Below are 72,089 nucleotides of genomic sequence, written 5' to 3' on the forward strand. Positions count from 1 at the left end.
ACTGCCCCTCCTATCATGGTTGCAGTTACTTTCAGTTTTCCACTTCCTTATAACCGTTCTCTATATTAATTTGTACAATACTTATAGTTTTCTCACCTTATATTATACATTGATCAACATGTATAATCTTCTTTATATTATATCTCTTTAAAGTAATGTTATTTCATGTCTTCATTAGGTGTTTGATTCACTTCTCACATACAAGTTCTAACATTCTCCCACATGAGAATGATCAAAACATCTAAATGAAATAACTAGCAAGTCATCATTGAGATAAAGTTGAAATAAATCTTTCAAACATACTCAAAGAAGCAACAGTTGAACTTTAGTCAGTATAATACAATTTGTTGTACCATTTGTACTAAAATCACAAACTGATCGCATTCTAATGAGATCGCGCGTGAGAATAAACTTCTGACAAGAGAACTCTTCATTACAAGCATTACTCCCACATTGCTTGTCGTATAAGAAATGGCACTGCAGCTGCCATTCCTTCTTTATTGCTGCAAGATTATAAACATCATTATATGTTTGATTAGTATCGAACTTTCACAAATGCATTACATCGTCATGTAATATGATTTGTATCCATCATAAGCACACATTCTAATCAAACATATAGACTTAAAGGTACGGAGAATTACCTTACTCCCACATTCAAACATTATCGATAGATGTATGCAGTCCCATATTCGGCAGATGCCTTTGAAATGCTGTCACATGTAATGCCTTGGTTAATGGATCTGCAAACATATTAAACGTGCCAATATGTTCCAAATCAATAGTTCCATTTCTTATTTCATCTTGGAGCTTCAAGTATTTGATATCCATAAGCCTTGAAGCTTCGGACCTCTGTTGTTTTTGGCAAAGAACACAGCTGAAGTATTGTCACAATAAATCTTGATTGGTTCTTCAATGCTTTTAACTATCTTCATGTCACAGATCAAATTTCTCAACCATATGCCATGTCTCATTGCTTCAAAACATCTTATATATTCTGACTCCATTGTAGAAACAGCCCTTATGGTTTGCTTCCTACTTCTCCATGACACTGCACCTCCAGCCATTATGAAAATATATCCACTTGTGGACATTTTATCATCAATGCATCCTCCCAAATCAGCATCACTATAACAGACAACATTCAAGTTTTGAACTCGATGATAACTTAGTACATAATGTCGTGTCTTTTTCAAATACCTCATTACCTTTTTGCCTGCATTCCAGTGTGCAATACCCGGATTTGATTGAAACCTGCCTAGTACACTTAATGCAAAAGCTAAATCAGTTCTGGTGCAAACTTGTGCATACATGACACTGCCAATTAGAGATGCATACGGTTTATCTCTCATAACTCGATGATCATGTTCAGTTAGAGGACACTGTGAGAGAGAGAACTTATCCCCTTTACCAATAGGGACATCACCTGCATTGCAAGCTTCCATAATAAATCTCTTCAACACTCTATCAATGTAGTTCTTCTGAGAAAGCCCCAAAGTTCCATTCTGCATGTTTCTCACAATCTCAATGCCCAAAACATAATGAGCCTCTCCCAAATCTTTCATATCAAAACTATTGCACAACATTCTCTTAGTTTCAGTCATTAATTGGACATGAGAGCTTGCCAACAATATATCATCCATATATAAAACCATAAAAATGAATTAAGATTTGTGTTGCTGCATGTAGATACAATTATCAATTTTGTTCTCCACAAAACCAAAGGAATGTACAACTTGATCAAAACGTTTATACCACTGTCGCGAAGCTTGTTTTAAACCATAGATAGACTTATTTAGCTTGCACACCAGATGTTCTTGCCCCCTTTCAACAAATCCAGGAGGTTGTACCATATAAATGTCTTCATCAAGATTCCCATTAAGAAAAGCTGTTTTGACATCCATTTGGTGAAGTTCCAAGTCAAAATGAGCTGTAAGAGCCATGATAATTCGGAAATAGTCTTTGGTAGAGACTGGAGAAAACGTTTATGTGTAATCCAAGCCGTCTTTTTGTGTAAACCCTTTAGCTACAAGGCGTGCTTTAAGCCTATCAATCCTCCCATGAGCATCCCGCTTGGTTTTAAAAACCCATTTGCACCCTATTGCTTTTTTGGTGTCTGAACCATCAACCAAGGTCCAAACATGATTACTTTCCATGGAAGCAAGTTCTTCTGTCATTGCAGCCTTCCATAATTCACTTTTATAACTCGCCATTGCCTGTTTGTAATTCACGAGATCATCTTCATCACCAAGATCATATTCAACTTCTTGTAGATAACACAAATAATCATGTGGAATAGCCGACTTTCTGGTTCTCATCGATTTCCTCAGTAAGGGTGCCTGAAACTGTGAAGATGATTCTGGTGCTTCAGTTATTGCTGCAGATGAGTGAATAGGATCATGTAAGACCAATGTATCTGGACTGGGAAATGTTGTAGCTACTGCACTAGGTGTAGGGATATCAAGTTTTGAACTCGATGATAACTTAGTACATAATCTCGTGTCTTTTTCAAATACCTCATTACCTTTTTGCCTGCATTCCAGTGTGCAATACCCGGATTTGATTGAAACCTGCCTAGTACACTTAATGCAAAAGCTAAATCAGTTCTGGTGCAAACTTGTGCATACATGACACTGCCAATTAGAGATGCATACGGTTTATCTCTCATAACTCGATGATCATGTTCAGTTAGAGGACACTGTGAGAGAGAGAACTTATCCCCTTTACCAATAGGGACATCACCTGCATTGCAAGCTTCCATATTAAATCTCTTCAACACTCTATCAATGTAGTTCTTCTGAGAAAGCCCCAAAGTTCCATTCTGCATGTTTCTCACAATCTCAATGCCCAAAACATAATGAGCCTCTCCCAAATCTTTCATATCAAAACTATTGCACAACATTCTCTTAGTTTCAGTCATTAATTGGACATGAGAGCATGCCAACAATATATCATCCATATATAAAACCATAAAAATGAATTAAGATTTGTGTTGCTGCATGTAGATACAATTATCAATTTTGTTCTCCACAAAACCAAAGGAATGTACAACTTGATCAAAACGTTTATACCACTGTCGCGAAGCTTGTTTTAAACCATAGATAGACTTATTTAGCTTGCACACCAGATGTTCTTGCCCCCTTTCAACAAATCCAGGAGGTTGTACCATATAAATGTCTTCATCAAGATTCCCATTAAGAAAAGCTGTTTTGACATCCATTTGGTGAAGTTCCAAGTCAAAATGAGCTGTAAGAGCCATGATAATTCGGAAATAGTCTTTGGTAGAGACTGGAGAAAACGTTTATGTGTAATCCAAGCCGTCTTTTTGTGTAAACCCTTTAGCTACAAGGCGTGCTTTAAGCCTTTCAATCCTCCCATGAGCATCCCGCTTGGTTTTAAAAACCCATTTGCACCCTATTGCTTTTTTGGTGTCTGAACCATCAACCAAGGTCCAAACATGATTACTTTCCATGGAAGCAAGTTCTTCTGTCATTGCAGCCTTCCATAATTCACTTTTATAACTCGCCATTGCCTGTTTGTAATTCACGAGATCATCTTCATCACCAAGATCATATTCAACTTCTTGTAGATAACACAAATAATCATGTGGAATAGCCGACTTTCTGGTTCTCATCGATTTCCTCAGTAAGGGTGCCTGAAACTGTGAAGATGATTCTGGTGCTTCAGTTATTGCTGCAGATGAGTGAATAGGATCATGTAAGACCAATGTATCTGGACTGGGAAATGTTGTAGCTACTGCACTAGGTGTAGGGATATCAAGTGCAGTCACATTTGAAGACAATGGTGTACCACCAGATAGATACAAGGGAATGGTAACACTATTATCCATTCCAGAATCTTGAGACAAAGAGGAATGGTCGTCATGCTCTTCAAAGGCATATAACTGTTTGGGGGGTTCATGTGACAAATCAAAGTCTTCAATAAAACCTAAACCCTTTGGATTTTTCTGCATAACCAACAAAGTAGCAGCTAGTGGTTTTCATGTCTAATTTTCTCGCAGTGGGATTATATAACCTGGCTCTGATACCACATGTAGTCCTTATGAGTGTATATATATATATATATATCTGTATGTTTAAAAAGATTGAACATCCAACAATGTAATTGAACCACGTACTGCAATGTATGTATGCAGTGTTATTAACCCTAGTTTCTGCATAATGCATTTTGTCGATAGACAATGAATGCATTAAACTTATAGACAATGAATGCATTAAACTTACTTGATGATGTAGCCATGGTGATAGAGACGTGGCTGAGATCTTCCTTTCTCTTGGAAACGGATTGGAACTCCTTGTTTTCGATAGATCCAACATTAGCATTAAGAGATCCATATATATCTGAGAAAAGGGATCAAAACCCTAGTTATAAGGATGTAACTGCCCCTCCTATCATGGTTGCAGTTACTTTCAGTTTCACTTCCTTATAACCGTTCTCTATATTAATTTGTACAATACTTATAGTTTTCTCACCTTATATTATACATTGATCAACATGTATAATCTTCTTTATATTATATCTCTTTAAAGTAATGTTATTTCATGTCTTCATTAGGTGTTTGATTCACTTCTCACATACAAGTTCTAACATTCTCCCACATGAGAATGATCAAAACATCTAAATGAAATAACCAGCAAGTCATCATTGAGATAAAGTTGAAATAAATCTTTCAAACATACTCAAAGAAGCAACAGTTGAACTTTAGTCAGTATAATACAATTTGTTGTACCATTTGTACTAAAATCACAAACTGATCGCATTCTAATGAGATCACGCGTAAGAATAAACTTCTGACAAGAGAACTCTTCATTACAAGCATTACTCCCACATTGCTTGTCGTATAAGAAATGGCACTGCAACTGCCATTCCTTCTTTATTGCTGCAAGATTATAAACATCATTATATGTTTGATTAGTATCGAACTTTCACAAATGCATTACATCATTATGTAATATGATTTGTATTCATCATAAGCACACATTCTAATCAAACATATAGACTTAAAGGTACGGAGAATTACCTTACTCCCACATTCAAACATTATCGATAGATGTATGCAGTCCCATATTCGGCAGATGCCTTTGAAATGCTGTCACATGTAATGCCTTGGTTAATGGATCTGCAAACATATTAAACGTGCCAATATGTTCCAAATCAATAGTTCCATTTCTTATTTCATCTTGGAGCTTCAAGTATTTGATATCCATAAGCCTTGAAGCTTCGGACCTCTGTTGTTTTTGGCAAAGAACACAACTGAAGTATTGTCACAATAAATCTTGATTGGTTCTTCAATGCTTTTAACTATCTTCATGTCACAGATCAAATTTCTCAACCATATGCCATGTCTCATTGCTTCAAAACATCCTATATATTCTGACTCCATTGTAGAAACAGCCCTTATGGTTTGCTTCCTACTTCTCGATGACACTGCACCTCCAGCCATTATGAAAATATATCCACTTGTGGACATTTTATCATCAATGCATCCTCCCAAATCAGCATCACTATAACAGACAACATTCAAGTTTTGAACTCGATGATAACTTAGTACATAATCTCGTGTCTTTTTCAAATACCTCATTACCTTTTTGCCTGCATTCCAGTGTGCAATACCCGGATTTGATTAAAACCTGCCTAGTACACTTAATGCAAGAGCTAAATCAAGTCTGGTGCAAACTTGTGCATACATGACACTGCCAACTAGAGATGCATACGGTTTATCTCTCATAACTCGATGATCATGTTCAGTTAGAGGACACTGTGAGAGGGAGAACTTATCCCTTTACCAATAGGGACATCACCTGCATTGCAAGCTTCCATATTAAATCTCTTCAACACTCTATCAATATAGTTCTTCTGAGAAAGCCCCAAGGTTCCATTCTGTCTGTTTCTCACAATCTCAATGCCCAAAACATAATGAGCCTCTCCCAAATCTTTCATATCAAAACTATTGCACAACATTCTCTTAGTTTCAGTCATTAATTGGACATGAGAGCTTGCCAACAATATATCATCCACATATAAAACCATAAAAATGAATTGAGATTTGTGTTGCCGCATGTAGATACAATTATCAATTTTGTTCTCCACAAAACCAAAGGAATGTACAACTTGATCAAAACGTTTATACCACTGCCGCAAAGCCTGTTTTAAACCATAGATAGACTTATTTAGCTTGCACACCAGATGTTCTTGCCCCCTTTCAACAAATCCGGGAGGTTGTACCATATAAATGTCTTCATCAAGATTCCCATTAAGAAAAGCTGTTTTGACATCCATTTGGTGAAGTTCCAAGTCAAAATGAGCTGTAAGAGCCATGATAATTCGGAAATAGTCTTTGGTAGAGACTGGAGAAAACGTTTATGTGTAATCCAAGCCTTCTTTTTGTGTAAACCCTTTAGTTACAAGGCGTGCTTTAAGCCTTTCAATCCTCCCATGAGCATCCCGCTTGGTTTTAAAAACCCATTTGCACCCTATTGCTCTTTTGGTGTCTGAACCATCAACCAAGGTCCAAACATGATTCTAAACCATTAACCAAGGTCCAAACATGATTACTTTCCATGGAAGCAAGTTCTTCTGTCATTGCAGCCTTCCATAATTCACTTTTATAACTCGCTATTGCCTGTTTGTAGTTCACGGGATCATCTTCATCACCAAGATCATATTCAACTTCTTGTAGATAACACAAATAATCATGTGGAATAGCCGACTTTCTGGTTCTCATCGATTTCCTCAGAAAGGGTGCGTGAAACTGTGAAGATGATTCTGGTGCTTCAGTTATTGCTGCAGATGAGTGAATAGGATCATGTAAGACCAATGTATCTGGATTGGGAAATGTTGTAGCTACTGCACTAGGTGTAGGGATATCAAGTGCAGTCACATTTGAAGACAATGGTGTACCACCAGATAGATACAAGGGAATGGTAACACTATTATCCATTCCAGAATCTTGAGACAAAGAGTAATGGTCGTCATGCTCTTCAAAGGCATATAACTGTTTGGGGGGTTCATGTGACAAATCAAAGTCTTCAATAAACTTAGCATTATGACTTTCAGCTATTCTTGTATGTGCAGTAGGACAATAAAACCTAAACCCTTTGGATTTTTCTGCATAACCAACAAAGTAGCAGCTAGTGGTTTTCATGTCTAATTTTCTCGCAGTGGGATTATATAACCTGGCTCTGATACCACATGTAGTCCTTATGAGTGTATATATATATATCTGTATGTTTAAAAAGATTGAACATCCAACAATGCAATTGAACCACGTACTGCAATGTATGTATGCAGTGTTATTAACCCTAGTTTCTGCATAATGCATTATGTCGATAGACAATGAATGCATTAAACTTACTTGAGGATGTAGCCATGGTGATAGAGACCTGGCTGAGATCTTCCTTTCTCTTGGAAACGGATTGGAACTCCTTGTTTTCGATAGATCCAACATTAGCATTAAGAGATCCATATATATCTGAGAAAAGGGATCAAAACCCTAGTTATAAGGATGTAACTGCCCCTCCTATCATGGTTGCAGTTACTTTCAGTTTTCCACTTCCTTATAACCGTTCTCTATATTAATTTGTACAATACTTATAGTTTTCTCACCTTATATTATACATTGATCAACATGTATAATCTTCTTTATATTATATCTCTTTAAAGTAATGTTATTTCATGTCTTCATTAGGTGTTTGATTCACTTCTCACGTACAAGTTCTAACATTCTTAGCAATTGAATATGAATATAAGCAGGAGTTGAAGCTAAGAAGCAATTGAGATACCCCTTTCATCTTTACTTTCCTTTTTGGTTATGGATGTAAGCAGCCATGGTTAACATCAATAAGGATAACACGAAGTAAATTCTTAAAGACGGTTAAAACATCAACAATTTATTTATTATTTAGGGTATCTGGATCAACATGTCACAGTGAAACGCTAGATGAAACCTAGTTACAGAGATAATGAGATACAATCTCCAGTACTCGTTCACAGTCCTTGTACCAGGCACCATCAGCGACTTCAGCGTCTTCAGGGCAGTGTATAAGCTGAAATAAGAACAGGTAGTGTTAATAAAACTGCAAATGTATGTTGAGGAGGCATTTAGAAACAATTGAGTTGTTAAAAACAAACCTCCACACTTGAAACCCACGGGACGATCAGCAATGTTACAACGTTTTGGAATGGTAACAGCAATTTCTGGTTTCACTCCCGACATCTTAGCAGTATTTGAAAGCATCACGGCACAGAGGCAGCTAGGGTTCTGGCCTATCCTTTTTACCTGGCTACAGCAACTAGCGGAAACTGGAGCCTTTTCATCCTGTGCTGCTGATGCACAGGGAGCCAGCTTCAAAGCTTCGCTATCAGGACTAGATTTTCCACACTCACCAGCCCCATATGCCCCATTAAACTGACTTATGCCGAGAATTGCAAGAAACACCATGAGGCAAATGTACTTCATTGGAGCTTCCATTTCTTCAATTCAGTGCAGAAAACACTTCTCGACTTCCTGCTTTTATACAGCAATAGGCAGCTCAAAAGACACTTGATTAGTTACCGAAAGACGAAACCCACAAGGCATAGTGGAGGTAGCACTGGAAGGAGGCATGCTTTGTTTATTGCCGCACCTACTCCTTCAGAAATGGATCTCGATTACCTGGCGACTTTAGGCCAATGAAAATTATCACCTCTAACTAAAGTGCTTGCCACCATTCCATTACTTTTGTCATTTCAGAGAAGAGGCGCACAAGGGAATTTCTTTTGCAACAGATAACACAGCAGCAATCAATCTCACAAATCTCCACCACTACATCCTATTCCTACCTCAATCTGTTTCTCTAGACTAATTAGACCTATAAGAATTAGACCGATACCCTGTACATCATCGGTTTTTCTTTGGTGCTTCTTTGCACACTACGTTCAATCAGTGTTAAACCAGTCCAGAGATCCAAGCTACCACTTCTAAAGAGCAAAGCAAGTAGTGGGATGGTGTGAAAGACTGCGGTGCATTTGCACTGAAGAAAAACCGCTAAAGCACGGTTAAGTATTGAACTACCCAACCATAATCACCCACTCAACAGAAATCATCAAGCAACTAAGGGTTTGTTTGGTACTTTACTTGAATCCAACTTTTTAAACTCAAAAACAATTTTCAAGTTTTAGGCCTTAAAAACTTGTTTGGTATGACTATTTTCAAAAACTGAACTCAAGACTAACTAAAAAATATAGTTTATTCTCTAAAAACATAAAAAGTGAGTTTTTAGAGTTTTTAAACTTAAACTCACTCTTTTCTTTTCTCTCCCTCTTCCACTCTCACTCCAAATCTATCTCTCTCTTTTCTTCTTTCTCTCTTTTTTTTTTTTTTTCCTTTTTCATCTCTTCTCCAATCTGCTCTCTTCATTCTTTCGCTTCTTTCTCTCACTCTTTTTCCTCTCTATCTCGTCTGATCCTCTCTCTTCTTTCTCTTTCATTCAATCATCTCTTACTTTCTTTCCTCTTCTCTCCTCTTTCTCCCTCTCCTACGACCCCTCTTTTTAGATCTCTTTGTCTATTTTAAGTCGTAAGATTTAAAATTTTTAAATCACAAACCAATCAAGTTTTTAAGTCTTAAATAAAATTATTTTCAAGAAATGTTCTTAAGAAATGTTTTGAGAAATGATAAAAAAAAATTCAAATAGGATACCAAATATACCCTAATATTCCTCTGATGACAACCTCCCCACCCTGCTTAGAACGAAATAGAAGACGCGCAAGGGTATTACAAACTAACACAATTAACACACGTGATTAGCTTAAGATACTGCCACAATAACATCTCGGATGTGGGTGCCTGATTGGCCGTTCCACACTCATGAAGTCATGATGGACACAGCATGACTAATCCAAAACAGAGCAAAAGGAATAATTGGTAACATGAACAAATTCACTAGAATATTAGCACTTGCTAACCCACGTGTACTACCACTCATCCCCAAATTCCCATTTCACCCAAATTGTGGAGCACTAATCAATTTGATTTCCCACTTGTGCCACTACTAATGTGAACGAAGATCAAGGAATTATATGTTTTAATCGAATTTAAGAACTTAAATCTCAGGATTAATCCAAATCAAACATTCAAATACATCAAATTAGAACTAACATACAAAAATTTAGCGCGTAAATGCTTACAAAACTGTGCAAACGTAGATGTGCAGCGCACAGGGACGAAGATGACGAGCGGGACGACGGCGGCGAGAGTGTGGGAGCTGCCGCAAGCCAAAATCCCGAGTTGATCTGCAGCACGTTGATGAGAGCCAGCATCACGAACACGCACCTGGCAACCGAACCGAGACTCGAGACTAGCATCCCGATCCGGGGGACAGAGCTATTGCTGACCCGGGCTAGAATCTCGGCGGGCGGGTGATAGGACGGGTTGTGGGTGATCCGGATGCCTGCCTGAGGCCGTGGCGATGAGGCTGGAGAAGAGGAAGGAGCTGAAGGAGCAGACGTGGAAGGAGACGAGTGATAAGTGTAGACACATGTTATTAGTAAAATAAGGATGTGTGCCATGTCAGCTAAATACAGTTGAGAATTGTTGGTAGTTAGTTGAATGGTTAAAAGTTAGTTAGGTGGATAAAGATGAGCTGACAAGTGTAAAATGCTATATATAGCATAGCTTGTAAGCATTAAGACTTCATGAAGTAATCTGAAAAGTCTCTACATTTCTCTCTCTCTTCCTCTTTCTCTTTGCTATTCTTTCTGTAAACCTTTATACATATTTCTTCATTTCTTCATCAGATTCATAGTGTTAATATGGTATCAAGAGCCATAGGTTCTGATGTGGGCTAGGTTATCTCAGGTTTATCGGTGCTGAAGGTTTGATCTTCTTGGGGTTCGTCGGCGTATTGGGGTTTTTTCTGGAATTTTGAGTTGGTGCATCTTCATTGTCGATGCGAATCAGGTTATTGTTTCGATTCTCTATCACGCTTTAATTCTGTGGAGTAGTAGATCTAATTTGTTTGCGGCACGAAGCCATTACTGTTTGTTTGTGGTACAAAGTCATTTCAAGATTGGTTGTATTGTTAGGCACGAAGCCATTTCTGTGAATTTCTTTGAAAAGTTGTTGAAATTTGAGGGCACGAAGTCATTTCTGTGAATGTTTGTGACGAATAGTTGAATTTTCGTGACCATTGTTAGTTGAAATTTGAAGCGTTTCTTGTTACTTTGTTCTTCTTGAAGTGTTGAGGAGATAGTTGTTTCTTGATAAGACTGTTAATCTAGCCAATAGTGATGGCATCTTCATCCGTAAAAATTGAAGGGCTTTTGGGAATGTTGACAATTAAGTTGAATGACAAGAGCTTTTTGAAATGGGTGTTTCAATTCAAATCTGTTCTCAAAGAATATAAGTTGTTTGATCACTTTAATGGGTCACTTCCATCTTCACCAAAATTTGTGGTTAGCACTGATCGTAGTGTTACAAATGAAATTTCTTAGCCATATACAGAATGGGAAGCTGTTGATCTTGCTCTCTTGAGTTTGTTAATTGCTATGTTGACTGATAAGTTTATTGAGCATGTTTTGGGATCTAGGACTGCTCATGAGGCCTGGACTAATCTTCAAGATAGGTATGCTTCTGTTTCTAAAGCAAGGGTGAATACGTTAAAGACTGAATTTCAGACCACGCAGAAGGGTAGTGACTCTATTGATCAATATCTGCCTAAACTTAGAAATATTAAAAATCAGTTAATTGTTGCGGGAGAATCTGTAACTAATAATGATTTCATTGTCGCTACTTTGTCTAGTTTACCGAGGGAATATTTTGTGATTAAAACAGTGATTTACACAAGAGACACCACTATGTCCTTAAGGGAATTTAGATAGCAGTTACTATGTGCAGAAAGGGAGGCTGAGTCTGTGGTGAGTGGTTTATCTCAAAATTTTTCTAGAATGTATGTGCAAAGGAATGTTGCTTCTTCTTCACAATCTACAATGGCTCAGGGGTCATCAAGTAATTCTAATGAGGTTGTGTATAGTACTTGATGGATTCTTACACGGATTCCAAATGCAGCTTCATCTTTTGGAGTACCAAATCAGGGAGCATCATCATCTAATTCTGTAATGCATCCATCACCACCAATGCCAGTTTCTCATATTCAATATCCATCACCATTTCCTAGTACTCAGTATCCTAGGATGCAGCCTTAACCTCCAGTGTATCCTGATTTTTCTAATGCATCACTATTTCCAAGTAATCAATTTCCTATAATACATCCTCAACCTCTATTCTATCCTGATTTTTCTAATGCATATGGCTTTGTTGGGAATACTAATGCACAGAGACAATATCCTAATTCCAATACTGGTACAAGAAATGTCTATGGTACAAAACCAAATGGTAATGGTAATTTTAGATCATCAAACTATGGTGGTAATCGTGGGAGTACATCAGGCGGAAGACAGAATGGTGGAAGTTGGCAGTCATGGTTTGGAAAAACTGAAACTAGGCTGAATATTGTCCCTGAATGTCAGATATGTTCCAAGATGGGGCATACAGCTCCAAATTGCTGGAAAAGGTCTACCAATCCGAGTTCAAATGGATCAATTCTTAAGTGTTAGATTTGTGGCAAGCGAGGACACAATGCATTAGATTGTCATCATAAGAACAATTTTGCCTATCAAGGTTCTGCACCTGTTCCTACGTTAACTACCATGCAAGCTCAAGCTCATGCCAACTTCCTTCCCAATGATTCATGGATCATTGACACTAGAGCATCACATTACATGACAGCAGATCTCCATTCCTTGCAGTAGGTTTCTCTATATGAGGGCAATGATAAAATAACAATTGGCAATGGTGAAGGTGAAGGTTTGCAAATCAAACATATTAGTTCTACATGGTTGAAAACATTACCTCATTCATTACTTCTGAGAAATGTCTTACATGTTCCAACTATTGTTGTTAGTCTTTTATCTGTCAAACAAATGTGTAAAGACAACTATTGCTGGTTCATCTGTGATGATACTAATTTCTATGTGCAGGACAAGGTAACCAAGGCTGTAATATACCACGGAAGGAGCAATGATGGCGAGTTGTTTTAGATTCCGATCAAGATGTTTTCAAAGAATTTAGTTTCTCCAGCTCAAAAGTCAACTGCTTTGCTTAGTCAGAAGGTTAAGTCAACAGTGTGGCATCAAAGAATGGGCCATCCTAGTAATGAAGTTCTCTCTGTTATGTTGCAGCAATCCGATATAGTTAGTGCTTCTGATGATCCACATGTATGTTCCTATTGTATATTTGGGAAAATGTCTAGACAACCTTTCTTAGATAAGAAAGAACAATGTAGTTTTCCATTTCAAAAAGTTCATTCGGATCTCTGGGGTCCTTCACCAACTAAGTAAGTAGAAGGGTTTAGATATTATGTGAGTTTTGTGGATGAGTTTACAAGACATTTATGTATTTTTCCCTTAATAAATAAATCATAAGTGTTTGATATCTTTCAGAATTTCTATCATTTCATTTATACTCAGTTTGTTGTTAGAATTAAATGCTTGCAAACAGATAGGGGTGGAGAGTTTAGTAGTAAACAGTTTGAGGGTTTTCTACAAACTAAGGGAATTTTTCATATGGTCTCATGTCCATACACACCTCAGCAAAATGGAATTGTTGAAAGAAAGCATAGACATATCATAGAAACAGCTATAACTCTGATGACAACTGCTCAGTTACCTCAAACCTTGTGGTTTCATGCTTGTGCTCACTCTGTATTTTTAATAAATAGGATGCCATATAGGACTTTGGGAATGAAGTTTCCTTATCAGTTGTTATTTAGGGTTAAACCTCAACTTCAAAACTTGAAAATATTTGGCACTGCTGTATATCCTTACATCAGGCCTTATAATAATAACAAGTTGCAACCAAGAGCATCGCTGTGTGTTTTTGTTGGCTATGCACTAGGATATAAGGGTGTTATATGTTATCATGAACAAATTCAGAAGCTATTGATAACAAGACATGTGGTTCATGATGAGAGTGTGTTTCCCTGCAAATTTAAATCTGGTGTGTCAAATTGTACAATCCAAGCTGAGTCTCAGACAAATGCTTCATCAAGCAATTCAATAGTAGTGACTATTCTTTTGCAACAAACACATAGTGTATCAGAATCAGGATCTCTGGAACATGACTCACTAGATATTGCTAACTCAAGTTCAAAACGCAACTTTGTGCAAGAATCAACTAATTTAGGTAGTCTCATAGTGTCATAACCATCTGAAACAACTCACTCCCTTTTAGTTACAACCTCAATGTTACCTGTCCTGGATCCTACACAATTAGAGATGCAACTTCCTTTTAATACTCATTTATCTTCTGATTTGCCTTCTGATCATCCAATACACAAAATGAGTACTAGGTTACAAACTGTAACCATACAAAGAAAGGATTATTCAAGTTATATTGCTACTCTACCTCAATTAACCACTCTTCATATTGATGATCAAGATCAATATGCAGTTTGAGGTTTCTCTTTTGTATCTCAATGCAGTGATATAGCTAAACCTACATCTTTCGAAAGTGCTGCAACAAGTGCACATTGGCAGAAGGCAATGCAGGAGGAATTTGATGTTTTAAAAAGTCAAGGCACATGGACTTTGGTGCCTCCACCAAAACATAGATCAATCATTGGTAGCAAATGGGTTTACAAAGTAAAGAAGAATCCAGATGGTTCGATTTCTCGGTATAAAGCACGCTTAGTGGCACAAGGGTTCACTCAAGAACATGGTTTAGATTATTTTGAAACCTTCAGTCCGTTTGTCAGACATACCACAGTTAGGATGATTATATCTCTTGCAGCTTCTTATAAATGGGAGTTACGGCAATTGGATGTCAAGAATGCATTGTTGCATGGTGATTTAGAAGAAGAAATGTATATGAAGCAACCTCGAGGATTTGTGGATTCATCTAAGCCAGGGCATGTCTGTAAACTTGTGAAGTCTCTATATGGTTTGAAACAGGCACCACGTGCCTGGAATGTCAAATTCACAGGTTATCTTCCTGCAATGGGATTTCAAATGTCTCAGGCAGATACAAGTCTCTTTATTAAGCATGATGGCACTGATGTAATTGCTTTGTTACTCTATGTCGACGACATAATATTGACAGGGGCCAATGCTTCAAAGGTGCAATATGTCATTCAAGAACTTAGTGATGTGTTTGATTTAAAAGACATGGGCAAGTTGTCTTACTTTCTGGGATTACAGGTTGAATACAAGACCAATGGGGATATTTTTATCAATCAATCAAAGTATGCCACAGAATTGATTCATAAGGCTGGTATGGACAGTTGCAATCCTACTATAACTCCATGTAAACCTCAAACACAATTTCTTGCTTCCGAAGGTACTCTTTTGGATGATCCAAGTATCTATAGGAGTTTGGTTGGTGTTTTACAGTATCTAACCTTTACCAGGCCTAATCTATCATATGTTGTTAATTTGGCATGTCAATATATGACCAATCCAACACATGAACATTTTGGTCTTGTCAAGAGAATTTTGAGATATGTACAGGGCACTATTCAATGTGGACTCACATATTCCTCATCTTCAGATAATTCTATCACAGCTTTCTCAAACTCTGATTGGGCTGCAGATCCTAATACTAAAAGATCTGTTACTGGTTTTGTAGTATTCATGGGTCAAAATCTGATATCATGGAAATCGAAGAAACAATCATCAATGTCTAAAAGCTCAACAGAGGCTAAATACAAAGCCCTTGCCCATTGTGCTGCATATATAGCTTAGGTCAAGCTTTTGTTGAAGGATTTACATCAGTTTGTATTGGAACCACCTTTACTTCATTGTGACAATTTATCAGCTCTTGCTCTCTGGTCAAATCCAGTGTTTCACACAAGGATCAAGCACCTTGACACAGATTTTCACTTTGTCAGAAAGAAGGTTCAAAGAAAAAACTTACAAGTGCAGTATCTTTCAACATAGCATCAGATTGCAGATATTCTAACCAAGGGATTGCATGGTCCAGCGTTCTTCAGACATTGTTGCAATCTCAAGCTCGGAAAACCCAGCTGAGATTAAGGGGGGATGATAAGTGTAGACACATGTCATTAGTAGAATAAGGGTGTGTGCCATGTCAGCTAAATATAATTGAGAATTGTTGGTAGTTAGTTGAATGGTTAAAAGTTAGTTAGGTGGATAAAGATGAGCTGACAAGTGTAAAATGCTATATATAGCATAGCTTGTAAGCATTAAGACTTCATGAAGTAATCTGAAAAGTCTCTACATTTCTCTTTCTCTTCCTCTTTCTCTTTGCTATTCTTTCTGTAAACCTTTATACATATTTCTTCATTTCTTCATCAGATTCATAGTGTTAATAACGAGGTCCTTGGCCACAGGGGGGCCAGGGAGGCAGGCGGTGGCGTCGTCCTCGATGAGCCTGTTACTGGGGTCGGAGGGGTTCCAGGTGAGGGCGATGAAGACGGCTAAGGAGAAGAGGGAGTTGACGTTGACAATGCCATTTGGGGTAGTCAGGTGGATGGTGGTGCCGCCTGGGGTGTCTATCCTTCCAATCTTGGATTACATTTATACCTCAAAACACATTATACGATTCCATTTTGCATGCACGTATCAATAACCACGTATATTCTACACCTGAAACTCCAAATTTCCAAAACCCTTGGCCATAATCTCAGTCAAGAGTGTATCCCACATTTAAGTAACCATTCTCTGTGCAAAACATAATGGATTGCAAGTTAAAACCCGAAGCGGCGGCCATGACTTTGAGAGCATATCGTCGGATGTGACCTTTGTCATGAATGACATGTTCATCCATTTTAATTCCGTTGATGTCAATGTTGTCGTTGAGAGCGTGCGGGTTAAGTCCGGAGCTCTTCTTGGACAAATTTACCATGCAATTTCTACCAAACCCCGAGTTTATGGGTTTCCTGCTAAGATTTGCCTAGATTAACCTAATAATATGCTGACTTCAGCGTAAAGTAAACCCGTGAAGACAAGTTTACCGTTCTAGTTAACCTTTTCAAATAATAAATAAATAATCCAATCAAATTTAAAATGGCATAAAACATAGAAAAGGAAAAGTAAACCCTAAACCCCATCTGAGAACTCATTATCTTCTACCTCTCTCGTCCATTCCACCATTTTTCTTCTCTTTTTATCAAATATTCTTCCTCTTGGACCTCCCCTATCAACATTTCATCCATTGGACAAATCCCATCAGGAAATCCATAAACTCGGGTTTTGGAAGAAATTGCACAGTAAATTTGTCCAAGAAGTAAGGGTGGGCATAAAAACCATTGAATAGAAAAACCGAATCAAACCATGATACAAAAACCTGTAAAAGACCGCGTTAATAAAAAAAAAAGTCAAAATCAGAACACAAATCAAACCAGATCGTCTCAAATCAATTCCGATTTGAAAATTCTAAGAACCGGAGGAACTAGACCGAATCAATTTTAATATAAATTATTGCTTTGTTATTATTCTTATATAATAAGCCATTTTTCCAAGAAGGCAATGTGCATAAGCCCAATATTTTTCTTGCTTCTCTTCCCTTTACTTTATTTTTTTTCATTACTTTCCATTATATTATGCATCATGTACACTTTAATTTTAGTTTAGAATGTACGCTGTTACTTTCTATCTTCCGGTTACAAATCTTGTAGATCTAGTAGTGAAAACTCAAATTTGCTTGAATTTGTGGTTGAAGTATGTATTTGGTATTGAAAGTAGAAGATTTGAATATATACTGAACTGAAATGGCGTGAGCCGAGCCATACGACTTTAGTAATAAATTTAAACAGAATAGCATCGAACCGTTGATACTTTTTGCTTGAATGTGGGATACACTCTCTACATCGATTATTGCCAAAGATTTGAAGTTTCAGGTGTAGAATATACGAGGTTGTTGATGCGTGCATGCAAAATGGAATGATATGAGGTGTTTTGAGGGATATGAATGGAATCAAAGATTGGAAGGGTAGACTGAGTTTTTTGGAGTAGGATTCACTTCTTGCTTGTTTTCTCTCCCCTTCCTTCCCTCTCATTTGGACGGTTACGATTAAATCACTTCAACATTTTATATTAAACTAGCTTTTATGTTTTCACCAAACTATAGCAGCCTGGAGGGGTAGGGAAATCAATATATTTTTGTATTGTTTTGCTCAATAATTCAACTTATTTTCAAACGTTGTTCATGTTGTCGTGGTAGATGGGGTAGCTCTTTAGGGAATCAATTTTCACATGGCTCTGTTTGGGCCCAAAATTACACAATCGGTTTGAGTAATCGAGGCCGTTAGATGAGTAGAGTTTTAGACCGTTGGATGATAAAGTGGTTAAGATGATTTTCAACTATTATTAAAGAATAATATTGTGGTTTTAATCATAATGTTATCTCTTAATATATGTTAGATTATCTAAACCTAATATTAGCTATATCTAGCTGGTTGTTTACAGATAGATGAGATGCAAATTATATTTCCAAAGCAAGTAATGCAGTTCAATTTGATTTGGGACTCTTGGAGTTTGGACGCATGGTGGATTGGAGGATTAGAGCGTTTTATCAACAGTTTTAACATATTGCGGAGTTGGTTGGCAAACGGATATTGATTGGCACAAAAGATTAATGCATACGTTTAAATGGGATGCCAAGATGCGTAATCAACAGAGAATCAACTCCACGTGTGCTTGGAGTTGGTTAGCCGTGCATGCAAGATGTGGTATATTTCAAATTAAGATGCTTATCAGCATAAAGGTATGTGCTAATAATTGGTACATGCTATTAATTAGCACGTGGTGGTGTCGTGCTGTTAAGTGATAAGGCATAACAATCTTTTGTTTTGCATGAAATTGTTATGCAAGAGGAAGCGTTGGAATTGACGGCAGTTTTACAACACGACGACTATCAAGATGATAGTCCTATAAATACGAGATGCGTAGAAAACAGAAGGGGCCCTCCAATTCAACACACAACTGCCCTGCGCAAACTCTCTCAATAACTTGAGATTTTTATTTTCTCTTTTCGCTGACACATCTTCCGTTGGCATCAACAGCACTGTGAAAGCAACTGGTGATATCTTCAGTCGGCATAGATAGCTCTGTCGCCGTAGAATCAGCCGATCTCACAACATCTTCCGTTGGCATCAACAGCGCTGCGGCGAGGACGGCTGGTTACCTATCTAAGTCTCGGTCGAGAAGGGTTTCCGAATCCTTATTGATTGAGGTCATCTTATTAGCCTTCTCGGCAAAGTGAGGTGTTACAGCTTACTGAGCTCGGCGCATTGCACGCCGAGTTATTTTATGATTGGATATTCTCAAATAGGATTTAGGGTTTGGCATTCAGGCGACTGAACTACGTTCACTATTAAGACTCATATCTGCTTTGAGTATTTGTGCCCTTACACTTTGGTTTCGATTCGGCGTGAGTTTACTCTGACGAATACCATCACTGTGACCGAATCCGACGACGGCGGTTCGTGAACTTCGTAAGAATAGTAGTCTTGTCTTCAGGCTCGAGAACCTAAGAGGCCGAGATGTGTTCCTTTCTTGGCCGCAATCGCAAGACTCAGAAGTCAGCCGCGCACCCAACGCAACATCAACATATTTTACTCCTCGGTCGACGAGTTGGCACGCCCCACATTCAACCGAAGGACGTAGTTAGCTCATAGATTACTCGGCCTGCATGCCACGTAGGCTTGGTAGTTTTTAGGGTCAACAAGCTCCTTTTTTACGATAGATTTCTTAATGTGCTTGGAACACAAAGTGGCACACATGTGTGATTATATAAATGGTAAGATATTTGTGTTAAAAAATTAAAACTTGAAAATAAGTCTTTCATCCACTTATACAATGACACATGATAACCACTGGTGTTTCGGACACAATAATTTTTTTTAAGTTTCTCAACGAATTAAAGTTTGACACCTGTCCTCTTTCCTTTTAAAATGATATCATGTGGCTTTTGATTTATTGTTAGGTCTAATTAATAAATGCTGAAATAAATTTTGTTTTCAAACTTGAACCTTAAGGTTGATCCGGTGGTTCCTATCTTTCTACTGTCAGGTTGGTCCAATCGATTCTTCCCCTTCTTTTTTTTTCCAATATTATTACCAAGCGCACACATATACATAGATGGAGGCTCACTTACAATAAAAGCACAAAACAAAGATATAAAACTCCATAGCAACACAAAAAAGGATCACAACGCAAACTTTGGGGACCAAAACAGAAAAAACACAAAACCAGAAAAACCAAGCAGCTGGTTTCCTCTATCGCCGTCGGAGCACCAACCATCAACAACGAACCAGCTTCCCATGCAGATGCCGAAGATCCAACAAGGCAAAGCCCCATAAACAAAAAGAAGAAGACTCCACCTACCTGTAACAAGAACCACAAATATCCAAATCGCAACCACCAAGGCAAGGAAGCCAGTGGAAAATCCCACAAGCAACAGCGCCTAGAACGGCAGACAAGTGGATGGTGGTGATGTAAACACCCAAGCTGGAGCTTAACACGAATAAGGGAAGCAATTACAGATCTGAAAATTTGTGGGAGTGAAGGAAGATAGAGCCAAATGGTATAGATAGAAGATGGATTGATTAGAACCAGGTGGGTGAAAAAATAGCAGGAAAATGATGAAGGGGAAGGTTGGAATTTGGGGACTCAATTTATTTAGAGAATGGAACATCACCCAGCAGAATACGCACCGTTGCCGGGGATGGAACTCGGGTCACCTGCGTGACAAGTGGATATACGCACTATAGATCTTGTTGTTCTCTTGATTGTTTACACAATATTTAAACCAAATTTGTTTCACTATTTCATTGCGAAGGTTTATTTTTAATTCAAGCTTTCTTCACATTTTCAAAGTAATTTTAAATATTCATTGTTTCTAAATATAGAGGATACCATAGATGGGACCTTCATTAGCTACTCAGTTATTGATTTAAAAGTCAATATTCGTACTCAACTATTAGGAGTAATGAAGGTTCACAATCTTATCAAATGTGTAAAGCACCAGATTAGTATCTCAGTGTATATGTTTGTTAAGGAAGTGCTGAGTTAGCACATTAGTTAGATTTGGTATTTATATATAAATACTCAATGTACACTTAATCACAATGTAATGAAATACAGCTACATAATTCTCTCTACACTTTCCTCTCTCTCTCTAAAACTCCAATTCTTTACTCGCTAAGATAATACTTTCCACATTGTATCATCGCCGGAGTCCACCGACGTTGATCTCCCATTTCCCTGTTGTTGATTTTCTTGCACTTTCTCTCTTGCCGAACAGGTCTTTTCGTACTTTTCTCTTCAATTCTCTGTGAGATTTTGTTATAGGGGTGGGTTCGAAAAACCGAAAACCAAACCGAGGTAAAAAAAACTAAACCGAAAGTGTAAAACCGAACCGAACCGAAACTAGCTCAATTCTGTTCAGTTTCTAGGGTTCGGAAACTGGACCGACCCGAAGTATAGGCAAAACGAAGTCGTTTCATATTTAATTATAAATTAATAAAAAAAAATTCCTTGAACGGCATCGTTCAGTCACTGACTGACTTCTCTTCAGTCTGAAACCCTAAACAGATCAATCAATCCATTTCCTTCTTCCTTTTCCCTTATCCATCCTTCCTCTGTACTCTCATTCTGGACCATCTCCTTCCCAGCTCCGCCGTTCTTCCGCTTCGTCTTCTTCATTCCCAGCGACCAGCGACCTGTCTCACATCTCGCCAACGTCACCTCACTATCAGTCTCTCACCCCCGTGACCCGTGACCCGCGCTTCCTCTCGCTGTTTCGAGTATTGAGTCTCAACCCACAAATTCCCTCCTATGCAAGGTTAGTCTCTCAGCCAGTCAACCCCATGATGCGTTTTGCATTTTTTTTTTTCAATTTCATTGGTTCTGATCTGTAGCTTTTCAATTTCATGGATTTTGCAATTTGTTTTGGGTATGTTGGATTTGGTTGGGTAATTTCATTTCTAAACACTATTAGACTATTAGTTGAGGTTTGATTAGTTTGTGAGAAATTTTGGTTCTGCACTGCAACTTGTTTTGGGTATGCTGGGGAGTGTCTATCGATGTGGGGAAATTAGAGTTGTTAGGGAAATTAGGGTTGTAATTAGGGTTGCTGGGGAGTGTCTGTCAATGTGGGGAATTAGGGTTGTTGGGGAAGTTAGGGAAAGACCAGGAAAAGAAAACACAAAAATCAAACTAATGACAATGTACAAAGAAAAAATACTAGGATTTGAGTGGATTTTATACGATCCAAAGTAGCTACTTAATTAGTTAATTTACGTGATTTGTAGTCCAAAAGCAACCAAATGACAACATTATAAAGAAGGGAACTTTAACGAAAAGCACCCGGTACTGTTCACTTTAACGAAAAACCACATTTTTACACTAAAAAGTCAATCATGGTACTATTCACTTTACCCTTTATTTTGTCCTTATCATTAAAACTCAAAGTTTTCAAGCTCTTTTCATTAGTTTTCCTTATAAAGAAAGGGGATGAGCACTTTATGCGAATTCAAGAAATTATGGAAAGGCACATGGCCACAGATTGTTTTATAATTCATGTGAATGGCATCAAAAAACTTAATTATAAATATGTTCTTATAATATTGTGAGGACCATATGGAGTCATTATGGTAGCTAATGGTTTCATGACAATATATATATATATATATATATATATATGTGTGTGTGTGTGTGTGTGTTTTGTATCCGTAGTCTTTGATATGTTATCTGTAATTCGTAGACTTGATTGATGATTCTAGTTGGAAGACGTAAACTTTGTCAGTAACGTTGGCATATGTCAACTTGTTGCCTTATTCTTTGTTGCAGTGTTCTTTCCCGAAGTTGGTGGAGCAACTTTGGATTCTCATCATGGTTTTGTTGTTGAATTTGGTGACAATGGGGATGTTGACTTGGGTAGGCTCTTTGTTTGAATGATTTTGCCCTTGAAAAGTATAAATTGGGTTCTAATCCACTCCTCTATTGTGAGTTTTAGCAGCGTTGCTAGACTTGAATGTGCATCTTCTTTTTGTGATTTTTGGTTTATTCTATAGACACACCTTATCTTCTAAGGTTATGATAGTAGTACCAGTTCTCAAATGGCATATCTTTCCTTTTTTGTCAAACGTAGATGTGCAAAATTGATTTCATACTTGTAGGTTTTCATGTGGATGACTCTAAAGCGACTTTGAATGTGAACCTTGATGTTATTATTGTGTTGGAGATGTTAAAGTTTCATATTTCAAATTTTTTCATTTTTTGGAGGAAAAAAAAAAACCGAAACCGAATCGAGAAAAAACCGAAAAAAAATTAAAACTGTTGAGAACCGAACCCAGCCCTATTCCGTTATGGCTACAACGATGAACTCTTCCAATTCTTATTCTCCTACGAATTCTTCAGCCTCTGCTCCTCACGCTGAATTTTCTTATCCTCTACTGGCTCTGATTGCATCTGTCATCGTTCAGAATATCGCCGGTATGGTTCCGACAAAGCTGAATCGTCACAACTACATCACATGGCGCAACTTATTTCTTCCAATTCTGAAGCGATTTAAGCTTTTAAGGCTTATTGATGGCACCAACTTTTGTCCCTCTCAATTTGTTCCTAACTCTGCTGGACTTCGTGTTCTCAATTCTGCACATGAAATTTGGTGTGAGCGAGATCAAATCTTGATTATTTGGATAAACTTGACTCTCTCTGAAGATCTTCTCCTTCTAATTGTTTGAATGGATTATTCCAGATCTCTGTGGCTCTCTCTGGAAAAACGATTTGCTGAGCTTCTCGCACACACATTCACAGTCTTCGTGCTAAGATTTAGACGATCCAAAAAGGTGATTCTTCGATGACTAATTACCTCAATTCAATTAAAGAAACTTCTGACAAATTGATTGCTGCGAGTGAACCAATTTCTGAGTCTAATCTGGTAACTTATATTCTTTCTTGCCTCCCAAATGATTACGAATCATTTGTGGTTTACTTTTGAGCAAGGAAATTTCCCTTCAAAAGTATAAAACTTGATTGACTGCATCAAATTCATCTACTCCATTTCATGCTTATGCTTCTCAATCTTCAAATAATTTTGGTCATAACTCTGGATTCCGAGGGAATTATCGAGGACGTAATCAGAATTGCAACAAATTTAATCAAAATCGTAATTTTGGGGGAAATTGCTTTATTACTCAAACTGGTGGAATTCTTGGTACTGGTCCATCTCGATCTGGATTCCAGTCTAGTCAATCGTCTTTCTTATCTAGGAAATCAATTTCATGTTAGCTTTGTAATCAGCATGGTCATCAAGCTCCTCATTGTTTCTGCCTATCTCAATTTGCTTCTTCAATGATTTCTGGCAACAATCAATTCTCTGGCAAGCATCAATTTTCGAGTTGTTCTCCCATGGCTATGTTGGCAGTAACTAATCCTACACCCAATTATTAGATTACAAACAGTGGTGCTTCCCATCATGTTACTCCAGATCCTTATTCTCTCAATTATGTTATTCCTTACACTGGCAATAAGCAGCTATTTGTTGGCGATGGTTAAGGTCTGTGTATATCTCATATTGGTCATGCTTTTATACGCACATCTAATGCAGCTTTTTGACTTAAAGATGTCTTACTTGTGCCACAAGCTTCTCATAATTTGTAATCTGTGTACAAATTTATCCATGATAACTAGTGCTCTCTAACTTTTGATCATTTTGGATTCTATATTAGGGATCTAAGAACTGGGAATATGCTCTTCCATGGCCCCAGTGAAGGTGGTCTTTATCCATTATATTGGACAACTTCCAATGGATCTTCTGGAATAATAGTGTATCCTCGTGCGTTGATAGTTACAAAGGCCGATATTCATCTCTGGCATAAAAGGCTTGGACACCCTTCTAGTGCAGTTTTACATTCTGTTTTACAAACTCATCATTTACTTGTAATTGGTCTAGTAAATAAATTGCCAATTTTTGTAGCTTGTAAAATGGAAAAAGCTTCTAAGATTCCATTTTATGTGTTGCCTTGTAACTCTGTCAAACCATTTCATTTGGTTCATGCCGATGTATGGGGGCCTTCTCCTACCTCTTATTGTACTTGTTACAAATAATACTTAATACTAGTGGATGATTTCACAAAATAAAGTTGGTTATACCCTTTGTTTCTTAAATCAGATGTTGCTTCAGTACTTAAAACTTTCATTCTCAAAGTTCAAACATTGTTTGCATCTAAAGTTCAATGTTTGAGATCAGATTCAAAGGTTGAATTTTTAAACAAAGTACTCAAGGTTTCTTTAATGGTCAAGGCATTACACATCAGCTGAGTTGTCCTCACACACATGAACAAAATGGGTGTGTTGAGAGGAAACATCGACAAGTTGTAGAAATGGGCAGGACCTTACTTTCGCATAGTTGTTTACCTCCTAAATTTTGGGTTGAAGCTTTTCAAACAGCGATTTATCTTATTAACAGGTTGCCTCCACAGATTTCATCCTTGAGTCCATAGGAAAAATTGTTTCAAGCCGCACCAAAGTATCACACATTGAAGCTTTTTGGTTGTGCCTGTTATCCATAGCTTAAACCTTACTCCAGTCACAAGTTAGAACCAAAGAGTAAACTGTGCATTTTTCTGGGATATAGTTTAAATCACATTGGTTATAGGTGTTATGATCCAATCACTAAGAAGCTTTACATCTCAAGGCATGTTGTGTTTGATGAGAGTCTCTTTCCTTATCTTCATCACAGTTTCTCAGTTACTACAACTCTTGCAACGTCAAAATCCACTCATGCAGCTTCTTCAATCTCAGTGACTATACATGTGCAATCTACCTCTTCACTTACAGTATCTCAATCTCAAGAATCTGCTAGTACTGATACCTCCCATGCATCATCATTACATGTCACTACATATGCTACTTCAACATCTGCACCATCACTATATGTCACTGACTCAATTGTTGAGGAACCTATCTTATCAAAAGCACCTCACAACACTCATCCAATGATTACTAGAGCCAAATCTGGAATTCATAAACCCAAAGTATTCACAGTCACGAAGCATCATCTTCCTTCTTCAGTTGATCTACTCACCAAGATACCATCAACACCAACTACTTACCTACAAGCTTCTAAATATGCTCCTTGGATAGCAGCAATGCAAGCTGAGTTTCAGGCCCTTCAATCTATAGGTACATGGGATTTGGTACCTTATCACCCTTCTTACAATCTTGTAGGTTATAAATGGGCCTTCAAAGTGAAACACAAGGCTGATGGGTCTATAGAAAGGTATAAAATACGTATAGTTGCTAAGGGCTTCTATCAACAAGAAGGCTTGGATTTTTCAAAAACTTTTAGCCTTGTGGCTAAACCACTAATTATAAGGAGTCTTCTTTCCATTTGCATCTAGCCTTTGCAGTAAACCAAGTATGTTAACATATGTAGTCTCCAAGAACCATACATTTGCAGGTCGTAAAGCGTATCTTAAGATACCTCAAAGGTATTATTGACTCAAGCCTATGGTTTACAAAAGGTGCTCAACATCTCACAGCTTGGTCCGATGCTGATTCGGTTGGCTTCCCTGTTGACAGAATATCTACAAGTGGATATTGTGTATTTTTTTTATCGAATTTGGTGTATTGGAGTGCTAAGAAACAAAACACCGTGGCTCGGTCATCCACTGAGGTAGAATACAGGTCGTTTGCAAACACTACTGCAAAAATTACTTGGGTTTGCAAGATCTTTTCTGATGTTTCATTTCCTATTCTCAGAAAACCTGTCATCTTATGTGATAACAAAAGTGCTATAGCACTAGCATTTAATCCAATTTTCCATGCTAGGACTAAGCATATTGATATCGATTACCATTTCATCCGAGCAGTGGCGGATCCACAGTGGGGTCATTAGGGTCGCGCGACCCCTTAGAAGCCATGGAAGCAACCTTAGAGACCCCTTGGACTGGTGGTGCGACCCCTGGTGCGACCCCGTTCGCTGCACACCAACTGTTCGACGAAAGGTCGTCGGTCTGGGCAGGTTGGACGAAGAAGACGAAGGCGCTGTGGCGCCAGTTTGTTTTTAAAAAAAACCTGGGCAAAACGACGTCGTTTTGGCCCAGGAAATTTTTTTAAATGACCTGGACAAAACGACGTCGTTTTGGGCCAGGTTTAAACAAAAAAAATGCCCAGCGTGTCCTGGGCAGGTCTGAACAAAAACAAAAATACCAAGCGTGTCCTTTCGACCTTATTTTGCACAGAGCCTTATTTTTGTGCCTTTGCTAGTGGAACCGAAAGGCTCTGCTTTTTATTTTATTTTTTCATTGTTCTTTGCAGATGTAGAGCTGGAATGTAGGATTTTGAACAAGGATTTTGGAGTAGCTGGTCGCGCTATCCTACCAAGACCCGATGAAATGACGATCTGCATGACGTTTCTGTTAAAAAAATTTCGCGCTGCGCGCGCTATCCTTAATGACCCCCCAAACATTATTTCCTGGATCCGCCACTGCATCCGAGAAAAAGTTCTTTTGGGACAGATTGGTGTACAACATGTTACCACATTGTTATAGGTTGCAGATATTTTCACCAAGTCCCTTCCTGCTGATCATTTTGCTTCCTTGGCTAACAAGCTTTCAGTTTGCTTCTCTACCTTTGGCTTAAGGGGGTGTGTTAGGAGTAATGAAGGTTCACAATCTTATTAAATGTGTAAAGCACCATATTAGTATCTTAGTGTATATGTTAGTTAAGGAAGTGCTAAGTCAGCACATTAGTTAGATTTGGTATTTAGGTATAAATACTCAATGTACACCTAACACAATGTAATGAAATACAGTTGCACAATTCTCTCTCTCTCTCTCTCTCTCTACATTTCCCTCTCTCTCTAAAACTCCAATTCCTTACTCGCTAAGATAATACTTTCCACACTAACGAACAATTTTTTCTATCTACATATTTTGATGTCCTAAGTCCCCTAAACCCTTACACTAACGAACAATTCTTTCTATCTACATATTTGGATGTCCCAAGTCCAAAAATCTTAACCTTGGAGTTCTTCATTTTGCCTTGGGTTTGTGTTGTGTTTGTGAGAGAGAGACAGAGTAAAAAGAGGTCATTAATTTGAAATATTGAACAAGCAATCTCTTGATAAAAAAAATAATAATAATTAAAAATTAAAAAAAAAAAAGAATAAGCAATCTCATGTCTATATTGTATCTGCAGAAGTTTCAACGACCAATCTAATGTCTATTTTTTACTCCTTTTAGCTACATTTCAAATCCAAACCAACGTATAAAATACCAGGAACTTTAACAAATACATTAAACTCCCCTAGCTCTCCTGAAGCATCAATACTTGGTTCCACCGAGAGGTTTTCTATCTATTTCTATCATTTCAGAAGCTCATTTTGCCTCAACCACTTCCAGAGACGACCATAATTTAATACGCCAAACCTCAGCGATCTGCTTCGTTTGATTTTCTCCCATTTTGGTGGGGCAAGGAATCCTTAAGACGATCCAAAGTTTCTGTGCCATGTAAGTTTGGTATCGAAACTGACCCTTCCATTGTGTTGCTGCAGATTCTTGCTTTTATTTCAACACCAAGGTAATTAGTCAAGACTCTCCTCACTCCAAAACTGCGTCGGGGAGGCTTGTCCTTGTTGTTATTGGTGTGGAGAAAGGGAGTCCTCTCTCCCCTTACAGGGCTAATTGAAGGTGCAGGTGGCAAGTTAGGCGTGGCAGAAGATCTTTTGTGAGGAGTGCTTGGGGCAGGCACTGGATATGAAACCGAGACCTTCTTGCGAGAAATTACACTGACTGCAGCAACTGATGATAGTTTATCTGTCTGCTTTGCCAAGTCGTCCACATATAGTAAATCTTCAATACGAGCCACAATGTTAAATGCCAGGCTTTCCAAAACTCTTGAATAGCTTTCAAGAATGGACTTTCCAACATCCTGAAAATTTTGAAAACAAGGAGCGTTAATGTTATGACAAAGATATAAGAAAATAAACAAAATCCAAGGAAATTTTTTCAAAGGAAGCAAAATTAACCTTGTTGCACTGAATCTTGCTGGTGTCCAAGATAGTCTGAGTAAGACAAGGAAACCGCTGCTTCAAGGAAAGCAGGAGGCTTTCAGCTCTTTCTGCCAGTAATTCTCGCTTATCCAGATCGATCACTAGGTCCTTGACTATCTCCCAAGATGACTTTGTGGAGGAGCGGTTTGGATAAGGTGGGGGCTTTGAGTGAGTTCTTCTACGCCAGACAAATATAGACGCTTCAACACGGTTTGCAATCTCTAGAGCAACATGTTCGCTGGACAGGTCAAGGCAGTCAAGCAAAAACTCTGGGGAGAATTTGTCTGATGTAATATATCGGTAAATTATGTCCCCAAGACAGGCCCTTCCGTTCTGATTACACATCATAAGAATTTCAACATCAGACTATAAAACTACAATCTTAGAGTAGAGAAAAGCAGCACATCATTACTCCTAGATGCAAATGTGTAAGTCACCTCTAGATTTATCAACCATAACTATGTAACTTCTATGTGTTTAGAAAAAGCATGATTAAGTAATAAATTTTAAAAGATTTGAAAAAATATATATACTATAACAGCGCACTTCAGTTTCACATAAAAGTATCGTGCAATGTTTAGTTTGCAAACCTTGGGAAGAGTTTCCAAGTACGACTCTGGAACTTCCATTTCTGCAAGAGTAATGCTGTTGATAGCCATTGCAGCTTTTAGTATTTGATTTGTGCATTCCCGCGTGTGTTGCAACTGCTTTCTTGAACTTTCACTGAGACCTTCAGCTGCCACGCGAGGTACAGGTAACCACCACTTCTCCTCTTGCCGCTGGACTGTTTTGCGAAAAGAGGCTGAGCCATCTGATTCAGGGGCCATAACTCCTTGATCAACATACCAGAACTCCGTATTGGTGAAACTATCTAATATTTCCTGGATAGAAAAACAACAAAGACTCCTAAGCTCATAATTACTTATAAAATTGGAAACTGTACATTATGAAACAATCAGGGTCTGGACTCACAAGAAGCATATTGTCTAGCTTACGCAGCGCTGGAAGATTCATAAATAGATCTGATCGGGGCCTGCAAGTCATGACCTGCAGAGTGTACCACCAATAAGAAACAAAAAACATAAGACAGATTGTTCATGCATGCCACAGATTCAACATTCTAGATTTTGCGAATTGTTTACCATGCCGTAAAGAGTTATAAACTCATAATTGGGAAAACCATCAAAGAAGGGGACCCTAAAAAGTAAGGTCATGGCATTCGAAAGAAAAACCAACAGCAGAATTATGCTTAGGTCAGGTGAGCTAGGGTTGTGAAAAATCTAAGCTTCAAAAAATCAATTTACATTTCTCTGTCTTCCTAAATAAAAAGGAAGGATTAAACAAGACATCTTGATGTGATATTACTACAACTGGGAGCAGAATTAACGCTAAATCAAAGATTACCTCAAGCTTTTTTCCATCAGGAAGTGTTTGCCAAGAAGGTATCAATTCAACAATATGGTCGGTGACGCAAATTAGCGATTCCATCTCTCTTTTCCACATTGATTTCTTTTCAGCAGGCAAGGGTTCCAATCTCCACAGTTGCCCAAAAATGGTAGCTACATGTTGTACAAGGAAAAAATAATTAGTTGAAAAATAAAGTGCAACATGAAGTAATAGAACCATACAGATATAGTATACATCAATTTGACAGAAATACAAATTGAAAAGAAGCTGGGAGGATGAGCATACCACAGAGATTGGTAATGGCATTCGAAATAGCCATCGCTGTGCAAACCCCTTTGCCACAACCTGACATGTCTTCTCCAAGTAACAATTTTGAAAATCTCTCTCTCATCATGTCCATCTCTATTTGAATTTCCAACATTACAATACGATTACAAAAAGGAAAATTAATAGAATTTCCCAATAAAAAATATAAAGAAATTTAAAATTTAGGATTTTTAGAATCCCCTTTTGGTTTCTGATGCAGCTCAGCTAAAAAGTGAGCTGAAAACACGGTGAAGTTTCAAAATTTTGAATTCTGACCATATTTTTTTTTAACTTGTACGACTTTTTTTCAGCAACCAAATGAACCAATAAATCGCAGAAAATCAAAATCTGACCTGCAATTTTGGAAGCCAAATCCTTGTAATTGCAATCATCAACAGGGGCTTTTCGTTCAGCTTCACCCAAATCAGCAACCGAGTTCTTACACAGCTCAGCTTTCCTGATCGGCCATCCCAACAGCGGCGGCGAAGAAGAAGGCCCTTTTCTTTTCACTTCCTCACCGGAAGTCTCGGGGCTCGATCGGCTGGTACTGCTTGTCTCTCTCGAGTCTCCGCCGCTCGAATCGGTGAGCGACTCGCTTCCTCCACCGACATTGTTAGCTGAAGACTTGACAAACCCAGTTCTTTTCTTCTGCATATTCTCCCTTTTTCTCGTTAAAGACTCCATCTTTTCGATTTGTGAAAATGCTTGAGCTGCTGCAGCACAAGGAAGGCAAGGGAAATGAGCCAGCGTTCAGCTCAGGTGCTTTCTTCTGCCATGGATTTGGAATGTAAAGCTTTGTGCACTTGAAGTTTTGGGAGGACTTGGGAGGTGGGTTTTGAAATTTATGGAGGATTGATTCAGAAAATAGGGAAGTTTTGCATGATTTGGTGGGCACAGAGTGAAGCAGTCAGTCGAGGTTGAAGACGATTATGTTATCTTTTTCTTAAAATTTGATTTTTGAGTTTGAAGAAAAGGGTGAGTCAACTGCCAATTGTGACATGCCATGCTAACGTCTCTCTTCCTCCTCTCTCTCTCTCTCTCCCTCCCTCCCTCCCTCCCTCCCTCCCTCTTGAGTCGAGAATACGTTCAAAATATTAATAAAATATAGGACCACGTAGATGGAGGAGTACGGATTTGTTCATTTCTAATTACATTTTTGCCCTCTGACCTTTGTTCGGTCACATTTCTATCATTGTGGTGACTGAGTCCTTGGATACTCAACAATGAGGAAGGATTCCTCTCCAAAATGTTTTGTGGTCTATTTACAAAATTTCTTTGTTTATAATTGAATCTGCTAATATTTCTTTGTTCGGCTCGTAATACTTTTATCAATTTCGACTATATGTTTTATACAATTTGATGACTAAATAATCTCATATTTTATTGATTCTTTGTGTTGAAATGATTCTTAGAAAGTGAATTATAATATGAACAGTTATAATCATAAGCACAAATTTATGCGAATCGGGAACAAAGTGTTTATGTTTAACAATCGACCAATTGTTTATGTTTAACAACTATGTTGTGCTCATTTCACTTTGAAGAAAATTTTATAGACCATACATCGCTTTTAGGGTTAAGCCTGCATAACCCCTAATCTAAAGTCACTTTAGGTCATACAGAAAATTTTCAATGTGAGATAAATTCACTAAGGTGGCTGTATGTGTAACTATGTCGCAAAACTCAACCGACATTGCAAAAAATTCCATTGAGAAGGTACATTGTACTTAGGGTGGACGGTTCTATTATAATCCCTCACTTCCTCACAAACACACACAAACCCCCTATTTGTTAGTTAGTTTGGCTTTACTCATGTCGACATGACAACTTCTAATCAGACAGCCTTACAAGTTCGTCACGTAGCTCCTATAAAAAATTCACTCCCCTTTCAAGTTGAAAGGTCTTCCAATTCTCCAATACACTACAAATCTATCGAGATAATTGCAAAATCGAATTGAATCTACAAGCTACTCACATAAAGTAAATTATTGGGACAAAAATCCATTGAGAATTTACTTTGTTTTTATCTTGATCAACGAAATGGAAAAATCGAAAATCATGAGCATACATGAACTTATATGGAATAGGAAAGTTAGGTCAAGGTTGAAATTTGATGATCTTCAAAGCCTGAATTTGCAACTGTTCTTCCATGCCATCAAATCAACGAGTCCCGAGTGGGATTCAGCCTGAAAACCCAGACCTAACATGGCCCCTGGCCCCAACAAGTATCTATGATCTCTGGTTTATTTTCTTTCACCTGCGTATTAGTATGGGGACAGGGGACCAACCCACATAATGATGACATATGGTATGAATCCCACTAAAGAAAAATGTTGTCAATTTGGACTACCCAAAACGCAAATTTAATTGCCATTTATGGACCACAAGAGAAAATTTTCGTATTAATTATTTTGGTCACTTCATGAAAAATTTATGTTAAATAAATTTTAAAATGATAAATATACCTTTAATTTAATAAATAATGATCCAAAATGATTTGACAAAAATTTGGGAGTATTTTTATCATTTTATCCTTATTTAATGAAGATTTTTCAGAGAAAAACCAGATTTATGATATACAAACTCATAGACCAATTCTATTGATTTTAAATATTAGGAACCAGAGTGAATAATGATGCCAATATGAAAGACTCTTGTTTTTGGTGGCTAGAAATCATAAGGCTCGTAGTTACTACCATTTTTATAGAGAGTAAACAAATATTGTGCAATTAGGCGAGGGCAGTTTGGTAATTCAAATGAATGGGATTTGAGAATCGATAAGGTAGCCGTTTAAGGGGGTAGGTCCTGCTGAGGTCCACGAGCAACAAAAAAGCACCTCGTTGAATGACTAAAATCCATATATATATTATTCACCCAAGAACGTCCTTTTGGACTTTTTGCTTGAATTTTAGTAAAAAGTGAAAATCCTACGTTTTATGAGACGCTATTTTACTTTTTAGCTGCAAATTCACCTTTATGTTTTGTACAAAAATCGGCCCGTTTTATTGTTAATATACTATCGGTAATGTATTAATAATATTATTAATGTTTTTTTTTATTGACATGTTATCGATAGTGGTTAATTTATGATGTTTTCTTTGGGTGGGCGAGGTATAAAAACTTAGTGTAGTGCCTAAGTTTCTTATTGGTGATTGGTGATTGGTGAGTTGGTCTTAGCAATGGTGACGTTGGAGAGATTAAAGAATGAAGTTGAGATTGAGAAATTTGAGTGAAGTGAATGAGTTTGGGTGAAGTCAATTTGAATGGAGGAGAAAAGATAAAAATAGCTATTGATTTTGGGTCAAAAAGGGAATTTGCTTCCCTTTATAACCCCGTACTACCTTGTCTTGCCTAACTGCTGGGTGGGCAAAATCTTGCCTTACCAATAATAAATAAAGACTACAAGTTTTGTTCGTCAAAGTAGTACAGAAGAATGATAAACCTAGCTACTAGTGAATCCAATATTATGAGATTTATAAAACATTCAAGGGTGGTTTCATCTGCTTGAAATCCCCAAGTTATATATGTGTGGAATTCCACCAACTCCCAACTTCCAACATAAAAGGATGAAGAGGGCCTCAAGGCAAATGCCCCACAATATTCATCATACTGAATACTTTGCATGGTGGAGAGCACAACACTGCATGATCAAAGACGAAAATGATGTATATAGTCCAATACTCTAGTAAATGGAATGTTAATTTTTTATTTATGTTTTTCGTATTCAAAACTCTTCATCTTTTAAATTATTGTAATAGTTATAATTATCCCCTCTCTTCTTAATAATAATAATTTTTTTTTTTTTAAAAAAAAGACGAAGAGGACTAAAGTTCAAATATCCCCCTATGTCACGACTGCAAAATAAACCAATAAATAATAAAATAAAGTAGAAAAACACCAAAGTCTTTTGGATTGTAAATAGCCGTTGGTGACTGTGAAAGCAGAAGCAATAAGCTATAAGCTAAAAAGCTAAAACCTTTGACTTTTTTGTGTGGTTCTCATGGCGGTACAGCCTTTACAGCCTCGTTGAGGTTGCTTTTCGCAAGCGCAAAAGTTGCATTTTCTTTTCTGCATTCATTTTATTTTCCCTCCTTTTGCATTCAACGTTGGGCCATAAAATTCAAAGACTTTAAATTTGAATAGGTGGTTGTCTCTTACAAATTGGATCTGTCCTCAAACCCACCATCTTCAGCTACACCCTCTACAACTTGTGGCAGGTTTAATTTGTAGGCTGGGGGAAGTTAGTTGACCTATCTCATTCAAATACATTGGATTCTCTCGTTACAAAATAATATTTACTTATCTGAAAAAAAATTGAAAATAAATAGTATGTAACTATCTGCTTATCCAGGAAAATTGAGAATAAATAGTATGTTACTATCTATGTACAACAGTCCAAGATTCCAAAAATCAAAAAGACTCATAGAGGCATTTTAGCATTTTCTAGCCACCATCGTGCGATTCACCAGCGCCAAAAATCTAACCCACGACGTGCTGTTTGGAATATCGACATGGAATTCGTCCCCAACCAATGAGCCATCCTTTAGTCGTTGAAAACTATGGATCCATTTGATAATTGTTTTATTTTTAGGGTTTCAAAGAGATAAAAGAGAAATACATGAGAAAATGAGAAAAATAAGAGATATAGAAGAGTAAAGAAAGATAGTTGGAAAGACATAGGAAAAGGGTATATAGAAAAAATAAAACCAAAAACTAACAACGAAATAATTCAATCAAACTCTACATAACTCAACTATTTGCTAGCAAAGAAAAAAAAAACTATTCTTCACAAGAATTCATAGGCGAGTAACTATTGTACAGCATTGAAATACTGTCACGTTGTTAAATAATGTGAAAAAAATATCAATCATACTAGTCTACGTACTTTTAACACGTGAACTATTCATATCACGAACCGTAGCAAGTGGCTAAGTGGTAAAGGCACGGACTGCTGATGCTCAATAAACAACAAAATGTGAGAGGTTCCAGGTTTGATGTTCTAAGCTAGTGAGTCTGCTTGGTTGTGGCTACGAATATGGTGAAATTCCCTATAATCTCGCCAGACCTGAAAAAAGTAGATAACCATACTCTACTACCAATTGTCTTCTTTTTCATAAAGTAAATAAATAACAATACATATCACGTTGTCGTATTCCAGTACCACCTAACAATTATTGAGAAATATATTTTCATTTACTCAATCAAATAAGATTACAGTCTGAATGTATATATACACATGTGTTAGACTAACTAACTCATAACAAATAACAACTTTCCTTAACCTCTAAGTATTACCCCTTGATAGTGTATTGACAGTATTACCCTTAATATCCCCCCTCAAACAAAACTGAGGGACCCGAAGTTGAAGTTTGTCCCTGAGAAACAAAAAACGTGCTGCAGCTAAGGATTTTGTACAGATATCAGCCACTTGGTCTTGGGAGCAGATGTAGTGAAGGGAGATGTGCTTGGCAACTACTTTTTCACGGATGTAATGATAATCAAGCTCGACATGCTTGGTCCGAGCATGAAAAACAGGATTCTTGGCAAGGGAGATAGCAGATACGTTATCACACCAAAGTTGAGGAGAAGAAGGCAGACAAAAACCAATGTCAGCAAGTAATTGACAAATCCAAGTGATCTCAGAAGCAGTGTTGCCAAGGGAGCGATACTCTGCCTCGGTAGAGGAACGAGCAACAGTGGGTTGCTTTTTAGCGCTCCAACTAATGAGAGAATTACCCAGAAAAATGCAGTAACCACCAGTGGATCTCCTATCTAACTCACAACCAGCCCAGTCAGCATCGGAAAAAGCCTTGAGAGATGGAACAGAGGAGCACTTCGAGAACCAGAGACCGTGATCAATGGTGCCCTTAAGATACCGGAGGATACGCTTGACAGCTTGGAAATGAGAGACTTTGGGAGTGTGCATGAACTGGCAGACAAGGTTGACAGCGAAACTAAGATCTGGCCGTGTCCAAGTTAGATATTGAAGAGCACCCACCAAGGACCTGTACTCAGAAGCATTATCAAGGAGAGGAGAATCATGATCAATCTTGGAAGTGCTCAGTGGTGTGTTGCAGGGTTTTGCACCAACCATTTTGGCTTTGTGTAGCAAATCCAGAATATATTTAGTTTGGGAGAGGAAAATGCCAGTAGAAGAGCGCTTGACCTCGAGACCGAGAAAATAGTGTAAATGACCAAGATCTTTAATAGGAAACAAATTGCTGAGCTGTGTGATCACATGTTGACAATCAACAGAAGAGGGCCCAGTAACTAAAATATCGTCCACATACACAAGAACAAAGACCAAGGATTTGTCCTTTTTGACAAACAGAGAGTGGTCACTTTGAGAACCAACAAAGCCAAGAGAAGCAAGATCAGCATGTAGTTTATCATACCAAGCTCGGGGAGCTTGTTTCAGACCATATAACGATTTATGAAGCTGGCACACATGATGGGGCTTGGTAGAGTCTGCAAAGCCGGGTGGTTGTTGCATAAACACAGATTCAGAAAGAATGCCATGTAAGAATGCATTACTGACATCAAGTTGGTGCAGAAACCAATCAAATTGAGCAGCAAGGGTGAATAAGAGGCGAATTGTCACAGGTTTAGCCACAGGGCTAAACGTTTCAGTGTAATCGAGACCTTCCTGTTGGTGAAAGCCCTTGGCAACCAACCGAGCCTTGTAGCGATCGATGGAGCCATCGGGTTTTCGTTTGATGCGAAACACCCATTTGCAGCCAACTATGTTCTGTGAAGAATGATATGGAACCAGGGACCATGTTTGAGTATGAAGAAGAGCATTGAATTCCTCCTGCATTGCTTGGCGCTAATGAGGGTGTTGAGATGCTTGGAGATAGGTTGTAGGAATATAATCCAGAGACAAATGAGAGGGAAGAGGATGATTTGTGGCAGTAAAAGCTTTAGGTTTGTAAATGCCGGACTTAGAGCGGGTTTGCATAGGGTGAGTGTTTATGGAGGAAGAGGGTGGAGGGGATGGCGGTGGTGGTGCAAGAGGAGGAGGGGAGGAGGATGGTCCAGAAAAAGGAAATGAAGGTGAGGAAGGAGTAAGGGATGGAAAAGTTAAGGAAGATGGAATAGCAGAGGATGGAGGTGCAGGTTGTAATTGGGAAGAAGGAGAGGAAGAAGAAAGATCAGAAAATGGAAACTTACTTTCATCAAAGAGAACATGCCGGGAGATGTAAAGGCGGCCCGTAACTGGATCAAGGCATTTGTACCCCTTATGATTGAGACTATAGCCCAAGAAAACACAAGGCTTGCTCTTAGCATCCAACTTAGAAGAAGTATACGGCTTTAACCACGGAAAGCAGAGGCAACCAAAAACTCTGAGGGTACCATAACAAGGCAATGTCTTGAAAAGAGACTCCCAAGGTGAGGGCCGAGATAGAGTAGGTAACCTGTTAATGAGATAGATTGCAGCTGCAAAAACATCGACCCAATATAAGTGAGGAACTTTAGATGCTGCAAAAAGAGTCCGGGCAGTTTCCACAAGATGCCTGTGTTTGCGTTCAGCACACCCATTTTGCTCGGGTGTGTGAGGACAAGATAACTGATGCTGGATGCCATGTTGTGCCAAGAAAGTAGAGAAAAGAGTACTCATGTATTCACCACCAGAATCAGATCTCAAAGTAATAATTTTGGTGCACAGAGTATTTTCAACCAAAGATTTATATTTCATGAAGACTGATAGTACATCAGATTTGTATCTCAGAGGGTAGAACCAACAGTATCGAGTAAAATCATCTACAAATATGACATAGTACCGGAAACCATCCTGAAAAGCTATAGGTGAGGGTCCCCAAACATCGGTATGAATGAGTTCTAAAGGTTTCGTGGTAGTACATGTAGTAGATACAAATGGCAATCTAGAACACTTTCCTAATGCACAGGCTGAGCAAAAAGAAGAGGTCTTATGTTGGAACACAGAGATACAAGATTGAGAAGCGAGCTTATTTAAAATCCTGACTGAAGGATGGCCCAACCGTCCATGCCACAGAGTCCGGGAAGCTTTTGGAGTAGCAGTAAGAGCTGTATGCTTGGCACCAGTGTGAGATGAAGGATAAAATGGATAGAAGCCATGCTGAACAAGACCTTTAAAACGCATCCTCCCCGAAGAAAGATCCTTCACAGTAAAGTGAGAGGGATAAAGATGCATAGAGCATTGATTATCAATAAGAAATTGATTTGCAGAGAGGAGATTATGCTTCAGATCAGGCACAAATAAAACATTTTTGAGTGCAAAATTACTATGTGAAGTGGTAATGGAAGAAGAGCCAGTGTGAGTGATAGGCAAACCTTTGCCATCACCGATATACACTTGTTCAGGCCCTGTGTAGACTTCAGGATTCTGGAGAGTGGCATAGTTGTTGGTCATATGAGAAGTGGCTCCAAAGTCAACAATCCACGGAGAGGAGGAGTTGGAGGTGTTGGCAACCAACGCAGTTTGGGATGACTTGCCATTATAGTGAGGATCCATGCGATGAGGACAGTCACAAGCCTCATGGTCAAATTGACGACATATTTGACAAGAAAATTTCCTGTTGGATGAAAAATTGGACCGAGGGCCTCGATTGGAACGCTGATTGTTGCCTCGATTGAAAGTGGAGAATCGCGGATTGTTGATCTGCCTGAAATTGCCACGAGAATTGTGGTTGCCTCGAGTAAAGTTGCGATCCAGTCCACGGTTTTGATTGTGAGGAGAGAACGACTGCTGAGCAACATAGCCGTGAGAAATAGAAGGAACAGGCAGAGGAAGAAGACCAGTGGAGGTGTTGTAGGCCTGAAATGAAGACACCGGTGGACTTTGCTTGCGATTGGTCAATTGGATCTCTTTGCTAAGAAGCAAACCATGGAGTTCATCCATGGTAGTTGAACCAAGACGAAACTGAATGGCATCCACAAACGAGTCAAATTCAGGAGGTAAGCCATGGAGAATGACAGAAATCAGCTCTGAATCTTCAACTGGAGCACCAGCACTAGCAAGAGCATCAGCAATCTCCTCAGTGCGTTGAAGATATTGAGCGGCTGTGAGATCTCCTTTGATGAGACTGCGAAGGCGAGATCTAAGTTCGTGGATGTGAGAATGCGAGGCAGCAGCAAGGCGAGACTCCAATTTGGCCCATAGTTCTCGAGCCGAGGAAACTCCAACAGTATAAGGAATTAGGGATTCCGAGAGAGTCGAATTGAGCCAGATGAGAATGTTCTGATCATTCTCAAACCAAGCAACATACGCCGGATTAAGACTGCGATTTCCGGAGGAGTCGGTGAGAAGTTGAGGCGGCGCCGGCGAAGAACCATCAATCAAACCGGTGAGATTGTATTGACGAAAAATTGGAGCAAAAAGAGCACTCCATGTCAGGTAATTGGCAGTGGTAAGCTTAATCGGAACCATAGATCCAATGTTCTGTATGGTAATTGAGGTAGAATTCGAGGAATTAGGGTTTGAAGCTTCCGACGGTGGAAGAATTGGAGAATCCGATGCCGTAGAGGAAGAGACGGCAGGAGCCATGATCAGAGATGCAGAGAAGAGGATGAAGCGGAGAAGATCAACAAGATCGGAGATCAAGATCGGAGTAGCAGAGAAGCGGGAAGATTTGGGATCGAAGAGAGAGGTCGTCAGACGAGGGCGAGTGATACCATATTGAGAAATATATTTTCATTTACTCAATCAAATAAGATTACAGTCTGAATGTATATATACACATGTGTTAGACTAACTAACTCATAACAAATAACAACTTTTCTTAACCTCTAAGTATTACCCCTTGATAGTGTATTGACAGTATTACCCTTAATAACAATGTCAGCATACAGAGATCCCGATTCCTTCAGTTTTTAGCCCAAGCCATCAGCACAAAAACCCACTGGGCCTTCTTCTTCCTTCCTCCTCTCCCTCTCTCTCTCTCCTTCTCCTGCAACCCACTTGTCAATTTGCGATTAAACCCAAAATTTCTCATCCCCACAAATGAAATATATATAATATTTATTTTGAACAAACAAATGAAATATTTTTGTGTGGCGGCGACAAACGAAAATAAGAGAAAAAGGAAACCGTGAGTTTTTGTCAATTTGAGACCAACCAAAACAAAACACAAAAATATTTAAGAGCTGAAAAACACAAGACATGGAATTTAGAATCTGAATGTTTTTCCGGGCAGGATCAAATCGGACAAGGACATAACCAGCCAGACAAGGATTCCTTGGAACTCTGCCCGCCTTTCCGCTTCTGTCGTCTTTTCCCTCAAAGGTCATGTCTTTTTCCATCATTCGCTTTTCCATCTGTTTTATGAAATGATTGGATTTTGATCTGAAACTTGCAGCTGGATTGCTTTGCCTCCGACCATTGCTTTCGTTTTGATACCTCGGATTGCAAGTATTGAGCTTTAATGTCGTTTTTTGATGAATTATTGAGCTCAATTATTGGTGGTGCTTTTTTTTTTTTTTTGTCCGTTTGATTGATTTAGATGTAAGTGTTGAGCTATTGGTTCAATTTCTTTGCAGTTTTGATTGCGGAAACTGGAAATTTAATCAAATTTATGGAAATTGATTGGTTATATTTTATGGGTTTTCGCATCGGATTCGTTATCATGTGTAAATCTACGTTCTTGTGAGCATCCATTAGCTTCTTTCCAAATCAGAAACCCTGGTTTTTCATTTGAACTGAATAATTGAATGCAAATGGGGTCGCAGCTCAGCTTGATTCTGCCTGAGTTGGCTTAGAATTACTGCTTCTGGTAGGGCTAAAAGCTCTTTCTGAATACGTTTGGCAGAAAAGCTTAAGAAGCACATAGACTTGTAACAAGAATTTCGATGTGTTTCTATATAAAAGTACTTATAGAAAAAGCAGTTATGATCAGAACTGCTTCCCACAGAAGCAATCCTAAATAGCCTAACTGAATCTCTAATAGTCTTTCATACATCATGCCCTGGCAAAGTGCAAATGTTGTTTGATTACGGCATTTTTTTTCGTGGTTGGAGAAATTAATCTTTCATTCCTCTTCGTTGTTTAGTTCGGAAACCTGATATATTTCTATGTTCAAAATGCAACAGGTTGCGGAGATATATAATATACCCTTTAAAGATTTTTGGGGAACTTTATTACTGGGATAACCAAGTGAATTAGCCACTTTGATTATCTAAATATCTGAGATTTAGTGTGGCGGGGTGAAAACCCTTAGCGAAGTTGCTCACACATGTGGCCTTCGTATTTTTTATTCAATAAGATTCTTAAGACAGAAGATGAAGGTGTATCAAATGGAGAACATTCAGGCATGGTAGAACCCTACCCATGTGAACAGCCGTTGCCCTGCTCGCACTTTGTTGAAGTGAGATTCTGTCGCTACCTTTCTTATTGATTATCTACATTGAAATTACAACTGTTTTCAGTATGTACTCTAATAACAATATATGGATTCCAAGTGGACCCATCAAATGGTATTGTTAGTTTTAATTTGTTTAGGTGTCCTGGTGCTTATAGGTCCCGCACATAAACCAGCAAGATTCTTGGGATTGCGGCCTCGCCTGCGTTCTTATGGTCTTTCGGACCCTTGGCATAGACAACTGCGATATTCAGACATTGGCAGAGCTATGTCACACAAATAGGTGTTCCCTTCTTTATAGAGTCAGAACTTCATTTCCTCCTTTGTTAGTCTGTTATGTACTTTACTTTGAGAATTTGTTCTTTAGAAATTATCAATGTTTATAGCATTATGGGTTTTGTGATTGGTGAAGATAGAATGTGTAGACGAATAAAATCCATTCCTCGAAAAAACTAGCCTTTTATTGTATTGCTGTATTAATCTACTCTTTCTTAGAAGGTCTTATTTACGAGGACATGCTGTATGTTACAGAAATGAATATTCTAGGTGGGATATCATATTAATGCTTGATACCTTTTTTGTTGCCAAAAGTTTCAGTTAGAGACTAGAGTTAATACTTGATACATCTGTCACATATTCAATACAAACTTATATGAAAAGTTTCTGATATATCTGAATGCTGACATATCGTTTGCAGCATTTGGACCGTTGATCTAGCATATTTATTACAGAAGGTCTGTTATGTACTTTCCTTTGAGTATTGTCCTTTATAAATTGATTGATGTTTATAGGGTTATGAGTTTGACGATTGGTAAAAAAGTGCGGATGAATAAAAGTCCATCCTCGATCTAACGTTGAAGCCACTAGAGTTTAAACTTGAATTACTATATTAGTTTATTTTTTCCTAAAGGTTTTATTTACAGAAGCGCATGCTGTGGCTATACCTTATGTATTCTGATACAGAAACAAGTAGCATGCAACACTATTCGTTTTTTCTCATTCACTTTTCAACCAACAGATGACTTTATGTTTCTTTTTGTATACAAATAAATATTTTTTTGTGTGAAGTTCGAATAGCTATGGAGCATGCTAGGTATGTTTGTGTGAAGTTGGAATGGTTATGGAGTATATAAAAATGTTTGATGCCTTCTTGTTGCTAAAAATTTGAAGTTAGACTTATACTTGATTCATCAGTGACATATTCAATATGAGCTTACGTGAAACGTTTCTGGTATAACTGAGTGCTTGCATCTTGTTTGCAGCATTTGGACCGTTGATCTAGCATTTTTACTACGGAAGTTCTCTATTAGTTTTTCCTACTTCACAGTGACATTTGGAGCAAACCCTAATTATTCTGGCGAGACATTTTATAAGGTGATTTTACTATTGAGATGGATATGTTTTCGTTGACGGTATTTGGTGTTGGTTAGTATCAACTAGATTGTATTGGTTGTTTGCAAGATCTGGAATGCACGTCTTAGCCTAATTGTCTATCAATTATAGATGCATATATCATATGACAACGAGGACCCAAACTGCATATAGACAAGATCATTGTCTGTCACGATTTCCTGGCATTAGCCGAACTTTGAATATTTACCAATGAGTGTCACCTAAAACTGCATGATTACGAGTAATGCTACTTATTGCGTTTGGTATATGTAAAAGAAATGAGAAGTTGAATATTTTATTTTATTTTGAAAAGAAAACTTGTTTTGGATTTAAAGACTGTAGTATCACTTTTCTTAGTTCATATACTTGTGAGCTTGTCTTTTCAAATTCTTGATGCGCATAAAAGTTTCAAATAATTAGATTTATTCTGCAGGAGCAATTACCTAATGATCTGGAGCGAGTTGATAATCTATTTCAAAAAGCACTAGAAGCCGGAATTAATATACAGGTATAATTGCTAGCTGCTCATTTCAGTTCTTGGTTACCTCTTCCCAAATTAAGAGCCAGACATCCTTTTTACTTATAATTTTCTTAGAACAAGGCAATAAACCTTCTTTCTTTTGTTTACAGCGCAGATCAATCAGTCGAGAAGAAATTTGTTTTTCGATTTTGTCTGGGAAATACATTGCCATTGTTTTGGTTGATCAGTATAAATTGAGGTTCAAACTTCTCGCTTTCCCTTCTTTCTTTCTTCCCCCTTGATTGATAACTGTTCTTTACTGCTTGCAATAAATGTATGACATATATGATCAAGTCTAAATACAGGGCTAATGGAAAATATTTCTGTCAAAATTTTGTCACAGTAGGTCTTCTCCGGACGATGTTTTCGTCTCAGACTATTGTGTAAGCAACTCTGGTTACACAGGTAGGACTGTTACTTTTAGTTACCCTGGTGCTGCAATAATCTGAACTAAAAAGTTTTTCGCCACTCAGTATTGAGTATGACATGATTGTGCTTTTGTTTGTTTGGGGAGGGGGGGAGGGTGGTGGGAAGGATATCTATGTTGTATATGTACTAGTTGACCAAAAGAAAGGAAAACGGACATAAATACATGAAAAATGACAAGCTCATGCTTGTGTATAGCTCAACTCCTAGTTAAAATTTACTTTAGCACCTATATTATCCTGGAGATTGTAAGCATCTTTCTGCACATATTATTTAAGCTTAGCGAGACAGGTTGGATGACCTCTTGTGTTCAGAACCGTGATAACATAGCTCATAGGCCTGTAATTCATGTTAATGTCATTTCATTTCCGAAAAGTGAGAACGGTGGTTAGCAATGAGCTAATTCCTATAGGATGTTTCTCCAACATGATTTCCCCAGCTCTTCTGAATTAACAATTTATGGAATTATAATTCAACTTAAAGGCATGCTCTATATGCTGGGATGAAGTATGTATATGGTCCCATATCCTAGTGGATAGGTTGTTGGGTTTCTATCCATGCGTCTTGGGTTCAAAAATCCCCCCTCCCATAAATTATTGTAATAGTTTCAAACCCTTCCCCCTCCCCTTAATAATAATTAATTAATTAAATGCTGGGATGAAGTATCTTTTTGCACATCCTGATTATTCACTTCTGCTCCCAGTCACAACCTTCAGAAGTTTACGTCTTTAGATGAATTGATTACTGATTATTATTATTGTCTTTTGTAGGTCACTATGTCGTCATATGTGGGTATGACACTACTGCAGATGAGTTTGAAATTAGAGATCCGGCCTGTTCAAGGTATTATCTTCATTACAAGTTTTTTTCTTTTCCCTTCTTTTTTGGGAAAGAAGAAGAAAATCTGTTACCTTATCTTCTATTGATGCCGTTGGGTCATCTTCGTTCGTGTTTAGCTTTCTCACTGGTATAAAGCATGATGACATCAATTTGGAGATTACCTGACTCCAACAATTTCTTAAATTTTGTGGAGTATTATGAGTTTGACAGGCAAACAAATTCAACACTTCCTGCCTTGACTAGAAAGATTTGAGTGATGAGTTATGAAAACCCATCGTATGATAAGTTTAAGTTTGTCAAACCTCTTAGAGAGGATAGGAGACAATCCAGCTTTCATGATTTCTAAGGTCTTAGTTCATCATGAATTCCAATCTACCCATCACATAAAACTAAGTTAATTTTATTATTTACACTAAGTTCATCACCCTATGACATTCCTGCTATTGGGTTTAAAGTCTAGCAACTTGAGTGAGTGGTACTCCACCAAAAGAATAGTTAAGTTCCGATATTTAACGGCTAAACCTATTGATGGTTGGGGTGAAATTTGATCTTCTGAATCTCAATTAATTGAGTCTCCAGCACCTGGTATTATTTCGAGATGTTCCGTATTAAGACTGCAAATGTTAATCGGAAAGGCTGCATTATGCTTGCATATAGCCAATAGTGCTGAAGAAGTCAAACCTTATGGTCGTTATCATTCGTCGCATGTTTCCTTACTTAGAATGGGGAAAGACATGATTGTTCAGGTACGGGATAAACCACCCCCTCCTTGGTGATATGATACCTGGTTGATTAGGCATGGGATAAATGATTTTGATGTGGGGCCCACTTATTTTTTATTCCTCGTGTGATAGTAAACGCAGGATATTTCAGGAATGGGAATGATACCCATACCTTCCATACCCATTCCTGGTGAGTAAGCATGCCCTCAATGAGTTTTGTTTATGTCACTAGTCTTCGATACGAGATTTACACGCATGTGTGCTTACAGTTGCATTCTTTAGGCACGGTGAACGCAAAGTGATTGTGTTCCCAAATTCTTTTATGGCTTATAAAAGATTACACTCTGGTAACTGCAGGAAAAATGAGAGGATCTCCTCAACGTGCTTAGAAGAAGCCCGCAAATCCTTTGGTACCGATGAGGATCTTCTCTTGGTAATCCAAACTGAGCCTTCACCTCGTTGTGCACATCAGTTGTCATTTAATCATTATTTAGTTGCTAGGGTGTTAGTTATGGGTCCCTAATTCTTCCATGGCACCAAGTAACTTCACCTGTCACAAACATCCAAGGGTAGAAACAACTAATTTCGTGTGGGATTTCGATGCAGATATCTCTGAAGAAGAGTGGGAAGCAAAATCGCCCGGGAACACACCAGTGATTGTATTGATTGCTAACATCAATTGTCGGTCCCTACGAAAACGAAGAAGCATATGTATTACAAGTTTTTTCGTGTATAGAAATAGCATGTACCATATAGGGAAAAATTGTTTCTCTATTGGATTTTAAGATCACAGTATTTGAGCTCCCGAATTGGTAGGATGGACGTGCAAACCACCAACAGACATAATTGTACATCATGTAACATGTATGTATGTATTCTGAATTACCATCTCCATTTCCAAACAGATTCTTATCTCTCTCAATAAAGTAGAATCGCATGACCCTTCCTTGAGTTTTTCTGTATTTAATCTCGTGATTTTCACTTCCGTATGTCATATTGTAAATGCAGTTTTCACCTTTTTTTTGGCCCTCAATCAGTGCGTTGAGATGTGTCTATCCCTCTCTTAATTCGAAATCAAAAGCTAAACTAAAAAGAAAGGACCACGAGGTTTTCCATAATGTGAGATAAATCTTGTTGGATAATGGCAGGATGTGAACCACCAGTCGATTAGCTGCATTTTGTTGATCGACCGGCTCCTCACATTTTGCAACTATCCTGCAAGATTCTGGACAATATCTCCTCGCTGTAAGGGACAGGAGGCACTTAAATTTTCACAGTGTACTTGTGATTTCTTCAATACAAGCATGCGATTAGTGATGTAAGCCATCGTTTTCCAGTCAAATTCATCATTGTTCTGAGTTCATGCGCTCCTCGTCAGAGCCGTAGACATGTAGAGCTACCCCCATAAATTGTCAAAACTTGACCATAAACGGACTTCGTGTGACCAAGTATGTACATACATAATGCTTGTGGGCCTATAACAACATGCATGCATGCATGTTCGACCATGGAAGACACGCATGCACGTGTGCACGTAGAGAGAGTGCGCACAATTATTCAAGTTAGGGTTTATGAAATTTTGTTTCTTAGACCATATTTTAAGAATATTGTGGTCACTCACCGTTTGATTTTAATTCAATATTGACGAAGAAAGTACAACAAAAATGGTAAAATGGTCACCTACTGTTAAATTATCATCTAATTATGAGTGACCATAATTTCCTTGAACCATGACCAAGGAGTTAATTTAGGCCTCCATTATTCAAGCTAAAGTTTAATGAGTTTTGATTTCTTAGGTCATAGTTCAAGAATATTATAGTGATTCACTATTCGATCTTAATTAAAAAATAAACGCTCATCTATTATTGAATTAAGATCGAATTATGAGTGACCATAATCTTCTTTACTTATTGGGTTTAAGAGAACATGAGTGAGGGTTTAATTTAGTCCTCGATTTGGGGTACCTTCCTTCTTTTTTCTCGACATTTGAGACACTAATACCATGTCTTGACCTAAACAAGCTATAGTCTATATGGCTGTCTGTCTATAAATAATGGATTAAGTCCAATGTGATCGAGCTAATTAAGAACTGTGTTACTATTATTTATGATTAATTTTGGCATTATCTAGATGATGGTGGAGGAATTGGTGGAAACGGAATACGCATGGAAGATTGAGTGGGCTCAAAGAAGGTGTTGAATAATATTGCAAAGTGCACTGGCATACACACACACACACATATCTAGCAACATGTACATAGTATATAGTATATAGCATATAATATATAGTTCCAAATCTTAGAAAAACAAAGATTCCGACAAATGAAAGCCTTTCCCCGGAGAACAATAAAACATGTCTTTCCATATACACACCCCATAACTTGGTGTATTGTTTCACTCGGTCATTTTGTATGGCAACCTTATGTTGTTCTATTATTATATGCTGCTCTTTTCCTTTTTGTTTTTATGGTTTAGGAAGTAGAATGTGTAGAATTATCAGAGAGACGGGCCAACGTTCCATTCCACGATATTGTCCCTAACTTGGTAATTACTATCTGCCCAATCCGTAAGGTGTGAGGTTTTATTACAAAATATCTCGGTATTAGTCACTGATATTATCCCTAACTTGGTAATTACTACATGCCCAATCCGTAGGATTTTATTACAAAAAGCATCGGTATTAGTTGGAGTGGGATTAGGGTATTAAACTCTTCTTTTCTCATAGATACAATCGATGTGGGACATTTCAACACACTACCCACGTGGCAGATCCACACATTGACAACCACATGGAGACAAGGGGACTCACCCTACACGCAGGGCCAAGGGGACCCACCCATCACGTGGCATTACAACATGGGCCCACTTCCTAGCTCTATTATCATGTGGAATTGTCAGAGAGACGGGCCAACGACCCACTCCAACAACACTAATATTGTCCCCAACTTGGTAATTACCATCCGTACATCTGCCAGGTGTGGAGTTTTATTACAAAAGGCTTCGGTATTAGTTGAAGTGGGATTAGAGTATTAAACTCTTATTTTCTCATAGATACAATCAATGTGAGATATTGCAACAGAATGGTATGTCATACTCTCATCTAGTAATTATATTTGTGTCACTATGTGATTCTAAACTAAAAAGTAGTAATATAGACACAAAATCTCATTTAGTAAATCCATATTGCGTGCCCCTTCTTAGCCAAAATTCAGGATTACGGTAGAAAAACAAGATGATAGGATTTCTGTAAGGACTATGTATTTACCGTATAAGACTCTTATATTTTAGAAAGAAAAAAATAGTGATATATAAAAGAGAGCATATATGGTGACATACATTGGCCTATATATATCCTGATTTAATTTGCTGCAGTAAAACGGGATACCTGCTACAAAGCTAATCTCTTAATATTGAATCAACTAGATTTCAGTAATGCTAATATTTCTCTTTTATAATGTCAAGCAACGTAGTTCATATCTTATATCTAACATAAACTTCTAAAACTTAATGCCAATCAACGTAGTTCTACTTATATCTAACATAAACTTCTAAAACTTAATGCCAATCAACGTAGTTCATTACTTATATCTAACATAAACTTAATGTCAATCAACTAAGGTATTTTATCAAGCACATGGTGTGCGCACAAAGAAGGTGATGAATAATATTGCAAAGTGTACTGGCATATAATAAATATATATACACACACATATATCTAGCAACATGTACATAGTACATAGTATATAGCATATAATATATAGTTCCAAATCTTAGAAAAACAAAGATTCCGACAAATGAAAGCCTTTCCCCGGAGAACAATAAAACATGTCTGTCCATACACACACCCCATAACTTGGTGTATTGTTTCACTCGGTCATTTTGTATGGCAACCATATGTTGTTCTATTATTATATTCTGCTCTTTTCCTTTTTGTTTTTATGGTTTAGGAAGTAGAATGTGTAGAATTATCAGAGAGATGAGCCAACGTTTCACTCCAACCACACTGATATTGTCCCTAACTTGGTAATTACTACCTACCCAATCAGTAAGGTGTGGGGTTTTATCACAAAAAGTCTCGGGATTAGTCACCGATGTTGTCTCTAACTTGGTAATTACTACCTATTCAATCCGTAAAGTGAGGGATTTTATCACAAAAAGCATCGGTATTAGTTGGAGTGGGATCAGGGTATTAAACTCTTCTTTTCTCATAGATACAATCGATGTGAGACATTTTAACACACTCCCCATGTGGGAGATCCACACATTGACAACCACGTGGAGCCAATGAGACTCACCCTACTCGCAGGGCCAAGGAGACCCACCCATCACGTGGCATTACAGCGTGGGCCCGCTTTCTGGCTTTGATACCACATAGAATTGTCAAAGAGACGAGCCAATGACCCACTCCAACAACACTAATATTGTCCCCAACTTAGTAATTACCACCTGCCCATCCGTCAAGTGTGGAGTTTTATTACAAAATGCTTCGGTATTATAGTTGAAGTGGGATTAAAGTATTAAACCCTTATTTTCTCATAGATGCGATCGATATAGGACATTTCAACATAATGGTATGCCATACTCTCATCTAGTAATTATATTTGTGCCATTATGTGATTCTAAACTAGTAAATCCATATTGCGTGCCCCTTCTTAGCCAGAATTCAGGATTACGGTAGAAAAACAAGATGATAGGATTTCTTTAAGTACTATGTATTTATTGTATAAAACTCTTATATTTTAGAGAGAGAAAAAAAAAATAGTGATATATAAAAGAGAGCATATATGGTGACATACATTGGCCTATATATATCCCGATTTAATTTGCTGTAGTAAAACGGGATACCTGCTACGAAGCTAATCTCTTAATATTGAATCAACTAGATTTCAGTAATGATAATATTTCTCTTTTATGAACTAAAAAACTTAATGTCAAGCAACGTAGTTCATTACTTATATTTAACATAAACTTCTGAAACTTAATGCCAATCAACGTAGTTCATTACTTATATCTAACATAAACTTCTAAAATTATGGATTATGGATGCCTCAACTTGTGCAATTCAAAATTCAATTAGTAGGGTATGATTCTTAGTTTTTTGGTTTTATATATATTTGTGAAACTATTTTTCTGATTGTGTAATAAGGCAGAATAATTGTATACAACCGGTGAAAGGATAAATATTTTATAAGAAATCACGATAATGAGATAAATAAGCACATAATTATATACAGCCAATGATAAAACATATCAATTACAAAGCCAAATTCATTGAATCAAGAGTTGCTATCAAATTGAATTATATGTGTCTTAACCAATGTGATTTTCTTCCAACCGTGCTTGCATGTCGTATTAATTAGGTGTGCATGATTTGGCTCACATACACAATAATGCAATTTTTGTCTATCTCAAAGGGATGGCAGAATCTTTGTTTGTAAGGTTTGATCGTTCAAAATAATGCAATGCTTGGTGTGAGCACATGTGATCAGATGAGCCCTATGAAAATGTAACTTTTGCATGTGACCCTCCCAATCTAGCAACATGCATGGAATTGTTTTTCTATTTTTTTATTTTTAATTTTATTCCAAAAAAAAGTTTAGAAAACGATTTAATGTTTATTAGATTGGTGATGCCACTAAGTCTAAATATTAAAAAAGAAAATCTCCTATAAATTAGGTGCCACCACCACCACTTTTAGTAAGGTGTGTGGGTTGGGGTTTGCTCAAACCCACCCAAAATCAGAAGGGAAATAAATGGCCACATAAGAGAGTAAAACATTAATAAAACAAGAGAAATTTCGATCAATTTACTCTATTAAGACATCTCTCACACTTAATAAGATTATTATGGTGTGTTTGTTTTATTAGACTATCTCGGATTGGACTAAGTCAATGACTAAATTGAATTGGCTTAACTTGAACGAACTAGTATAGGAATAATAAAGCATTTGTACAATGTCAGACTAAGTCACAGATAAAATTATTTTTATGATCTAATTTTTTTTTTGTCATTTTTTAAATTATCTCTCCCTATTTCTTTTCCCTTTTCTTTTCTCTTTCTTATCCTTTCCTGATGCTTCTCGTTCCCTTCTTCTTCTTCTTTTTTTTTTTGTCAAAGCTTCCCCGTTCTTTTCTACTCATTACTCTTTCTTTTTCTCATCCTTTTCAAATTCAAGAACTGAGTGCAAGCTAATGAACCCCAACCAGATGAAAGATTTACCGATCGAAGCAGGCATTGGAGTTACAAATGGTGTGGTCAAGTGCAAATGCGCAGATCAGCGTCAGCGTCGAGCATTGGGTGAACGACAATTTGGATATGCTCACCTAGGGAGCTACCGCGCAGTCGAGTAGGACGAGGAGAGAGGGAGAGAGTATGGTGGTCTAGTGGTGTGATTTCGTTGGCCTGAGGACAGATTGCAAGCAACGAGGGCAGGTGTTTGGGTTAATATTTAACTTTGGGCTTAAAGGAATGAAAGCCCAAAAGAGCTTAATAAATGAGGTTTTGCCCGAAGCCCAGCACCAAGCCCATATACCCATCTCAATGCAAGATGATGGCTCCCCATTTAATGCAAAGGTTAGGTGCTTACAAGAGAAGTGACAACCAATGGAAATCCACCTACTCCCGGCCCAAAAGCACTTTCTAAGGGGCAAAACATGTAAAAATGTTAATAACTCACTACCCTTCAGTTGCTTTCAGGCAAGAGCAGAAACGGTACGGTCGGGTTAATTTGCCTATAAATAGGGGAAGACGGCCTAGAGACAAAGACACTCAACCAATCAAACAAATAAACATACAACTTGCCTCCCAGTCAAGCAAATATCCAGAAAGCTGTGCTTTGTCCAGATTTTGCACCCTTTTAGCTTTAAACTTCTTTTAGAAAGACATCTTTTGTCTATGTAAAAGCTCTGCTACCTTCTCCAAATGTTGTAGTATCGATTCTCTTATGTAAACCCATTTACCTTTCATCCCTCTTTTAGTACCGAACCCTTTAAAACTACAACAAAGAGATTGAAAGACGTTTAACCTTGCACGCCAAGGTGAAATCTTGCCCGCCTCTCTTTGTTTTGTCTTTCAATTAATAGATCTGTTGTTATAATGTATTCCCCAATACATATTCAAGTTATTTCTAGTCTTTTGATGATCCAAAGTTCCATCAGTTCTCAGATCTGGTTCACTTAGTGGTTTTATTGTCATAAAAAGATTAAAACTGATTAAAACTGATGACTTGATCATATCTTGATCTCCAACCTTTAAGCATACAAGATAAAGAATTAAAAGTCCTTGATCTCAAGGCATAGAAAAGAACTTAATATAGACTTAACACACCTACGACAATCCTTTCATAACAAGAATTCAGAGTAACTTGAGGCGCAAGTAATCGGCTTAAATACACTTGTTCTACACCTGCCATACAGAGATGGCAGTAGCACGCCTTAGCACTTAGTTAGTTTTGATTGCAAGCCTCAAGGCCTACACCTAAGGCCCCACAAAGGCACCTTTCAAAACTAACTTTGTCCTCCTCTTGCAGCATCTCAACAAGCCGGAGTCCAACAATCAACCAAAGTGCCAAATCTTCGGGGAGCTGTGTGCTCGAGCCAGGGACCGCTCCCCGTAAGATCTCCTGCCTGAATATAGTTTTGGCACACTCGGTGGGACCACAAATTTTGTATGCTAAAAAGACAAAGGAAAGAACAAACTTTCAGAAGGGGATCAAAATAGAAACCAGCCCAGTATATATCGAGATCTGACATGGCAAATCTCCCCGAAAACTTGCAAGGACCATGCTTGACGGAAAGTCCGACTCTTTCCGAGAAATCAGGAGGGAAGGTCACAAATGAAGACCTGCAGGCTACCATGATAGCTGTCTTGAAAAACACGAAGTACAATTCTAAAAGCATGGAGATAAACTCTTTAGAGATAGAGTGAAAATCAGCAGACTCTGTTCCTTGACAGGAAATCTGCAAAGAAGGCTAGATCTGGGATATTCTACCCCAGAAAATGACCATGGTAGAAAGATGATGAGAGAAGTCAGCCTTGTGAATGAGCCAGTTATTCCTTTGTTTCCTTTGCTTGAGGAATAAAGAAAAAATCAAGGATGAACTCAGAGCTGATCAACTAGTGTTGAAGAAAATTAGGGAACTAGAGTTACCCCGACCCCTTATTATTTTTATTAGATAGCCAGGGGCAGTGCGGGTTAGAAATAAAGCAATCACTAAAAGAACAATAGGCTAATACAATGATTGATATTAAACCTTTTCTACAAGCCCTAGTAAACATGATTAACCTAACATGGGCAGAGAAAGGAAAGGGAAAGGCCATGTGGGAGGTAAATGCAGAAAAGAGGCTAATCGATAGACCGATTGAGGGAGTTATCAAGCTGCCCAAGAAGCCTAAAGCCACCATAATCAAAGGACTACTACTATGCAATAGGTGTCAGTGTGAATGAAAACTGAAGGTACCAGCAGCTGGAGCTGTCAGTGATCACGAATTGATCAAAAGAAGAAAGGAGGAAGAACATGAAAATCACATAAGCATCATGCGGGCATCCGAGAGGGAAACCTCTAGGAACATCTTTCAAAGGTTGGGTGGAGACTCTCAGCTTAAAAACTTGTCAGAAGTGTTTAGAAATTATGAAGCTTCAGAATAAGTGGAAGACAAGGAGGCCAAGATACCAAAGTGGGTAGATGTAAAGCCATCCCAGCCAGGTTATGCTAAAGGAGACGTTAGAATGAAAGGAATGACAGTCAATCCGGTCACAAAGAAGAATCTTACCTGACTTAGGTGGAAATGGTACATAATCTGAAGGGATGAGAGACCTGTTAAAGAGAATGAAGCCTTTATGATCAAGAGGGTCCAAAGGCAACATTAGGCTCACATAAACTCATTGAAAGTTCCCACTACTTCCAAAACCTCAGAGAATGTGAAGTTCGAAAATATACCTCATAAGGGAGAAAATCGACCTCATTGGAGGAGTAAGAATGAGGTGAAGAAGGAAAATAGCAAAAACGAAGGGAAAGGAGACCATGTGCCCCTGAACCTCCATCTTAGGAAATACAGAATCTTGAAAAGAGCTCAAGAAGATATGGTGATGATACCTACCCCAAGATTAAGCCTAAAACCAATATGTTTTGGAACTATCTCACCCGAGAAAGGGTTGCCCGCACCATTGTTAGTAGATATAATCTGCAAGGTTCCAGAATAGATGCCAAACTTTGGGATAACCCAAGAAGAACAGTTGTCAGAGTTAATGCTACCCGAAGAAACATAGGCTTGGTTGGATGAGTTTATGAACCACATTGGGAGCAATAGGAAAGATTTACCTGGACCAGCAACTTCCACTTAAACATGACATATGTTTTATCAGCCATGTTTCACGCCGAGCATAATCAACCTCCCATGATGGAAGGTGATTACTTGGCAACAGAACCAATGATGATGCATGATAGTGTCGAATAAGCAGGACAAGGAAAACCCAACCAGACATGCTTGCCCGAACAATCAGGAAAGAAGCCTGAAAGAATATATTCTAATAAGATGGTCTTCGTTCGCCCGAGTTTGGTCCTGGCCAACCATCTCAAGCCCATATATGCAACTGTTCACCTTGAAGAAGTACATTTCAAGAGGGTTTTGGTTGATGGAGGGGCCGCAGTCAATGTGTTACCATACAAACAGATGAAGAAAATGTGCAGGAGTGATGATGACCTTATCCACATAGATCTTATAGTTTCTAGTTTCTCGGGAGTTATCACCAGGACTCGGGGGATACTACCATTAGAGGTCAATTTGGGTTCAAATAAAATCATGTTAGCCTTTTTTGTTGTAAACAGTACTTCCACATGTGGGGCTTTACTGGGCAGAGATTGGATTCATCAGAGTCTCTATGTGCCATCTACCTTACACCAACAAGTGGTTGTTTACCATGAAGAAGAGAAAACAAGACCTGGGTTTTAGGAGATGGTGGAGGCCGAATCACGGTCGTTCCTCCCTACAGCAACCATCGCATAAGCCAACTTTTACGATCCCAATGTTGGGATTCTTCAATGTTCAAAAATTGATAAGAACGGTTGCCTGACTAAGGTAACGGCCCAAAAGCTTCTAGAACAAGGGTTATCTCTCACAAGAGAAGAATGTGGTAAACCCTATATCATCCCAACTCCCCAACACCCTTAATGTCAAAACAGAAAATGAAGGACCAAGTGGTTGCAGTCAGGTCCTTAAGAAAAAGATTGTTGGTGTATGGGAGAGAAAAAAAAAACAAAAGAGGGAGAAATCAGCCAAGGAAGAAAAAAAGTGGAGTGGAGAGGCTTTAAGCAGCCGAGTGAAAAAAGAAGAATCTTTTGGAAAAGAGTTATTAACAGCCATCCAAATGGCTGAATGTATATACGACTTGGATGGACCAGAAAATTTGTCCGAGACTCCTGAACTAGTTAAGTTTTTGTGTGCAGAACCAGACAAACCAATCCCAGATGTATAAGACCCCTTAGAGACCAGTGATTTGGGAACTGAAGAGGATCTGAGACCTATACAGATCAATAGTTTGTTGGAAACCAAGGATCGGGCAAAGATTGTCGACCTTCTGCATAAATTTAAAGATTGTTTTGCTTGGCATTACACCGAGATGTCAGGTTTAGATCCAACCTTGGTAGAACAAATGATGCCTATTAAGGATGAGTTTAAACCTGTCAAGCAATCACCACAGAGGATGTCAAAAGAAATTGAAGAAAAGGTCAAGGAAAAGATCGAGAGGCTGGTGGAGGTCGGATTTATTAGGCCCGCCAAATATGTTGAATGGTTGGCCAATATTGTACCTGTTTTAAAAGCTATAACTAAAGCAATTAGATGTTGTGTTGACTATAGAAACATTAATGATGCCATGCCTAAAGATGAATACCCCATGCCCAGGGCTAACCTATCTATAGATGCAGTGGCCAAACACAAAGTTCTATCTTTTATGGACGGGAATGATGGATATAATCAGATAAAAATGGCTAAAGAAGATGTTTGTACCATACTTGACCAATCCCGAAACTACTGAGCACCGGTCAACGTTATACCGTCAAGGACCCAGAAGAGCTTCCCTTCAACCAGGAGGCCAATCACAATGCGACACGTGTCGACATCAGAAGCCAATCACAGCTCGACACGTGTCAACATTAGAAGCCAATCACAACACGACATGTGTCAATGTTAGAACAAAACTAGAAACTCTCTTCTATAAATAGGGATCATTCTCCCACAATAATCTCTAATGTCATTTTGGACTAAACTATTCACTAGAACTCACAAAATGAGAGCTTGAACCTATGTATTTGTGTAAACCCTTCACAATTAATGAGAACTCCTCTACTCCGTGGACGTAGCCGATCTGGGTGAACCACGTACATCTTGTGTTTGCTTCCCTGTCCCTATTCATTTACGTACTTATCTTCACTAGTGATCGAACCAACCAAGCGAAGGTCACAAACCTGACACTTTCTGTTGTACCAAAGTCCACGATGATTTTGTGCATCAACATTTGGCGCCGTCTGTGGGAAAGACACTTACTCCCACTCTCTTCAGCTTTGTTAAGCTGGTTTCCACCGCTCGTACACTTTCTTTTGGCCAAACATCTCTCTCCAACATGGGGAGCGAAAGAAGCCATAGCATACAGAATGACACCCACATTGGACCTAGTATGAAGCAACGAAAGCAGGAAGGAAATAGAGTTACTCTTCAAGCTAAAATCGATGAGTTAGAAGCTCAGAACAACAAGATAGTGATGAGGAACGAGGTCCTCCAGGAGCAGTATGAAAAACGTTTTGAGATGCTTCACGAGGCTAGGCATGCTCAAGCACACAAGCTCGTCGCCCCTGCTGAGGTCAACAATCATCTGAATGCCCCCCAACACGGAGGTCACCGATATCCAACACAGACATCCCTGATAGGGATCGAGCTACACATCAATGTGATAATCAACATGAGACTTCTCTCAACCCAGCTACTTCAACCCGAAGCAGAAGGAGTAGAGGAAAGCACCTCCTCACAGAAGGAGTGGAAGGATCAAAAGCCGTCTATCGCGATTGTCGAGACTTCCTAAAGCAACGTCGAGAGAATCTCATCCACATAAGCTCGAAGATCAATGACCCAAGAGTTTCTGAAAGACTCGGTCCTCTCCCACGACCCAGGCCAGCAGTTAATCTAGGGAATGGGCAACAAGTCCCAGAAGAACATGAAGGTACAGGGGACTCGGAAATGTTCCGACATACTCACTCTAGGAGTCAGTGTGACGAGTCCAAGGAAAAATCATGCTATCTTGATCAAACTTTCCTACTTCCAAGAGGCGATGGGGACTTATGGAAGAAAACTTCAGTGATGCACAACTCCTCTCAGGACCCCCTCGTCCTACAGCTCCTGGAGGAAGTAAACAAGTTGAAGGCTGAACGTCAAGCCGAGATACCTGACTGGAACCAACCCAGGCCTGGCCCCCTCACAAGAAGGATCCTCAACACCCCCCTTCAAGCGAAGACAAAGCAGAAGCTTGACTTACAACTCTATACTGGAAGGGAAGACCCGATTGAACACCTTAACCTCTTTGAGTCCACCATGGTATACCGGAGACACACCGATGAAGAACGGTGCCTTCTCTTCCCCTCCACCCTCTCTGGCGAAGCTTTAAACTAGTATTGCCGTCTTCCACCCGAGACGGTAGACTCATTTGAAGAGTTGAAGAAGTTGTTTATCTCTCAACACATCTTCCAAACCGATCGCTTGCATTCCGCAGATGACTTGTACACTATTCGCCAGAAGCCGGACGAGTCATTACGAAAGTATGCTGGCCGCTTCAGCCATGAGTATTCCCGCTGCGCTGAGGCAGCTGACAAGACCGCTCTCAAGGCCTTTACGGTAAGCTTACGTGACTGTTTCTTCAAGTACATGATCAATGCCAACACTTGGAAGACTTACTCTGAGGTGATGGCACAAGCTTACAACCATGCCTCTGCCGAGGCAAGGACATATCAAGGGAAACCCCCTACAGTCACCCCTTATCAGCAAGTAGGGAGTGGAAGCCAGATCCAAGCGAATGAAAAGACCTCAACCTTCCAAACGGTAGCAGCATACCCCCCGGCCTCATTTAATGCATCGCCAAGTCAGCAGACATATCAATCCCAGGGCAAAAGGAAAGATTTCCATCCTCACCAATCTCATTTTAATAAAAAGAATAAGGGGCACTATCGGGATAACTCAGGATATCGTCACAATAACGCCCGTCCCCAGGCAGTCAATGCAGTGGGCCAATCACATGTCAAGACAGGCCCTACCCCAAGGTATGAGACATACACACCTTTGAACGCTACATGCGCGGCCATCTACCCCAGTATAGCTCATCTGATACCAAAGCCAAAGCCAAGACAGCCAGATTACAAGTCCATGAAAAACACGGGCATGTTTTGCTGCTATCACGAGTATAATGGCCATGATGGCGAGAAGTGCGTCATCCTCCGTGATCATCTTGAAGCTTTGGCACGTGAAGGAAAAATTGATCAGTTCCTCCTTCACCCTCCAGGGGATAACCGTAACCAACGCCAGGTGAATGTGATATATTCTATAAGCGGCGGCACACCTATGTCTGAATCTTCCAATAGGGCCATGAAAAACAGTGAACGAACTTTGAGACCTGGCCATCAAGTGTTTCACGTGGAAGACATCAGGGGAGGCAAGTATCAAAAGCCTAACTGGGATCCAATATGTTTCTACCCTGAGGAAGAAAGAGGTATCATCTACCCTCACAACGACCCGCTGATCGTGGAGGCTCATATAGCAAATTTTGATGTGAAACGAATCCTGATAGACACAGGTGCTTCAGTCAATATCATGTTTGCTGAAGCTTTCAAGGCACTTAATGTAGCTGAACACTTGCTCGATCGCTCGATTTCTCCTCTGATAAGCTTCTCTGGCGATATCGTGCAACCTTTAGGGAGTATACATTTACCCTTCACCATTGGAACAGGCCCCTACACGGCTACTATTACCACTAACTTCCTAGTGGTCAATTGCCCGACGGCATACAATGTCATCTTTGGGCGCACAGGCATCAATGATCTCAAGGCCATGGTATCCACACATATGTTGTTGATGAAGTTTCCAACCCCTTTCGGCAATGGATACATCAGGGGAGATCAACTTAGTGCTCGATCATGTTACAACACTTCAGTTAAGCAACAACACCTGCCTGTCCCCAAGGAGACCCTCTCTATACATAACCAAGTAGTAAAGACCAGTCCAGATGAAGCCAACTCGGATTTTCATGATGGCAACAGTCAACCCGATGACCCTCGAGATGACTCCTTCACCCAGCAAGCACAACCCGCTGAAGAGTTAGAGAATGTCTCTATCTCCAAAGACCATCCAGATTGCATGGTGAAGATTGGCACCACTTTGCCACCACCCCTTCAGTTGTCGTTGATCTCATTTTTGCAAGAGAACGCCGAGGTCTTCGCTTGGTCATATAAAGATATGCCGGGCATCTCTCCCGATATCATCTGTCACCACTTGAGTATTGATCCCAAGACCAAACCAGTAAAACAGAAGCGAAGATCTTATGATGTTGAACGATACGAGGCGATGAAAGCAGAAGTTGAAAAACTCAAGGACATAGGCTTCGTCCGTGAAGTCAATTACCCAACATGGGTAGCAAATGTTGTCCTTGTTAAGAAAAATCCGACCAAGGAAAGTCTCCTGCTTCAAAAGGTCTTGTGGAGAATGTGTGTCGACTACACCGACCTAAACAAAGGATGCCCGAAGGATAGTTTCCCTCTTCCTCTCATTGATAGACTTATAGACTCTACAGCAGGGTGTGAGCTCTTGAGCTTCATGGACGCTTATTCAGGATACAACCAAATCCTCATGAACCCCTCAGACCAAGAACACACAGCCTTCACTACTGACAGGGGACTATATTGCTACAAAGTCATGCCCTTCGGTCTAAAGAATGCAGGAGCAACTTATCAGAGACTGGTCAATTCAATGTTCGCCGAACAGATTGGGAAGAGCATGGAAGTTTACGTTGATGATATGTTAGTCAAGAGCAAACATGCTGACCAACACATCACCAACCTATCTGAAACTTTCACCATTCTAAAGAGGTATCGAATGAGGTTTAACCCCAACAAATGTGCCTTCGGCATGGGCTCTGGCAAATTCTTAGGCTTCATGATTAGCCAACGAGGCATTGAAGCTAACCGCGAAAAGATGAAAGCAATCCTCGATATGAAAGAGCCAGTAACTTCAAAAGACATCCAAAGCCTTACTGGCAAGGTGGCAGCCTTAACCAGATTCATTTCTAAGGCCACAGACAGATGTGCTCCTTTCTTCAAAGCACTCAAGGGAAATAAGAAGTACATTACATGGACGGAGGAATGTGCCAAGGCATTCAGGAACCTCAAAGAGTACATGAGTAAAGCCCCTCTGCTCTCCAAACCAGAAGTTGGTGACACTCTTATTATCTATCTATCGGTTTCGGCTTCAGCAGTCAGTTCTGTTCTTATTCGAAATGACAGTGGTGTCGAACGGCCCGTCTACTATGCTAGCAAGGCCCTACAAGATGCGGAGACATGATACTCCAACATTGAGAAATTAGCTCTAGCATTGGTCATGTCTGCTCGAAAACTTCGCCCTTATTTCCAAGCACACGCCATCATCGTGCTGACCAATCACCCTCTTCGACAGATACTCCAGAGTCCTGACATGTCTGGGCGAATGATCAAATGGGCGATAGCATTGGGTGAGTTTGACATCTCCTACCAACCAAAACCAGCCGAAAATGGTCAAGCAGTAGCAGATTTCATCGCCGATTTCACATATCCTGTTGACATTGCTTCTACACCTGAAGCAATAGCTTCATTACCATCAGAAGCTCAGAAGATAGAATCAACAACCCCAGCATGGAGTCTGTATGTTGATGGCTCATCCAACCAACAGGGCTGCGGAGCAGGATTAGTCATCACTACCCCTGACAAAGTGGCGATAGAATACGCTCTTCGTTTCAAATTCAAGGTATCGAACAATGAGGCCGAATACGAAGCCCTTCTAGCAGGCTTACGTTTGGCCAAGCATCTTGGAGTTAAACAAATTGATATCTTCAGTGACTCCCAATTAGTGGTCAACCAAGTCACGAACAACTTTGATGCTAAGGATAGCTCTATGGCAGCATATCTTGCGCAAACACGACTTTTGCTCAAGCACTTCCACTACCAGATCACCCAAGTTCCTCGAGCGGCAAACAGTCATGCAGACGCTTTGGCTCGCCTCGCCTCGGCAGTGGAAGACAAGATTGGGAGAAAAATTCATGTCGAATTGTTGGCAGTACCAAGCACCATGGTCGCGGAAGTGTGCAATTTACAACAAGGAGATAGTTGGATCACCCCAATTTATAAATTCATTGCCCATGGCATCCTCCTAAATGACAAAGTCCAAGCTAAGCAGATTCGATACAAGTCTGCTCGCTACCTGATCATTAATGACCAACTCTACAAGCGCGGTTTTACCCTGCCCTACCTAAAATGCCTTACACCTGCAGAGGCAGAAATTATCCTTCGGGAAATACATGAAGGAGTCTGCGGAGATCATGCTGGGTCTCGATCCCTAGCACACAAGACTTTTCGCCAAGGATACTATTGGCCAACACTCCACCAAGATGCCATCAGAATATCTCGCTCATGTGATAAGTGTCAACGTTACGCAATTATCCCTCACTCCCCTCCCGAGCCGCTCACTCCTATGATTAGCCTTTGTCCCTTCGCCCAATGAAGACTTGATTTGATCGGCCCAATGCCTGCAGGGAAGGGCAAGGTCCGCTATGCAATCGTTGCAGTTGACTACTTCACAAAGTGGGCTGAAGTAGAACCCTTGGCAACCATTACTGAGGGAAAAATAGAAGACTTCGTATGGAAGAACATCCTCTGTAGATTCGGCATTCCCAATGCGATAGTCACGGACAATGGGCGGCAGTTCGACAACAAGAAGTTCAAGATATTCTGCTCTAAGTTCAACATCAACTTATGTTTTGCCTCTCCAGCCCATCCCCAGTCTAATGGACAAGTCGAGGCCGTTAACAAAATAATCAAGCGCACTCTGAAAACTAGCTTGGACAAAGTTAAAGGTTGTTGGCCAGAATTCGTACCCCAAGTTCTTTGGTCATACCGCACTTCATATCGGACTTCCACAGGAGAAACTCCATTCTCACTTGCTTTTGGTACAGAAGCAGTTGTCCTGGTTGAGCTTGAGCAAGCAACATACCGAGGAACACAGAAAACTCACCCTCAACCTGGATCTAATCGAGGAACACAGAAATCAGGCTCACCTGAGGAATGTCACTTACAAGCAGCGCATTTCCAACTACTACGACTCAAGGGTCAAACCTCGCTCTTTCAAAGTGGGAGACTGGGTACTGAAGAAAAGATTACTCTGTGATAGGGTCCCGAGTGAAGGAACACTCAGTCCTAACTGGGACGGACCGTTCGAGGTCGTCGGCATCAGCCGCCCTGGCTCCTACAAGCTCAGAAACTCCGATGGCAAGACCCTTGGCCATCCATGGAATGCTGACCACTTGAAGTACTATTACAAATAGACTCACATTGTACAAGTGTTAAGCTACAGCCGTTCGGCATCCTATGTAACAAAGACCATTTGGTATGAATTCAATAAAGAGATGATTTAGCCAACTCGGCCATAAACTCTTTTACATTCTGAGCAATGAAACACTCAAGTGTTGAAGCTTCAACGCAAATGTTTCCAATACAAAACAAAATCTAAGTATGTGTCAACAAGACTATACAAAGGATCTACATCATACATTCCAACACATTCATACATAAACATCATACATTCCAACACATTCATACATAAACATCATACATTCCAATACATTCATACATAAACATCATACATTCCAACACATTCATGCATAAACATCATACATTCCAACACATCTATACATAAGCCAACTGTGCTTCGAAAGGGTTCAACACACTTTGTGTCATTCGACATTTGCCACAATGTGCCTCGACTCATTGCCCTTATTCTCACCAACTAGGTGATGAAGGAACTCACATTCGTACCACCAACTAGGTGATGAAATGTACAACCCGTACTCTAATATTATTTGGAAACTTGCCACCCTTATCACCAATCAGGTGAAGAAGGAACTCATCTTCATGCCACCAACCAGGTGATGAAATGTACAACGCGTACTTTCCTTCATGCCACCAACCAGGTGATGAAATGTACAATGCGTACTCTCCTTCATGTCACCAACCAGGTGATGAAATGTGATGAAAGGTGATTAAGGAATTCATATTCGTACCACCAACCAAGTGATGAAAACAACCCACCATTCATTCCACTAACCAGAAGACGAGTGGTACAACTTGTACATGTGAACTCCTAGCATTCACAAATAATCAAAAACCATCAAGCTTTACAACTCAACTAGGGGAGCACTTATGCCTAACAAGAGTTATAGTCACCAACAAAGTCTTATTGCAAGCCAACAATGGCTTCAGTGCATGGTATACGAAGATCAAGCTCTTCAGCCCTCTTGCATCTGCTTCAGACATTTCTCCTCCTGTAACAATGCAAACACTACAACTCATAGAAAGCTTCAAACGCTCTTGATCAAGACTGTTCGAAGCAAATTCAATTTATATGGTTCATCCAAACCTTCGACTACTACAAGATGTGGCTTGCATCACAATCTCTCGCTTAACAGTATGGAAGTAAAATTTGTATACGTTGTCTCTCCCACATTTTCAAATTTCTAGTTTTCCCGAAAAAAAAAAAAAAAAGGAAATTGGAAATTGGGAAATTCAACAAAGCTTCATCAATGGAACACAACTACAATCCTCAAAAGCTTCGCACTATCTTCATCAAGATAGTGTGAAGTAAAATTAATTTATGGTGCCAACAAAAGCTTCATCAATGGAGGACAAATATCAATCTCAAATAGTGTGAAGCAAAATCAATTTATGGTGCCAACAAAAGCTTCATCAATGGAAGACAAATATCAATCTCAAAAGCTTTGCACTATCTTCATCAAGATAGTGTGAAGCAAAATCAATTTATGGTGCCAACAAAAGCTTCATCAATGGAGGACAAATATCAATCTCAAAAGCTTTGCACTATCTTCATCAAGATATTGTGAAGCAAAATTAATTTATGGTGCCAACAAAAGCTTCACCTATAAAGCTTCAACCCCAAAGCTTCACCTATAAAGCTTTAACACCAAAAGCTTCACCTATAAAGCTTCAACCCTTCAACACCAAAGCTTCACCTATAAAGCTTCAACACCAAAGCTTCACCTATCAAGCTTCAACCCCAAAGCTTCACCTACAATACAAAATTTCAACACCAAAACATATAAAAGCTTCACACACTCTTCATCAAGATAGTGTGAAGCAAAATCAATTCATGATGCCCAACAAAGCTTCAACCTCAAAGCTTCACCTACAAAGCTTCAACACCAAAGCTTCACCTACAAAGGTTTTAAAAAAAAATATATATATATATATATATATATATATATTTTTTTTTTTTTTTTTCGGAAATTCGAAAATTCAAAAATCCTGAAATTTGAAAATTCAAAAAAAAAAATCAAAAAAAAAATTGCCTAGGCCTCCTTTTCTTTGAGCCTAACAACTTTCATAACAAATATATATGAAGAAGGAGTTTTGGGCTACCACATAGAAAGGAAATGCCTCATTCTTCAACTCCCTCGACCAGAGACTTGGGGGACTCCTACCATATGCTACTGCACCTTGATACTCGGAAGTCTCACGACCACTTAGTGACTTGGATTTTTCAAGTCTCCAAACGAGAAGTTTTCCTCACTCGGGAAATTAAGGGAGCACTACCTCAACCTACATGCTTCACTCACAAAGTTTCAACATACAAGCTTCAACAAAAGGAAAAATTCAAAGAACTTAGTGAAGAAGGCCTTGGTGTATTTAACACAATACGTTGAAATGAAGCAAATCTTGTTTATTGATATTTCCGATAAGTTACAAATATGTACATATACATGAATCAAAATTAACAAACAAGAGGGAGCCTTCACAAAGGTTGCTCAGGGGAAGTCTCAGCAGTCGGTAGAGCCCCAGAAAGAGAAAGCACCGGAGGGTGGTTATCCGAAGCCTCAGTACTGGACAGAACCCCAGAAGGATGAGGCATCGGAGGTTGATCATTTGGAGCTTCATTACGCGGTACAGCCCCAGAAGACGACGGCAATAAATGCCTTTGGAACAAACCCACAAGCCGCTGATGATCAAGTAAAACCTGACCATCAGATTCCTTCATCTGGTCAAGCTTCCTCTTCATGTTTGTAACATAGTCATGTGCGAGCCGGTGCAACTGTTTGTTCTCATGTTTGAGCCCTCTAATCTCCTGTTTGAGACTCATCACTTCCGCGGCCAATGATTCAACTTGGCGGGTTCTAGCAAATAGGCGTTGGGCCATATTAGACACAGAACCTGCACACTGAACACTAAGAGCCAGAGACTCCTTAACAGCCAACTCATCAGACCGTTTAGAAAGTAGGTTATCTTTGGGAGTGAGAATGTTCCTGGCCACCACCGCAGCGGTCATATCATTCTTCATCACAGAATCCCCAACGGTAAGAGGACCAGTATGGGATATGAAGGATGGGCGCCATATGTTGTCTGGAGAAGGCGTGGCTGTCTCTTCTCCAAGGTTCAAGTCAAAACGACGGTCGGAGGGGCCAGACAATTTTAAAGGTGTTGAAAAGGGAAGGGGTCAGACAAATCAAGATCTTAGAAGTGCAAGAAGTGAGCTTCTACTGGTGGAGATTCAAGTGTGCTGTGGCACTTAATGCCAACCTCTATAAAAATCTGCACTTGACGGAGCTTTAGGAATCGAATAGGCGTTTGCTTTCTTGGAAGCTGAGCTGCTCAGAGACCACGAGGGCCGATCTCAGAAATCGAAGAAGCACCTGCTTTTTCAGCCTCGTCAGCACCTGTCACATGCATACTCAGCTTTGCGGAAATTACGGGCAATCTGTCGAAGATTTCTGGTGAAGTAGAAAGCACGTGAATCTTACTGTTCAATCACCACTCTCCACACGCACCATCAACTCCTCGGGTACCACATATAACTTTGCCAAAGATCTCTGACAAAGTTTAGGCACGAGAATTTCGAAGTTCCAGCTACCCTACTATTACCCACAAGGGTAAAGGAACAGCACCACTGCTTGACAACTGGAAAGTCCCTATGTGTGTCGACCTCCATGTTCCGTAGCAGACAGGCTAGCAAGAACGTCTAACCTTTACTCACATTCGAGAAAAGACTCTCAACATAATTACTTTCTCAAAAACCGAAGCGGCACAGATTTCCTTAGATAAAGCTTGTCTGTAATCTTCACACGCAACATCAGCTTTCCAGATACCACATACCACTTTTTCAAAGTGCTCTGACAAAGTTAAAACACGTGAAGCTGGCAGCTCCCACTACATTGCTGTGACCAAGAAGGGTAAATGAATAGCATTACTACTTGTTATTGGGAAATCCCTATATACATCGACCTCCCTCCTCAACGGACAGGCAAACCTGCAAAAATGCTCAACCCTTTCTCGCATTCGAGAATGCACCCTCAACATAACCTCTCGAAATACTCAGCTTTATTTCCCCCCGATAATACCTCAGCAAATAAGCCACACCAAGAACAAGAGTATCTCATATCATCAGGGTCAAAAGCAAGAGTATCCCATATCATGATTTCTCCATGTCCTTGTCTTCATCCTTGTCCACACCTGCAGGACAAAGAGAAAGAGAGCAGTCAGTCGGAACCTGAAATCAAACCTCCAATCTGGAACTGACTACCTGAGACCTTTGCCTGGTTGCTTACTTAGCATTGCTCTCGAGAACTCATCCTCAACTGCTGTCAAGGTCATGAATTCCACCGGCACATACCTCATGACAGTTGATCAGATATTGGCTCTTTACACTGAAGCTGCCAAGCGTGGATGAGTCATTATGAAGGAATGTTCTGAAGGACCATTTAAATGCAAAGGTTGCACACCACTTCTGCCATGCAAAAGATTGAACCAGAAGGTTCAACGGTGAGCTGAAACAGATCACTACAGCACGACACCTTTCCATACCACATTCATTATTCCGTCAACAGCAAAAGTATCCCATATCATCAAGGTCGAACGTACTCTAGATTTGATGGACTTGTTTTGACCCTCAAATTCTTGAGGCCTTATACTTTGAAGGGAACCAGAAAATCCTCCAGCACAGTTCAAGAATAAGCCTGTGGAATGTTACTTCTTTAAAAGCAAAAGTATCTCATATCATCTCTTCTCCATTTGCTTCTCCTTATCCTGGTAGTTGAATGAGAGACAAGGAGAAGGAGAACAATCAACCGAAAGCCGAAGTCGAACCTCCGATCCTGGGTTGCTTGCTTGGAAGTTTGACTGCTTACCTTGTCTGTCACCTCTTTCGGCAGATCTCCTAGCTCGGCGACTTGGGGGACTCCTACTATAGGGTTTGTATCGCACTTGACCAAGCCCGAAACTACAAGTAAGCTTCAAGTGAAATTGATACATTACCTTGTGCATCTTCATCGATTAAAGATACCACCCATGGATGGAGGAAAAGTACTTCCAGAGAAGATGCCACATCTACATATGAGACAGATAAGGCACGTGAAAATGATACCACACTTCAGTACTTAGAAGTTTCGTGATTACTCAATGGCTTGGATCTTGCAAGTCCCCAACCGAGGAGCTTCCCTCACTCGGGAACTTAGGGGAGCGCTATTTGTACCATACTTGACCAATCCTGAAACTACTGAGCACCGGTCAACGTTATACCGTCAAGGACCCAAAAGAGCTTCCCTTCAACCAGGAAGCCAATCACAATGCAACACGTGTCGACATCAGAAGCCAATCACAGCTCGACACGTGTCAACATCAGAAGCCAATCACAACACGACACGTGTCAATGTTAGAACAAAACTAGAAACTCTCTTCTATAAATAGGGATCATTCTCCCACAATAATCTCTAATGTCATTTTGTACTATACTATTCACTAGAACTCACAAAATGAGAGCTTGAACCTATGTATTTGTGTAAACCCTTCACAATTAATGAGAACTCCTCTACTCCGTGGACGTAGCCGATCTGGGTGAACCACGTACATCTTGTGTTTGCTTCCCTGTCCCTATTCATTTACGTACTTATCTTCACTAGTGATCGAAGCAACCAAGCGAAGGTCACAAACCTGACACTTTCTGTTGTACCAAAGTCCACGCTGATTTTGTGCATCAACAGAAGATATACATAAAACAGCTTTTAAGTGTCCGGGCCATGTCGGAACATATGAGTATTTAGTAATACCATTTGAGCTCAAAAATGCTGGTGCAACTTATCAAAGAGCAATCAACGCCATTTTTCATGACTTAATCGGCCATAGCATAGAAGTGTATATTGATGACATCATGGTAAAATCCAAAACTGAAGAGCAGCATTTAATGGACCTCAGACAAGCCTTAACAAGAATGGGATCCATAAGCTAAAAATGAATCCAAAGAAGTGTGCTTTTGAAGTAAAATTGGGCAAATTTTTGGGATTCCTCGTTCATCAAAGAGGAGTGGAGGTTGACAAGAACAAAGCTTGGGCAATAATGGAATCACATCCCCTCACTAATAAGGTATAACTACAAAGGCTGCTGGGAAAAGTCAACTTTTTAAGGAGATTCATTGCTAATTTGGCGGGCAAGATTCAACCATTAACTCCTCTGGTGAGACTAAAAGACAAAGAAGAGTTTGAATGGGGCCAACCACATCAAGAGCCTTTCAACAACATAAAGGCTTACTTAGCCTCTCCGCCAATGCTTATGCCACCTCAGAGAGGGAAGCCGTTAAAGCTTTATATCTCTGCCTCAGAGAAGTCAATTGGAAGCTTGTTGGCCCAAAACAATGAAGGTGAGAAGGAACAAGCCATATATTACCCTAGTAGAATCCTTACTTAGGTTGAGACAAGATACACTCCGGTGGAAAAATTATGTTTGGCTTTATACTTTACTGCTTGAAAGTTAAGACATTACATGTTTCCTTGCCATATTCACATCATTGCCAAAACCGATGTGATCAAATATATGCTGTTAAAACCAATGTTGACAGGAAGAATTGGAAAATGGATCCTTACATTATCAGAATTCAGTTTTCAGTATGTACCACAAAGGGCAGTAAAGAGGCAGGCAGTAGCATATTTTTTAGCCTAACATCAAGAAACATGAGATGAGCCTATCAACATCTTCGGAACTCTGTAGGTGGCCAACCTTTAGATCCCACCAAGCAAAGCCTCTCAAGCAGAGAATAGTGGATTCAACAAAAGGTAAAGAGGATATTCACCTTTTGGATTACTCTATAAATGCTGTATTTTGATGGATCTTGTACCCAAAATGTTGCTGGAGCTGGGATTGCCATCATCGATCCTAGAGGAACTCACCATTGTTATTCCTTCCTCATAGATTATCAAGAAACTACCAACAATTGGGCATAATATGAGGCCTTAATAATTGGCCTAGAGATCTTGATAGGGTTGGGGGCAAGCGAAGTTGAGGTATTTGGTGATTTAGAGTTGATGATCAATCAGTTGAATAGAGAATACAAATGTAAACACATCACCATGGTTGGCTATTACTTAGAAGACCGCTCAATTGCTAAGCTATTGAGGCAATGAAATATCAGCCAACTACACTCCTAGGGAAGCAAATGCAATTACTAATGAGATGGCGCAATTGGCTTCTGAAGTACAGATCCAGGAGAGGAAGTTTGAAGAGGACATAGAAGTCCAGAGAAGAAATCTCCCTTCTATCTTGGAAAGGGGATTCAGCCTAGATGTGATGACTGAAAATTGAAAGACACATGTTCTTCGATATTTAAAAGATTCATCATTCCCCACAAGTAAAAAGAATAGACAGCAAGCAACTAAGTACGTCTTGTGGGGAGAAAATTTACTAAGGAAAACTCCAGATAGATTAATGCTAAAATGCATGGGCCAAGAAGAATAAATAAGGTTAATGGCTGAAGTACATGAAGGGATCTGTGGAGCACATCAGGCGAGAACCAAGATGAGATGGCTACTTAGGAGATACGGTTATTTCTGGCCTGAGATAGAGAAGGATTGCAAAGCTTATGCTCAAGGGTGTGAAGAATGCCAAAGACACAGACCACTCCAACATGTGCCATCAGTACCCTTAAACTCAGTGGTCAAGCCTTAGCCCTTCAGAGGATGGGCAATGGACTTTATCGGGTAAATTCATCCAACTTCTAGCAAAGGACACATGTTCATAATCGTGGCAACAAATTACTTCACCAAGTGGGTAGAAGCTTCACCAGTATAGACTATCACTTCAACAGCAGTCAAGAAATTCATTGAAACCAAGATCTTGCATACATTTGGGGTGCCTGAGACAATTGTCACATACCGCTGGCCATCTTTTATTTCAAAAGAGGTAGAAGAGTTTGCTAGTAAATTCAAGATAAAGATGGTCCAGTCTAGTCCTTACTACCCCAAGTGAAACGGTCAAGCAAAAGCCAGCAACAAGATCTTAGTAAACATTATTAAAAGAATGGTGGCCGGGAATCCAGAGAAATGGCATGAGAAGTTGGGAGATACTTTGTCGACATACAGGACTTCTAATAGAGGCAGCAACTGGAACTACTCCTTATGCTCTAACTTTTGGGCAATATGATGTGATCCTCATGGAAATTAATGTGAGTTCAGTTAGAAGTCTAGTCCTTACTACCCCAAGTGAAACGGTCAAGCAAAAGCCAGCAACAAGATCTTAGTAAACATTATTAAAAGAATGGTGGCCAGGAATCCAGAGAAATGGCATGAGAAGTTGGGAGATACTTTGTCGACATACAGGACTTCTAATAGAGGCAGCAACTGGAACTACTCCTTATGCTCTAACTTTTGGGCAATATGATGTGATCCTCATGGAAATTAATGTGAGTTCAGTTAGAATTCAAAATCATTTCGGGCTAAGTAGTGAAGAATAC

General features: G+C 39.2%; 4 protein-coding genes, 1 long non-coding RNA gene and 1 pseudogene across 8 annotated transcripts; 2 read left to right on the forward strand and 4 right to left on the reverse strand.

Annotated features, from left to right (window-relative positions):
- Positions 1-6,520: 6,520 nt before the first annotated feature.
- On the reverse strand, positions 6,521-7,165 carry LOC139197805 (uncharacterized). Its single transcript, XM_070825781.1, has one exon. The coding sequence runs from the start codon at positions 7,163-7,165 to the stop codon at positions 6,521-6,523; it is 645 nt and encodes a 214-aa protein (XP_070681882.1).
- A 716-nt stretch (positions 7,166-7,881) lies between these two features.
- Positions 7,882-10,526, reverse strand: LOC103424081 (probable non-specific lipid-transfer protein 2). Its single transcript, XM_008362155.4, has 2 exons — positions 8,152-10,526; positions 7,882-8,066 (listed from the first exon to the last, which is right to left on the reverse strand). Exons 1-2 carry the CDS (start codon positions 8,489-8,491, stop codon positions 8,050-8,052), a joined length of 357 nt encoding a protein of 118 aa, XP_008360377.1. The 5' UTR covers positions 8,492-10,526; the 3' UTR covers positions 7,882-8,049.
- Positions 10,095-21,723, reverse strand: LOC114825889 (uncharacterized; annotated as a pseudogene).
- Positions 21,724-23,428: 1,705 nt separating this feature from the next.
- Positions 23,429-25,191, forward strand: LOC103453273 (uncharacterized). Its single transcript, XR_531837.4, has 3 exons — positions 23,429-23,691; positions 23,780-23,870; positions 24,753-25,191. It is a non-coding gene; the product is annotated as an uncharacterized lncRNA (long non-coding RNA).
- A 3,004-nt stretch (positions 25,192-28,195) lies between these two features.
- On the reverse strand, positions 28,196-31,861 carry LOC103453272 (rop guanine nucleotide exchange factor 7-like). The gene is made up of 7 exons (XM_070825284.1): positions 31,147-31,861; positions 30,773-30,889; positions 30,485-30,639; positions 30,053-30,127; positions 29,671-29,961; positions 29,057-29,413; positions 28,196-28,959 (listed from the first exon to the last, which is right to left on the reverse strand). The coding sequence occupies exons 1-7, from the start codon at positions 31,475-31,477 to the stop codon at positions 28,459-28,461; spliced, it is 1,827 nt and encodes a 608-aa protein (XP_070681385.1). The 5' UTR covers positions 31,478-31,861; the 3' UTR covers positions 28,196-28,458.
- An 8,815-nt stretch (positions 31,862-40,676) lies between these two features.
- LOC103453276 (guanylyl cyclase 1-like) lies at positions 40,677-46,980 on the forward strand. Of its 4 annotated transcripts, none has more exons than XM_008392819.4 (10): positions 40,677-41,057; positions 41,861-42,135; positions 42,288-42,412; positions 43,392-43,503; positions 43,955-44,029; positions 44,152-44,240; positions 44,388-44,446; positions 45,238-45,310; positions 46,387-46,462; positions 46,636-46,980. In XM_008392819.4, the coding sequence occupies exons 2-10, from the start codon at positions 42,004-42,006 to the stop codon at positions 46,684-46,686; spliced, it is 792 nt and encodes a 263-aa protein (XP_008391041.1). In that variant the 5' UTR covers positions 40,677-41,057; positions 41,861-42,003; the 3' UTR covers positions 46,687-46,980. The 4 variants fall into 4 exon arrangements, 2 of the variants coding, with proteins under 2 accessions (XP_008391041.1, XP_008391040.1); XM_008392818.4 differs by having other exon boundaries at positions 40,800-41,057; positions 44,385-44,446; XR_011583075.1 differs by having other exon boundaries at positions 40,809-41,057; positions 44,385-44,446; positions 45,238-46,219.
- The last annotated feature ends 25,109 nt before the right edge of the window (positions 46,981-72,089 follow it).

This window comes from Malus domestica, chromosome 07 (assembly GCF_042453785.1).
Source record: "Malus domestica chromosome 07, GDT2T_hap1".
Lineage (NCBI taxonomy): Eukaryota > Viridiplantae > Streptophyta > Magnoliopsida > Rosales > Rosaceae > Malus > Malus domestica.

What these genes read in the sequence shown, in the direction of transcription:
- LOC139197805 (XM_070825781.1), bottom strand. Translation starts at nt 7,165, where the DNA reads ATGAAAACCACTAGCTGCTACTTTGTTGGTTATGCAGAAAAATCCAAA.
- LOC103453276 (XM_008392818.4), top strand. Translation starts at nt 42,004, where the DNA reads ATGTGGCCTTCGTATTTTTTATTCAATAAGATTCTTAAGACAGAAGAT. An exon ending in CTGGCGAGACATTTTATAAG is followed by an intron (nt 43,504 to 43,954) that starts GTGATTTTACTA and finishes TTTATTCTGCAG; the next exon opens with GAGCAATTACCTAATGATCT. An exon ending in AAGCCGGAATTAATATACAG is followed by an intron (nt 44,030 to 44,151) that starts GTATAATTGCTA and finishes TTTTGTTTACAG; the next exon opens with CGCAGATCAATCAGTCGAGA.
- LOC103424081 (XM_008362155.4), bottom strand. Translation starts at nt 8,491, where the DNA reads ATGGAAGCTCCAATGAAGTACATTTGCCTCATGGTGTTTCTTGCAATT.
- LOC103453272 (XM_070825284.1), bottom strand. Translation starts at nt 31,477, where the DNA reads ATGGAGTCTTTAACGAGAAAAAGGGAGAATATGCAGAAGAAAAGAACT. An exon ending in TGCCATTACCAATCTCTGTG is followed by an intron (nt 30,640 to 30,772) that starts GTATGCTCATCC and finishes TACAACATGTAG; the next exon opens with CTACCATTTTTGGGCAACTG. An exon ending in CTGATGGAAAAAAGCTTGAG is followed by an intron (nt 30,128 to 30,484) that starts GTAATCTTTGAT and finishes TACACTCTGCAG; the next exon opens with GTCATGACTTGCAGGCCCCG.